This window comes from Telopea speciosissima, chromosome 2 (genome assembly GCF_018873765.1).
Source record: "Telopea speciosissima isolate NSW1024214 ecotype Mountain lineage chromosome 2, Tspe_v1, whole genome shotgun sequence".
NCBI classification, from domain to species: domain Eukaryota; kingdom Viridiplantae; phylum Streptophyta; class Magnoliopsida; order Proteales; family Proteaceae; genus Telopea; species Telopea speciosissima.
The window spans coordinates 70,647,998-70,720,086 of NC_057917.1; the positions used below are offsets into that span (position 1 = coordinate 70,647,998).

The window sequence follows — 72,089 nt, forward strand, 5'->3', positions numbered from 1 at the left end:
ACGAGATGGGCATGGTTTCCCATCTCATGGATGGCTAGTTTGTCCATTCTAAATATTAGAAAGTCAAGGGGTTATTTTATTTTTTGGAATGAGATGTGTGTCAATTAACTAGTCTTTGAATCAAAATTGTAAAATTTCAATTGAAGATGCTTTAATGGAAAAGATCACCTTATCCCTGCTCGGGCAGAGGTAAGACGTTTTTTTCGCACCTTGCTGTGTGTGGGACACACATGGCAATACAGGCAGGGCGGAAATACAGGACTCCAACGCTTCTACTAAACACCTTGTCAAATAGTGAGGTAAATCCAATGCAAAGGAATCTTACAAAAAATGATTTAAAAGATGAGTGAGGAAATAAAATGATGCAGTATCAAGGTAAGCGCCACAAACTAGTTGGATCTAGAAATACCCTTGGCCTTGTAGAGAGAGAGAGAGAGAGAGAAAGAGGGAAGAATGAATAACTCGATCTTTCTTTCATCCACTTCTGCTTATTAAGTCCATGAGAATCCTTAGCTTATCCCAAAAAACCGATACATTAATTCATTGCCAAATTACCTAATAAATAAGTCTCCTTTCAATGATCCTAAACTGGGATAATGCCAAGTTGAAATAAGGAGAGAGTTTTCATACACGGCAGTGCATGTGCACGGTTGTACTTTTAACTGTTGGATGAACATGATCATGTATAATGCACGGTTCCTCATCTCCATCCAACGGTTATAAATATGATGGTGCACCATACACGGCCGTACACGAAACCTTTTGCCTTAAAATAATTATGAGTCTATTACAGAGTGAACACATACAAGTCTCTTTGAAGTATAGTGGTACCCAACTGACCCTTTAAAAAAACCAATGTATATTTGTATGATCAATTATACATCTTATCTTAAAAAAGAAAGGTAAAGACAATCCCTACCATTCAAAGAGAATATGAGAAGAAAAAGATAAACAGAGAAAGAAAAAAAAGAATAAAAAAAAATATAAATAAAAGAAAAGATAAAGGAAAGGGAAAAGAATGAAATAGTTATATATTCGATTGAGAGAAGATAAAATAGAAAAGGCCAAAGAATAAATAATTTAATTGTTGCTTTCAGAAACGTTGGATATTGTGTTCATTAAACAAGAAATTTAATTAATATTAATATTTTTTATACATGATTATTAAGGGGATATGATTGTCTTTAGGTTTTGTACCTAAATTTGTACTCTATTGGGGATAGGACTAGAAATCTTGTTTATAAAATCGTCACACCATGCGTTATTTGGAATGATGATTTCAAGACACAAATGCGAGTGAACATACGGTGTATCCATAATATAAAATCACACAAGAATATTATTTGTGTCATTGCTAGTTGATTGGAAACAAGATTCTCCTTTATAGAAATTGATTGGTCCCTTAACTTGAGAGGTCCTTATTGTTGCGGTTATGCATCAAGGGATTTCGGACACCAATGATTCATGTCTTCATGACTATATATCAGTATATTGGATTCATGGTATTTGATTATGAAAGAAAAAGTTGCTCAACATGCAATCTACTACCCTACTGGAGAATATCGAGGAGAGATAGATTTGTGTATATGATTGGACAAAAATCTGAATTCAATAATGCTTTTGTGAGGTATTTATAATTTGTTTTTAAAACTAATAATTTTTTTTACTAATAGCATTAATTTTTTTTAATATTTTAAACATATTCTCGTACAATTGCTAGCATATATACTCTCCATTGGCATATTCGATGGACTGGGATTTTGACAATAATTTAATTACATGTTCTATAATCCATTATGTGATATTGTTTTAGTGGATGGATTGATATGCAATTAATTTGATTAAATTGTGAATTTCTATTTGTTTGGAAAAATAATGGTACAAACTTATCTATTAATGTCCACATAATAATATTAATGAAATTAATTAATATTATATGGTGTTTAGATTAGATAAAATATCCAATGGAATCCTACCTCTTCCAACTTTATAGCATACACGGACACTAGGAGATGACAAGGTCACTTGTCATTAGAATTTAGAATTCGATTGGGATTCAGAATCCCAAACTAATTCTAATTGGTTGGCAATCCACTTTATTAAAAGGGGAATGGGAAGGTAAGGGTGTCAATCAGTTTGGTTTCAAGAATTCTGTACAATTTCAGTTCAGTTCAGTTCAAGATGCAAAATGCATAAACCAAAATTAAGAGCAATACCTTGGTCTCAAAACCAAAATTGTATTGATTTGATTTCAGTTCAACAGGGTATTTATTCAGTTGAGAGAGAGAGAGAGAGAGAGAGAGAGTTGCAAGGGTGCGGAGAGAGAAGAATTGATTTTTTTTTTAAAATTTCTATCAATAAATTAGCTGATTCTAAAGTAGATCAAATAAAGTGAATCGATTGAGAGTAACCAGCCGATTATTTGTGAACAGCCATAAATTTGGTTGGTTGGAGACTTGTTAGTTGAAGTTCATGCCCCTGTGGAGGTCCAGGGTTCGATTTTCCTTGTCACATTTGTGTCATTAAAATAACACCCTTTCCCTCTCCCCTTTGGTAGTCCCAAAAAAATTAGTGCTTCAAGTAGGATCCAAGTTATTGAAAACCAAAAGTGCACTATTGGGTACATTAATCAGATTATAAAATAAAAAAGGATTTTAAGGGGTTTATAGAAGGAGAGGAACATTCTCATTCTCAATTAAATAATTCAAATGATCAAGTGTAGATACTACCCCTTTTAAAAAAATTCAGGTACTATAAAATAAGAACATAAAATTAATCAAGAAAACCCTTAACACAATCAAATCATCATAATGGAACATGATACACTGCTACGGATTGAGTTATTTATTTAATTTCGGTACTTAGTCCACTACATTAATGATAGAATATTTTTTTTGGTAAAACATTTATGATGACCATCCAAAAGAAGGGTATTGAGAATAATCTACACATTAAACTGTTGATTCATATATGAAAGACAATTGTTTCATCAGTTGGTTAGTTTTTTGCCATTAGAGCATAAACTCTTAAGAGATTAATTGTTTCGACTGTGTTCACCATGTGCCATAAGGCACTCCCTTTCTCTCCTCCCTCCTTTTTTTCATTTTTCTTTTTTAACTTTCTAATATGTTTCAAGAGAGGTTAACAACTTGACTGATTCGTTGACAAGAATGGTTTTATCAGTTTCATGTACGACGATCTAACCTAATTATGATCCATAGATTTAGAAGATGTGTTCTTCTCCATCCATGCATTGTACATGATGAATGAAATAATACTCTTTTGTACCCAAAAATGTAAGATAGACGTTACCCCATACAAAAATTCATTTACGGAATACACTTGGAAACGAAGACTTGTGGAGAGAGCAAAAAAAAAAAAAAAAAAAAAAACAAACAAAAACTATGGAATTCTCACCACCACCAAAACAATATCTCTAGTTTTAACTAAATTCTTGAGAGGTTTTAGGGTGCAGAAGTTGTCCCTCCTTTTCTAGGGGTACCCTCTACCATTTTCACCAAAACAGGCTACAGATCATACATACAGATAAGAAGAATAAGAAGAGGAAGAAGAAGAAAAAACAAAATACAATAAGACAAGACATATTGAGATACCAAAAATATAGAGAGGAATAGGGGTGTCAATAAAGCCCGGCTGGCCCGAACCTGCCCGAACCCGCCCTGAGCCCTGCCCGGGCCCGACCCTGATTTTTTTACCCTGAGGGCGGGTTTGGGTTTAGTTATAGTCTGACCCTGGCAGGGTCAGGTCGGGTCAGGGTTTAGATCCTGGGCCTAGCCCGGCCCGGCCCGACCCGACCCTATATTAATTATAGGTATATAATATTACATATATATATATATATATATTATATACTTAATATAAGTATTTTCTTGACCAAAAAAAAAAACAGAAGAGAATTGTACATAGATAACTACTAGCTTTGTCATCATCATGAAGTGGGAACCCATAAAAAGAGTAGATCATCTACTATTTTGATCAGGACCATAAAAAGAGTCACTGACATGATTGTTATTTAGTTGTAGCCCCTATAAGCTTCCAGGCCTATTAAGGGGACATTGTTACAATTGTAGAGAGAGAGTTTATACACACGCCATTTTTTTCAACATATTTATTAGCTGTCCCATAGGTTGAGATCCTATGTTACAAAAACATGGTCTAATGAGACACGTGGATGGTGCCATAAATCAGGACCAACCCGACCCGGCCCTGACAGGGTCGGGTCAGGGTTGAGAGTTTCTTGACCCTGACAGGGTCGGGTCAGGGTCAGGGTCAGGGTTAAGGCCTCTAGGGTCGGGTCAGGGTTTAGGCAGGCCCGGCCCAACCCGACCCATTGACACCCCTAGAGAGGAAGAGAGAAAGAGAGAAAGAGAGAGAGAGACGTTGATGGCTACCAGACACCTAAAACAGAAATGATATTGAGCGGCTGAGCCCCTCCACATTCCACAAAAGCCCAAAACCAACCCACATGTGCATGTTGACGATGTTCCCTTCTCTTTCTCAGTCTCTCTTTCTCCAATTCGACTCCTCTACTACCGCCTGCCCCTATTGCCGTGTGCACTCCACACACAAGCAACGAGGAATGTACAATCTTACCCCTGCCCAAGCCCTGTTCAAGCGCTTTGCCCGAGCAGGGGTAAGGTGGTATTTTTCATCGCGCTTGTGTGTGGGGACTCATTGCAGTACCGGGCAGGTGGAAGTAAAGGAGTCAGATCCCTCTTTCTCTCCATTTCTATATGGGATCTTTGTCCCCTCCAATTCTCTGTCCGACCCAGTTCCTATAATGAGGAGGGCACAATGACCACCCTACCCCTACCTAAACACTCTGCCCGATTGAGGTCCAACCCCTTATTATTGGCATCGAGGGAACTGGGTCAGGCAGGGAATTGGAGGAGATAATTTTCCTTCTATATGTAACTCAATCAATCAATGGTCTAGACATACATATTTACCATTACAACGAAAATTAACACATATTTTTTACTACCGAAATTCATAACACCTCTCCACCTTTTTTTTTTTTTTTTTTTTTTGTTGGATCAATATCCATATAGATTATATAGAGATTTTTTTTTGGGTAAAATATAGATTATATATAAATGTAAATAGATTTCTTTGTGGGATCGATATCCACATGAAAATCCAAATTTATATTAATTTTTTTAATAATAGGCTGATACAATCAATCAGGATTCAGGATACGAATTTAAATGCCTCTTTATATCCCGAGTCCACACGGCAATCCTAAATTATTAATTTTTGATGGATCGGATCAACTGTCATTTATGATCTCAATTCTAATTCGGGGGAGAGAAGATTTGGGTATCATTGTCATTTTCAACATAAAATAAGGCATTCAATGCTTGTAACTTAATTTGTAATTAGAATAAGGGCAGGTCATCACCAATGTGCCCATGTAGAATAAAATCTCCCATGTTACCCAAAAATAAATACTAATATCTCCCATGTCCAGACTGGGAGCAAAGGAGGAAACGTCACACGGTTATTTATATATAGAGAAAACCCACAAATTAGGAAAGAGAGAGAATGTTATAAGCTACATGACACCACTAGCTTGACCATTATTTCCCTATAAAATAAATATGCAAGGGATCGTCGTCTGGTCATGTAACAACAATGTGGGAGCCAATGAGAATGCACATACAAGAGCATCAACATAGATGTAATTTTTTATTTCATAAGAGATAGAATGGTACTTTTACATGATCTTGTGTCTGAGTATAGGAATCGCGCAATCAGATAACTTGTTTTTCTTGGGGCCAAAATGGGCAAAAATATTCAAACCTCAAAAGTCCCAAACTGCAAGCAACACTTTTGATTTTTCTTAAAAACTCTATTTCGAATAGAATTGAGTTGAGTCCTCAAAGTAGGTTTTCTGATTTTTTTGGTTTTTCATTTCAATAAAAGCCTTGCTTTTCTGCTATTTGGAGGATACTGTGGCAGATTTCAATTATTGAATGGGTAGGACACCATGTGTTCGGAGGAGTGGAATATTTAAAGAAAATCCTTTAAATAGAATATGTAAGAGAATTTCATGGGATGGGAAACACAAATATAGGTTGGGGTGTGCACTTCCATTTTTGTGTTAACATCGCAAGGATCTTTTTCCCTTATTCGAAACCTTGAGGGATGTCAATAAAAAAATTCTTTACATAAATTATTAATATAATAATAGATTTAAGGTTTTAGGTTCTTTACATGGCTTATCTAGGAAGGGCTTCTGGTATGGTCCACATAGTTGTGCCATAATTCGTAATGTGTTGGATTGGCTGCACATCTCCATGAATTGGTATTTTCCTTTGTGTTTTCAATTATTTATTTATTTTTTTTAGCAAATTTTTTTTTTATTTATTTATTTATTTTCCAAAATTTTCAAAAGCTTAATTTATGGATTTTCAAATATTTATTTGGTGATCTAAGCCTACTTTGTTAAAATGTGAGTAGGGGTCCTACTTCCTAGGGGAATAGCTAGGCTCTAGTTTTTTAAGAAAAAAAATTGGTCCCATCTTGATATATCACTAGGTAGATACTAGGATCGCACATATTTTCTAAATATAGAACATATATAGATAAAATATGTATAACATACAAAATTCATGTTTAATTATTTGGTATTTTAAATATTTAGGTATAAATTATATGTCTACTTTAGCATCTTAGGTTTTCATAGGAGACGGATTTCTAATCCCCTCCCTCCCCCTGAAAAATGCAAGGAAAATAATACATAAATACGATAACTCAATCGTATCTCAACTAAATAGGGTCAGCTACATGGATCCTTATACTCCAATCAACTCTATTGGATGTCATATTTGAATATGTCATACCACCTCAAATGACTTTCTTGTAGTTTATCATGTATTAGAACTATTCCCAAATCAATTCTAATTTAAACTACAAATCTATCTCAACATCCTCATTTTAGCTGCACTGAAATTATCTATATAATGTTTCTTAATTACCCAACATTTTACTTGTTGGAGTGGAGAGTACATTTCTTGCTCGCAGGTCTCTGGAGAGGAGAGGTTCTTGCTTGCAGGTCGTTGAAGAGGAGAGGTTCAGAAGAAGGAGATGAGCTTCAGTTTTAATGAAAGGGTAAAAACATAAACTCACATCTACCGAAGGATATTTTGACCAGTTAAGAATTTAGTGCCTACTGGCATCATCACTTAACAGACTCATACTAATGGACTGGGACTACTTGTAAGACTATTTAAAAGGTAAAGGAGGCTCGAGTCAAGTTTCAAATCGTATGGAAGGGGGTGCAATCGGGCCATAGTCCAGGGGAAGGCTATGTAATTTATGTTATAAATTATTAATGGTATTCATTTTATTTTTGGGAAAAAGATTTCTTCACATCTAATGCCGATTTCGATATGAGCATGCCCAATATTTTGCATAGTGGAATATTGATATGGCAATGCTGATTAGCCACATGTTAAATTTATATCAAAATTCAATATACCATTTCATATCACCCTTATTATATATATGGTCTCGTGCATCCTTTTGGTAGGACGAAATTTCGCTGCTACACTAGTAGCAGGAATGTTCTTGCTACCAGGCTGGCAGTCAAGGAAATGGAATCTTAAGGGGTATTTTAGAAAATACTAAAACCTAGGAGGGTATTTATGAATCCAAAGGGGAAGTGAATTATTCCATTTCTATGGCTGCTGGCCTTGTAGTAGGAACATTCCTGCTATAAGTGTAGCAGCAAATTTTTTTCCCTTTCGGTCGTCCCAAGCTTCTTAATTTTCTTATTTTACCATTTGATAAACTCAGATTGATCTAAATTTTGACATATTAATAAAGAGCTATTGGTGATCTGTCGTCAAATTAAAAAACTTGGTCCTCATGCTGTTGATGTAAGAGGAATCTCCCACACACACCAATGGCAGTACCTCGGATGCATGATATCATTAATAATGGATCCACAATAGTCCAAAAAAAAAAAAAAGAGACAGAGAAAAAATGAGGACCGTCAGATTGATGCCAAACCAACATTGTTGAAACGTTTTGTTAGTTTTTACCATGATGAAGTGATGAGAAACTGCGAATTGAAGTCCAAAAACAGAGAGCTTTGGATGATGTTTTGGGATTGGGCCCCGCAGATATTATCACTCTGTACAGCAGAGTACTGTATCATATAGAACAAAGGATGTATACACCTTGGCTTACCCTCCTCAACACACAACACGTACAGAAACAAAAACTACTCTTCTTCAGAAATAAATACATAAATAAATAAACTCCGAAACTGTACATCCCCACCCCATACGTAGTAGTACTACTCTCCCCCTTTTATGTTTTCCCTTCCCATGCAACACTTCCAATACTTACTTGACAGAGTTGCTTCTCCTACTTCCACTGTTTTAATTGTCACGTTCCACCTTACAGTAACAACCACTGCTAACAATCATTGGTCACCTCCAAGAAAACCTAAAAAATATATATATATATATATAATTGATCACACCTGCCAATGGAACGTCGCTACGTGGCTTATCTCTCCACCATTCACTTTCAACTGTTTGGCCGACAGCAATCGTCTCTGTTACCCGTACACGTGTATTACAGGGACAGACCCATCATCAGCCGCACACACATTTCTCTGCGCCGGCCTTATCCAACAAACAAACCGTGTCAAATTGCTCAAGTAAGAGGTGTATGGCTTTAGTTACCAAAAATACCCCTACAAGGCTGTGACACAATACAACTATACTAGTAGGGTTATTATCGGGTATTAGACAGTAGGATGTAGACCATGATGAAATACCCGTTTCCTTTCTTTGTCAATTGAGTCAAATTCTGAGATGTCAGGCAGTTATGCTCTAAGAGTCATTTGATCAGAGTTCTAGGGCCAATTCTGTAAATATGAACTTAAAAAGATTTCAAAACACTATTGAGGATATTTGTCTGTGTTTATGGTTGTAAAGCCTGCTCTCCTCTTCTCTCTTTTCCTCTACTCTCCTCTGCTTTGCTCTCTCAGTTCAAGCTGTCGGTGACTCTTTAACTGAGAGAGATTTATAAGGTTAGAAATTTAGAATTCATTACCGGAAAATTGATAAGCTTTTTCTTTGAAATATCTCCTGAAAAATCCTAGAATTCGATTGTGGCAATTTGTACCGTAAAGAAGATTTTACAGGTGAATCGAAAATGCAAGATTTTAGGGGGATGGGGAGTGGTGGAGGAGGAGGAGGAGGAGGAGGAGGTCGGATCTTCGTTGGAGATCGGAGAATGCGTCCTCACCCGAACCAAGCCTTGAAATGCCCACGCTGCGATTCGATCAACACCAAATTCTGCTACTACAACAATTACAACCTGTCACAACCTCGTCATTTCTGTAAGAGCTGCCGGAGGTACTGGACCAAAGGAGGTGTCCTCCGCAACGTTCCCGTCGGCGGTGGCTGCCGTAAAACCAAGCGATCGAAGTCCAAATCCAACACAGAACCTCACAAGGAGAGGAAATCAACAAACTCACATTCCAGTAGCGAGAGCTCAAGCCTCACAGCCACGACAAACGAAGCAGCTTCTGTGCCTTCCACATCGAGCTCTGCAATAGCAGCAGCAACAACAACAACAACATCTGCAGGTTTGGTTAATTTTCCTGATTCAAGTCTGTTTGTACCTCACAACTCTAACCTGAACACCAATTTCGAGGCGTCGATGTTGGATAACCTCGAGCAAGCGTCGGACGGTGGGATTTTTCCGGAAGCGGGGAGTTTTACAAGCTTGATGACGGGTTCGAATCCGTCGTTTCTGGGATTTAATTTCAACGATATATTGCCGTTTCGGTTGCATCATCATCATCAACAACAACAACAACAACAACAACAACAGCAAGAGCAGAAGATGACGACTTCCATGGGTGAAGAGCTGAAGATGCCAGAATTGACGGCGGGGTTGATGGATCAAACGGTGCCGGTAGGCTTGGCTGAGATGCAGGGGAAGAACAGGAACGTTGGTGGAGGAGGGTTGATGGGGTTAGAATGGGGGAGCAGTGGAGATCAAGCGCTGTATGACTTGGGAGGTTCCATGGACCAGAATTATTGGGGTCAGAATCAATGGGCTGACAATGATCACCCTCTCTACCTCCCCTAAACTCCCAAAAAAAAAAAAAAAATCCACTCACCATTTTTAAGTTTTTAACAGGTTGAAACAGGGGAGAATGAACAGAGAGAAAGATCAGAAACTATGTATTTAATGTAAATGTTTTATTTTAGCACTTTTTTTTTTTTCTTTCTTTCTTATATTGTGGATGTGCTTAGAGTTTTGGATTGATCATGGTGGTTCGTCTGCAAGAGTACTGCAACTAACTTGCATGGTTTTCTTTTTAATTTCCCTTTTCTTCTTTTTTTAATGGTGAGAGGGAAGAAGATGTTATTATGACAAGATATTTACTTTTTCTTGAATCTAAATATAGAGAAGAAATAGAGTTGTTGCTTCGTCTTCCTCCCTCCCTCTGCAACTTTGCTGCTGCTGCTCTCTCTCTCTCTCTCTCTCTCTCTCTCTCTCTCTGTGAAAGTATGTTTTACTAATAAGTAATCCAACTCATCTTCTCATCACCGGAGGTGTGTGTGAGTGCACATCTATCCGCCACGTCGGTGTGTGAATGGTGATGACTGATGAGATGACGTGATCATTAGAAGACCGTACGACCATAAATATCCCGGGAAGGAGGCGTGGGGAAGTAGTCGATGAGATGATGCCATCCATCCATGATTCTCTCTTTCTGATGTGGGTTTTGGGGAGAGTGGGGCCGTTGGGGGGGGGGTTTGTGTTGCGTGTGTTAGTGGGGACCACATATCCGTCGGGAGCACCGACCAAAGGGCGCCTATCAGACCCCATGTGGCCGATGTCGTATTGAAGGACCTCTCCATCACAGCAGTTGCCCTTAATGCATCCGTCCGGATTGGCAGATCACAAATCTTATGGGTTAGGTTGTCAAATCGTGTCGCTCTCTAAAATGGTCGCACGCTTCGGTCTGGTTTTAACGGGTTTTTGTTTTTAACATATATTGGGTCATGTTAATTAAACCGGGTTCATAATTGGTCTGTCTAAATTTTTTCCATGGTTTGATTGGGTCATATAGAAAGAGAGAGAGAGTGTGTGTGTGTGTGCTGTGGGACAGTCGGTTTGTCTTGTTCAGTTTTTGTTGTTTGCGATGATAGTGTATGACTGTGTTGAGTGAGTGGATGTTGAGTGGTCCTCAAGACTAAAGAAGCCAAAGACTGAAGAGTGAGAGAGAGAGAGAGAGAGAGAGAGAGAGAGAGAGAGAGCTCAACTCAACTCATGTAATGGGTCAGGAGAGGGAACATCAACGTCATGGGTGATGATGGTCTCTTAGAATTAGTGTTGTAGTGTGGAGAGAAGTGTAAGGTGAAGTAAACAGTGGGGAGTGGGGATAGTAGGAAAGGACAGCAACTCTTCTACACTCCTGAATGGATGAAACCCTTATTGCATGTGCGCATGCTGTTGGAGGTGTGGGCTATGATCGATGAGGGCCTGAGGGGGTGAGAACTCGAAGGAAGGAAAGGAAAGGAAGGAGGGGGGGGGGGGGGGAGGGGGGCCTTGATTGATAGTGCCATTAAACTGTAACTATGGTCCACTATCTCTCTTAAGTCATGTCATCTATTGTAGGGACTAGGGATGCGTAGGAGTGGGAGTGGGAGTAGGACCCAATTAGCATTAACATTGTTTTCAACTGACGTATCTACCCTTACAGGGTAGAAGAGGAATTGATTTGATGGTACAAATATACCATTCTTAGTAAAAAGGGTATATGTATATTTCTGGGCAGGCCTAGACTTGGTCTATATCAAAGAGACTTGTGTTAGGGGGCAGCATGAAAAGGGCAACATTCTCTAGACAAGAAGAAGCAGCTTCAACTCAGACCACATTTCTTCTCTCTCTTAATTAAGGTTAGGTTTACTCAGACCTAACTATTCTACCAACCAAAAACCTGTTTGGACTTAAAACCAGTACTCATCAATTAATCCTGGTTTTCCTACTTAATTTGGTTCTGTTTTGTAACAAGAGCTTACATTAAAATATAGATAATTGTTTTGGTTGAAAGATCTGCAGATGTTAATTAATTAAGGCTGTGAATATTGTTGGACCAAGAAAACAATGACTATACGAGACAATAGAAAGAAAAAGAAAGGATCAAGTTTCCCTCCACCCACGGTGAATGGGATTTCATTCATTGAGGAGCGAGAGAGGATTGGAATGGATATCGAGAAGGTATTTTGGAACATACCGTATCCCTAAGAAGGGTTTGTGAACCCTAAGATGGTGGGTGAACCGTCATCTATGGGTAGAAGAAAACTTTGTCCAAAAAACTATCTTTACGCATACATCTAAGTAGGTCATTCAGTTTGGGATTTTCAAATTTTGCCGGAACAGCATGCACGTACAATGTACATGTAAGGACAATTTGTAATTAATGTAAATACACAGTGTGAGTAACTTAATTACTGAGATACCCCTACCTATCTTCTACAACTCAAACTCAAGGCAAAGCCTTATTATCCTAGCAGCTGGGTGGGATGAGGTTTCTATGTAAGGTCCTCATCAATCTCTATCGACGTTCAGTGATCTGTGTCTAAATCGTCAACCTGGCCAGTTGATAATGTTGCAAAATTGGCCACTGTTGTCTTTTTTTTTCTTTTCTTTTTTTTCACCTTCAATAGGTAGATAAAGATGTTATTGAATTATCAAAAGCAACACACCCAAGACATCGGAATTATAAAATTCTTTAAACCATGGAGTGAAAATAAACCAAGATGTCATTCGTTCTAATAACATAATTTTTATCAAATAATAATAATAACAACATAGCCTTCTGGGCTAGAGAGTCTGGTATAATTCGCCTTGGTAAAAAAAGCCCAAAAAATAACTCAAGTTCATATTGATAATCTTGGATACTTTTTCTATTCATTAAACATGTGATGCTATCATTTTTCATTTACCAAAAATAGATGGGGATCAGAAGGTTATCTACATGAATCCTTAACCCTCCAATCAGTTCTTTTCAAAATCATACTTGATACAAGGCCTATGATCTGCATGTCTTGTTGGATCAGGCAACTCAACATAGAGGTGAATTGGTTCAGAGAATAAAATTGACAATTAAAACTTATCTTACCCAATGACCTTGATGAACCATCTAGGATTGAATGCAATCTAAAAGGGAGGTGAATTATGTTGTGACCAAATTAAATAAAATATAACAAACAAAATAAAAACCCAAAATTAACCCTAACAATATTATATAATAGTAAATCATATAAGAATAATATAAAGAACAAATAAAGAGAGTGATATAAAAGATATTACCAACTACTTGATGTAAGGTAGACGCAAAAGGGAGAGAGAGAGAGAGAGAGAGAGATAGAGAGAGAACAGTGCACACACAAGGATTTAAAATGGTTCAGACCAACTATCTTACATCTACTATCTTGATAATAGACCAAAGATTTCTCCACTATCTGATTACTTTTTTCAAGCAAGAATCAAACCCTTACAACAACTCAATCATTGTTTCAGATTGAGCATCTGGACTATTCTGATCAAGGATTTCCACCCAGACTACACATGCCAATGATTTCTTTTTTAAGCCACACAGGCTTCCTTTTACAACAAAAGACGTCTTCTTCCTTCGAGTCTAATACTGTAACACCTTTTAAAGCACATTTTGATCAAAACAAGATGATTTTGCTTTGAATTATACACGTTGAAGCACTTGTTCTTCAGCTTTTTCTCAAGATAATGTAGCACTTAAACATAGTACACACAATAACAACTTCTTCAAGATGATGTAGACAATAAAGCTCAATCACAACAACTTTTTTCAAGATGATAAATCAAATCAAACTTCCATACCAGTTGTTGTTGTGTTTTGTTCTATATTCTTTGATATAAAGCGACTCCACCTTTTTATAGACAAACGAACTAGTTATTAAACTAGCCATCAAAGTCAGACTCAGTTTTTCTTTAGTTTTCATTTTCAAGAGAAACTAATTATTGGAGAACCACTTATAATTCAAAAATTATTGAAAATATTAATCCATTTTAGTCTCCAATATTCCACTTATAATTTCCAAGAAAAATTAATTGTTGGAGAACCACTTATAATTCAAAATAGTTAGAAATATTAATCAATTTTAGTCTCTAATATTCGACTAATAATTTCAAGAAAAACTAAGTGTTGAAGCTCATCAACATTAGAACAAGATGTTTAAAAGATCCACTCAAGTAATTAGAGTCCAAGTGATCAATTATTATGAGTCCAAGACCTTTCAACTTCTTAACCATGCGACATTAAACATTATCACATAGAAGACTGCATGATAGTCACAAACTAAAGAACGTGACTATTGAGACTCAAGACTGTCACTCTCGAACATGCACAGAAGTTGGTCACGAAAGACTGTAGCATCAATCGTCTGAGAAGACTTAGAATAATTTTGATATCCCAATTAGGCTTGTTTGATCATCCCCTGTTCATGGAAGACCATGGAAGTCAAACGTAGATAATTTTCTAAGTCAAACCACTTAGTTTCTTGGATTTTTCATCGAAGTCATTTTTGGGTTTTTATAACTTGTTAATCATATACATTAGGATTACAAATATGTACTAATAATAATAATCAAAACTCTAGTGGTGTCCTTGAAAATATCCTTCAACTTGATGTAACTTTTAACCCATTGATTTTTCAAGCCACAAAAGACCGTCCCTCGTACACGAAATACCATATTTAGCAATTCTTCATTCAATCAACATGCATTGTTCTTTCTTTAATTTTATATCTTAGGTAAAATCAAACTCTCAGCACATTAACATACATGTTAATAGAACCTTTTAGATCCAACAAACCTTAAATGAAACAATGACCACTTTGGATTTTAACCCCATAAGAAAAAAGAGCGAGTTTTCCTTCAACCATAGTCAATGGGGTATCCATTGACCAAGGCCTTTGATTGGTGTTCATACGGGATCGCATACAATATGGGGTATGTTCGACCATTCATAAATGGGAAGTGGAGCAGATTTTTATAGCCATTGATGGGGTCGGTCCTTCACTGTGACGCGAAGGAAAACTTATTCCTAAGAAAAATATGCATGTTTTCAACTTAGAGCCTGACCGAACCATCCATCGAAGATTTACCCTATCTGAATTGTCACACCACAATGCGTAGGGTTTGAATCAAATCCTCCACGAAGGGTTCTAAGATCTTAAAAGACGACGAAATATTAGGATTCTACTGCAGTCATCCATGCTCATCCATGCTTAACTTTCTCCCTAATTAGCTTTAAGTCACTTTGAAGTATACAGAAATTTGGTGGCCTATGCAGATGGCAAAATGCAATTGTTTCGATCTGTTCTGTCGTGGCTGCCTTCGTATTAAATTATCACGGTGAAGAGTCGTTGTTTAGTGGCAGAACATACAGTCTACCCTGTCCTGCCACCTTGGCTGCTGAACATAGAATAGTTTTGCAGCAGCAGATCGCCTCAGACAAATAGAGGGGTTGAGGAGAGGAATTAACAAGTGACTGGATGAACACCAACAGGCAACAACAGCTATAGCTTCGGGGAGAACTATTTTTCATTACGAAGAACTGTTATGTGTTGGAAGCAAACTTCCACAATTTGGAGGTTAGTTCAAGATTTCTAATACAAACGCCCTTCACTTGAACCTAATACATCTTAGCAAATCATTAATCACAGAACAATATCCAAACCCCATTAAGTTGGGAGGGATAAGGCTGAGTTTGTTGTAATAACCAGACCCACCAGCTCTAACCACGAAATCCTCCAGCAGACAAGCAACACATAGCAGGCTCCTTTTGTTGCACATAAGACTATTTAGCTCTTCCCAGCGTTGACTGCAGCATGCACAAAGTCTTCACAACGTGAAACCCCACCAGTGAGCACATCAGGTAGCACACCCATGATATCAAACGCCTCTTGCATGTCTGAAGCAGTGTTTATGTCCTCGAGCCATGACAATAGCTCCTTCGAGAACCCCACCATCTCCTTAACATTAACCAATCTCTCTTTCATCACAACCTCCCAACCTTCCAAAGCTCCATTGCCATCATCTCCCTCCATTTCCGTAGATGTTCCTTCTGCTCTTCCAGGAGCCACATTCCCTGACTTGTTCAGTTTGAAGAACCTCTGCAACTGCTCAATCAGACCAGTGTATACAAGCATCGACTGAATGATCTGGAACAGGTCGTTATCCCCTCCAGTCCCCGTTGATATGCTTTCATTGCTGCTTCCGGCTTCTGGTTTTACAACACTTGTTGGATCAGAAGAGAGACGGAGAGTGGACCGGCCATGTGTGTGCTGCATGTATGCATGATATATACCACGCTGCAAGAAGGCTCGACGATGTCGCAACCAGGATTCATAGGATTCAGCGAGGAGTGAGTTCACCATCATGAACTGGATAGTTTCTTCAGTTCCAACAGAAGGCCGCATCCCAGGAGAAGTGGAAGGCTTGGAATCTGTACTAGAGGAGGCTAAGTATGTTGAGACGGTCTTTGCCATGGTCTTACGATTGGTAGAGCTTCCTTGCTCCAGAAGATGATGTGCCATCTGAATCATGAAAGGAAGAAACCGGGAGTTGCTTTCTCTCCCCCCTCCTTTGCAGTCTGTACTGAATGAAGCACCAGTTGCAAATCGGGCAAGCATCTGTTAACAGAGGAACACAGTTGTGACATCAGAAATGTAGTCCATCCTTGGGAAAACCTTCCCCCATTCAAGAACCCTCAAGAAGGATTTTAGAAGAAAAAAAATGAATTGTGAAAACATATTCTGAAACATACTTTATGGAAGATGACCTGAATATTAGTTAATCAGAAACCAAAACTTGGTACCCCCCCCCCCCCCCCCCCCCCACCTTTTAAACTATTGCGTTCCGAATTTCAAATATGCAATTGATGCAAAAGCAGGTACTCAAGATACAGGTCCCTAATTACAAGTTAGCAGGCACATGACACCTGCTGTAAGACATCCTACGGTCCAACAACTGATGCTCAGAATCGCCACTAGCAGCCACTTGATCCTAATTTACATAATCAATCAGAACTAAGTTAGCTGCATTAAGGACATGTCACATGTCCCACCTAAGGTCGACGATACCAAAGCTTAGACTTGGCAACAGTTGGACATGATCTAACAGTCCCATCCACTGCACCCCTGATCCTAGAATTAACAGCAACACCGACGGGCAGATTCCAACTGAAACTACATAAACCAGGTAAAGTCAATATGTCTCAATTAATACAGATAAAAAGCCAAGGTAGACATAGGATAGACCACTAACAGCACATCTACTTGAAACCCCTGGCTAGAATACATGCTAAGCTCAAGCAAAAATGGCAACATGAGATATCTGTTGAACCACATTCTCCAAGTTCCATGTATTGTGCCTCTACAAAATCCAACCAGAGGGTCTCCCTCCATCTTCATGTCTTGTAAACAAGTGGGGCTAATAAGCTTTCAAATTACCCTAATTCCAGAAATATAAAAGAAAAAGTGTGTCCCAGTGCATGAGGCTCTTGCTACTGCAGGGTCTGGGAGGTGCAAATGTAAGCAGCCTTAACCCCCAGCTTTCAAGGAGAGAGGCTGTTTCCAAGTTTTGAACCCGCAACCAAGAGGTTGCAATACCACAACTTAACCGTTGTGCCAAGGCTCGCCCACTAATTCCAGAAATATCAAGACATAATAATACAGACCTAAACTGTTCCAGAAATATGAAGGAAAAAATAGTAATAACATAAGATTGCAAAGAAATAAATTGGAGCAGTGGGAAGCTTAGGTACTTCCATACCAGAACAATGTCATAGGTCAACAACCGAAGACGGCTCCCATCTGTACGTCCAAGGGCATTGAGATTGTCCCAGTACTGGTCAACACAGCGGACATATTGTGCCATGGGAACAGATGGGCCTCTCAAGGGGAATATGCAATTGCAAAGGGTCTCATTGTTTCTCAGGGTGGCCCCTTCCCACTCTTTTTTTGGATTCTTCAGAGCAGCATCAGCTCTCTTGGCTTCCTGATGGCACTGGAAGTGTATGATGTTGAAATGGCTGACGGTTGTGTAAACACACTCCCCACGGGTGCTCCCTGAAGTCCCAACACCGAGATTAACTCGCTTACTGTAGGAATAAACACCCAATATGTCATTGGGTCTCAAACTGTAACCCTCCCGGCAAACCATGCAAGCCAGCCCATCCTCCTCTTCCTCCACATCTTCCAAGCCTTCTATGACTGGCCGTGCAACAATGATGCGCTCACCACCATCTGACGCCAGTTCTTGCCGCATGCCAAGCCCCTGTTGTGCAGAAAACACACAAGGATCAATTTCAGCCAAATGGGCAGTAATGTTCCACTCAGCAAAACAAAATCACTCCTTTAATTTTATTCTTAATTGCTATAAAAACCAGCCCAACAAAAAATGTAAAAAATATAAACCCCACCTTCCCCCCTCCCCCCCTTACACACACAACATAAGGCCACAACTGCTACAGAGAGCTAATACTCACGCTTAGCACACTTTTTTAGAGTAACAAAAGACTGAAGCACTAGTTCCAAAAGAAAGCTCATCAAAATTCTGTTAGGTTGTTGGCTATGAAAAGAAGGTAGATGGAAGGTATTTCAAGATCTGAAAATTGTAAGAAAGTGAAAACAAGAAGGCAGATGAAAATTCCAATTATTTCATTTTTGTTCTCCAGAAGTAGGGTTCGGGGAGTTGAACATAAAGAAATATGCAAGTGAATGAACAAAACAATGCAGTAGACCCATGACTGTTTTTAACTCCTTTTAAATATCTGGAATGTTCATACTTTTCACTCTCCAAAATAATGCCATAGATCCAGGTTGTGTTTAATATTTGGATACTTTGATTGGTAAAAGAGATCTACGAGGAGGGATAAATTGAAATTAATTATTTTATCAATTTTGAAGGAATAACCATATATGTAAATGAGCTTGAAACTAGAACTACCTGCAACAACTCTTCTCTCTTCCTCAGAGCCCGACGCCGCATCTCATCACGGGTAGCATGTCGCAAACTTCGCACCTTCTCCCCTAGGAATCCATCCCCTTTATCTTCCTTATCGGCTAGTGTATCTAATAAATTCTCAGCTCTTGCACCTATCTCACTTTCTCCAGATACACCCTCCAAAGCATGAAGCAGTGGTAAGATCCCACCCTCATCTATGCATCTTTGAGTGGCCAAATGGCCCCTTGAAAGTCCCCTCAGCATGGACAATATAAGTGGGACTGACGGCAGTTTTAGACCAAGAGCCCATTCTGCACTGGACTTAAAGCCAGCCTGTCCAGTAACTGCAAATGTCTCCTTCAAGTGTCTAACAGCAACACCGGTGATACCCTTCTCCAAAATAATGTCTTTAAGTCTGTCCCCACAGGAACTTGTTTTTAGTGACTCGGACACTCTAACAAAGTTCTCCAACGCAAACCTCTGTTTGGCCGCTTGCTGAGCTATACCCTCATCCTTCGGGTTGTCCTGATGCTGTTTTTGCAGCTGGTCAAATTCACTCCAATCTTGTAGATAAGGATTGAAATGCTGGATGAGTGCTTCCATTGCTGCTGGTTCTCCATAAGTCAGATAAGGTAGGATCCTTGCAACCATCTCAGTGTTCCTCTGCTGCTTATTGGACTTTTTAAGACCTGAAGGGTGGCATAACCTTTCCAAGAACATGAGGACTATCTTTTTGGCCTGTTCCCCGGTGCCACTTTCATCACTGGTAACTGTGAGCACACTCTGAGTTATGCTAATATCACTCTCATTTGCTTCCATTGTAAGACTCTCCACAATAAGAAGGATTCCCTCAGCTGGCTCCATGGCATCCACTGAGAAGGCACGCCTTGCTGTTTCGAGAAGCAGACCGAGAGCTCCTAGGCATAACAAAGCCCGTCGGTTTTCTCTAATCTTGCAGCAGTACATAAGAAGATTGAGAACTGAAACCAGCTCCTCTTGGTTGGACTTTAGGTCATCATCCCGCAAACGCTGTCAAATTAGACATAAATATCAGTTATATATGCGTAGTGAGTGGACTAAGTTCCTTTGACCAGCCAAATGGACTTCCATAAAAGAGAAAGGAACAATTGCTGGATACAAAAGAAGGCAATCACAAGAATATAAGAGTGGTAAATTTCATTACTCGTCACCGTCAAGATGGTGCAAGAAAATGTTTAGCAATTTCAAAATACACACAAATTTCATTACTCATCACCGTCAAGATGGTGCATGGCAATTTCAAAACACACACACACACACACACACACACACACACAGAATAGCAATATATAATCAAGCCCTACTAAGAAAGGAAAATCAACACAGAAGACGACAATTCCATTTATCATTTATTACTTACAAAAATAGGATAAACACTCAAATTCACAATGCATATCCTCTATGTATGTAAAATGGGAGAAGAGGGAAAATAATTTGGAGACGAAAGTTCTTAAATTTAAAGCAATTGAGCACCCAAAAGAAAACCTGAGAGTTCATTAATACAAATAAATAAATAAGACAAATATCCGATGTTATTATATAAGCCACAGACCTCAATCATGCTCAAGATAATTTCCAGCCCCCCGTACTCCCGAACAGCACCTGCTATTGCAAACTCAACCTCAGGATCCTGTGATTCTTCTCTATCCTCTTCCAATTCTTTAATCATGGGCTCGGTAGCTTCACCATCTAATCCCTGTCAATAATAGCGTACAAGTCTATATAAAAATGTGGTACTCCAGAATAAGGCAGCTAGGCGTTACAAAATATTATGAGACACATGTTGGCTCCTACATAATACCAAACCTCTCAACTAGGTTTAATGGATGTCGACTTTTAGGGAGGTTTAGCAAGGACACCCCATGCACAAAAAAATGAGTTGGACAAAATTTTGCCCGCATGTGTGTTATATACTTATATGGCACCATAAGACTTGCTTCTTCTAATCTTCGCAAAACTTAATTAACATGTATCACTACTCTATGTAACTGATGTACCAACAACCATAACATGCATATCAGCTTCTTAAAACACGTACTTGGACTCTCTTTTTTTTACCCTTTTAGTTTCTAGTGTAAATTGAATTACACAAGAAAGCTTTTATTTGAAAATTTCAAGTAAACAGTCAAATAAAAAAGAATCCCGACCATGTCAATTATTCTAGTCACAAATAACCATTCCGAAAATCTTTTCATACCATAAGCCCTAACATAGATTCATAAGGTGTGCATATCCATACTAATCCAAGTAAGGCCAATCTGAAAGATTCCCAATCAGTTATTTAACCTCCTAATCAATCGAATCCTTCCTGGGTGGGGAGAGTGAGGAACCACCCTTCACAAAAATTATAGGATCTCATTCCTTGGGTTCTCTAGCTGTAATGTTCAGAACACACTATGAAATGTAGCCCTAACTAGAGCAAATGTACCTGAAGTCGGTAAGTCACAGCCATAGGTGGAAAATCTCTCGCAGATGCAAATGCACTGGATGATAGCAAAGCTGCATTAGACATGGTACTTGATGACTGGCTATGGGATTTCTTCCAGACCTGCTCATAAACTTGACCAATGCTCAAGTCAAGAGAGATTATATTGCCAGCTACCAGTAACTCCATGCCATAGTCATCCTCGAGAAGACCTAAGAGATCCAGCTGATGGCAAATCTTGTTTTTAACGTCACGCATCAATGGACCAATTTCAGCACTGGAATAAGGATTCTTAGTCATTGATCCCCTGATAAACTCCTCTTGTGTATGTGCCTTGTTCAGAACCAAGAGATACACAGGTGCGGGCTTTGAAGGACAGATCATATTGCAGAGTTGCTCCAAAATAAACTGCACAAGTGATTGCGAAATGCTTAGAAAGGGAAACATACCATGTCTAACGTTTCTAAATATGCATCTGTTAGTACAACAATTAAGAATCATTGGCAGAAAGAGAGAGAGTATAACACTTTGGTCTAATGTATCAACTACCAACTAATAATGCTCATGGATGAAACTAATCTTCAAAAACAAGGATAACGCATCAGATATGCCAGAAGACAACTCCTTAAAACAAAGTAGACAAAATATGACGATATGCATCAAAAACTCCAGACAGCAGCCAAAATAGTTCAGAACGCCAACAGCAAATCTAATTAATCAGTCCATACCAGAGTTCGTCCTTTTCGTTCCTCTCCATGGATTTGCAAACGAGATATGCAGGCCCGGATGAACTGCCGTTTGTTTTCACTGTTCTCAAGAAGAAGACTGTCCAGAAGATCTTTTAGAAGTCGATTGCAATCACTAATTAACTTTGTCTTCTGAACTATCAGACCCCTAATAACCAGTAGAGCCTCGAGAACTTCAGACAGCAACTCATCTCGCATGAATCTAGCATCAAAATTAGATAGTGGATAAAGGAGAGAAGAAAAGAATTAGACAACATTTTCAAATAGTAAAGAAGCAGTTATACCGTGATCGGATGTTGGGAACCTCCAGAAATTTGCCAAGGAGTTCAATCAGCTTATGAAGGATAAACCCTTGGGATATGTCTATATGAAGGCTCCTCTCCTGTGATTCAACATTGCCCACTTCTTGGGTTATTAATTTACATATGGAAGTTAGACATCCCCTAGCAGTCAAGAACAGTCGCGCATCTTCAGACTCTGTCATCTTGAAGAGTAATTCAAAATACTCTGCTGCACTTTCACCAGCAGAAAGAGTTGCTGGTAGCAATGACATGAGCAAATTTAACAGTCGAAACCGTCTTGATGAACTCTGTCCGCAAAGCACACTAATAAGGGTGCACATCTCTGACCTTATGGATTGTGAACACGCACTCAGTACCAACTCTGAGACCCATGAACCTAGTTCAAATGTAGACAGGTCACTCTTAGCTGTCCACCTACAAGTATGGCGTTTCCATCTAAGTGCATACTTGAGAGCTAGGTAATCAGCCCTTTGGGGTCGAGACCTCTGGCCTGCTCCTTTGACTGCCTGAGATACTTTATACTGCCTCCTTACGAAGTCAAGATACGAAGCCCCCTTCTCCCACTCAGAATAGCTCAACAGTTGTATATCCTGAGACTTCTGGGATCCATCCCAAAGTTTCTCTGATGAATCTGTCACAGGCTTACTCCCACTGACCAGGCCAGTTAAAGATGGAGACAGATTTACATTATTACCATCCTTCACCTGAGGAATGGACGCAGACTTTCCCATTCCCTGCTCTTTGTCTTCTGTGTCAGGTTTTGGGGGAGTACATGACTGAGATATTATCCTTAGACAGGGGAGAATAACATGCTCAGATATAGCAGGATGTTTAGCACCCATCTTAATGGAGGAAAATAATAATTGGAAAGCAACACGTAACCTCGATTCCCAGAATTCATCAGCCACCGAACAAGTTTCTGCAAGCAATAATAATTCTTCACGGGTGGCCAGGGCAATGTCCATGGAGCGATGATGTTCAAGGCAGTACATGACTTTCTTCTGTATTAAGCCGTTCAACTCAGACACCGCATTCGTGTCACCCTCAGAGAAAGCACAAAGTACTGCCCTAGCCTGAACACGAGCTGTTTTAGGGCCCTGATGAATATTATTTTCAAACAATTCAGATAGGATTCCAGCTGCAACAAGCTGTTTCTTACAATTTGGATACTTTGCTAAGACCTGTAAGAGCTCCAGACATTGCGTGACAAAAGTAGTGGCACAGCCATAGCAATTATTTGGCGACCTTGGAACAGAAAATCTTGATGCAGCCACTGAATCATCCGAACGCTTCTGATGCAAATAACTCATTAAGACCCGACGAAGCCCTTGAAGTGTCTGGACACTTTTGCTGACAGAGTCAAAGGCTGCCTTGCACTTCTCACCATATAGTACACCAAGAAGAGCAATCTTACGGTTTATTTTACAGGAAGGTCCAGGCAAAGAGACCATCATTTGCTGGACAGAGTCTTTTTGCTGCGAGTCAATTTCATTTTCACCAATGCTAGATACAAGCTTAAGCAAGGGTTTCTTGAAACCCAAAAGTTGCTGATACCTCCTGTGAGCATTTTCAGATTCAGATTCTATGGCAGCCAATCCTTTCTTCATATCTTCATCATTCTCCATGTTATCAAATGAGAAACTTGGCTTTGCCATGAAATTAAATTCAAAACGACCATATTTGCTATATCCACATTCATTGCAGAGAAAAGAATCCAGATTCTCATAATTTATATTACGGCATTGTCTGCATTGATATGCATTCTCATGGCAATTGCCACAAATTCCATGCTTATCAGTGACAGAGCGGCTGCAACGGGGGCACTGCAAGGACTCGAGGGATGAAGCCTGAAGATTCTCATAGAAGGAGTCAAGCTCAATCATGAAGTTACAAGCAGTGATGGGAATAGGAAACTCCACTTTTAGCTCCGTTTGATTGAAAGCAAGGTGACAACTCTTTGCACGCTTCCACAAGGACCAATTGTTTTTCAACTCTGATAAGTCAGCCACTGGCCTATTATTGTAGTACAGGTTCAATACTTTCACTGATTTTGACTTTCGAGCATCATGTACAGTCATAGTCACACTCTGGATGGTATAGCTCCCAGTACACTTAACAATTATACGGTTGTCAGTGAACTTTGTTTCAGATTTCAGACTTTCTAGCTTCATCCTACTGTATGGCACTTCAGGACAGCTACAAGCTACACAAGGCTCACTTTCCAGATAGTATCCATCAAATTCAACAAGACCACTTAAGGTGTTATATATGCGCGAATTCGGATGATTAGCCAAAAGCTCATTCTGCGCATGAAGTGTTTCAAAGATGCACCTTACTATATCAGGTGCCAGGCATCGGTTGAAAATTTCTGTATCCTGTTGCTTTGAAGTGCCATCAGGTACCTTCCCGAGCAGCCAGGTGACAAGTTCAGTGTACTCAACAATATTCTGACCATACATGGGCAGGGATTTAATTTTTTGCAGAAGAGCAGTTAACATGATCTCCTTGAATGACTGTTTTCCATGATGCCAGATACCATAAAGAACACACTTGGCTTCAACACGGACAGAGGTTGAGTTCCATTCCAGTAAAAAGCAATCGATGAATTGCCTCAAGACACTGCCATCCTTGTCATTGAAGATTTGCACAGCCTGCTCCATATCCAGATAAGACTTGTCCAAACCAGACTCAGATCCATCATCACTTTTCTTCTTCTTCTTTGAATCTACTGGTGGTGTACCTAATTTATTAGTACTTGTTCCTGCATCTCCTTCAGTTTTTTGCATGAAGGTGCCCATGTCTTTCCCTGTGTAGAAGGCCAAATTGAAAAGCTTAAGAGTCTGGATGACAGACTCTTCACCAAAATAGAATATTCCATTCATGAGAAAGATCAGAACATCCCCATGCCTTGAACAGTACTTTTGCCAATTCCGAGGCCTAGCAGCAGCTACTTCTGAAATAGAAGACAGGCATTTCACTAACTTCACACTTCTCTCATATGGGACAGGATTTTGAAATCCACCAGATTTATTAATGAGTTTGTAGAGCTTCTTAACTTCATTAGAGAACTGCCAAGAGTCTCGGACATTGTAATAATGAGTCTTGCTCCCACAAAGATGTAGAAAAAGCCTTCTTGCATACCTCCGTACAAATGTTGTGTGTGAGTTGTTGATGTAACTGCAGAGAACATCCTGATACCCATCGAGCTTCAAGTCCTTGCCAGAAGATGCTTTGGAAGCTTTATCCTTTTCCCCAGCTTTGTCTTGCTTTTCTGGCCGAACTAGGCTGTACAGTAGCCGGAAGGTGTTTTCCAGCAATAGCCTGTGGTAGTCCATGAAAATATCTGTACGGTGAGCTTTTGCATATGAATCAGAAAAAAATGGAGAAAAGTTTCCAGCTGGTAGCTCTCTCCGAACTGTTAATAGAGCTCCGCATCCTGAACCAGGATTTAAGCCTTGGCCAGTTTCCAAATTCACATTTGGGGATTTGAATACATGCACCAGCTGCTGCAAAACATCCATCAAGTAATTAACAAAAGCCTGCTGCCTAAGAGCGCTGCAGGCCCGAAGCAGCTGGGAAGCAAACTCATTTTTCTCTTGATCGTCTATGGAAGATGGAGCACCAACTGAAGTGGAAGATGGAATCTGCACCATGCTTTTATCTTGCGTATCTGCATTGCCACTTGCTTTTGGTAGAGAACTGTCACTGCCAGGCTGATTCCAGTTCCGCAACATCAGGGTGAAGAACATGAAAACGAGGATTACAACTTCCCCAAAGGAAGAACGGGTTTTGGTTAAAAGAGGTTTGTTCAGATTAATCTCATCCAAAAACCATTTAATGAACTTCTCCAAATCCAAGTTTTCAGGGTTTGAGCTATCCATGAAAGGTCCACCCACTGCAGAAGATAGGCCGTAGAACAGCTGCATAATAGGAATGGACCGAATTCCCGAGGTCGTCTCCATCCATCCTCTTAGCTGTTTGATGAGCTCATGAAGAAGCAAAGAATTGACAGCTCGTTTCGAAGCAGAAATCGAAACTATTCTTTGATCAATTGCAGAACCAGGGAACTCTCCAGTTTCATTGGATTCCAACAAATGGATTGATGGAGAATTCTGCACATTAATGTCAGCAGTGACTGGCAACAAGTTCGTATCACTTAGATCATCCATGGAGAAATGAATTTCATTTCCATCTCCACCTAATGAATCCACTTCAATGGGAATTGCAGACATCGGGTGATCCCTAGAATGTGGTGGAGGAAGCCTATCTGCATCCAGTACTTCATAACAAGCCTCACACAGATCAAAATCTGGGCACACTGTACAATGCCAACGGCGTCGAAGTATTGGAACAGTAGAGCAACCATCACAGCAGTATTGAACAGACGAAGTAGTAGAATCTTCTTCAATCATGACCTGGGTATGTCCACCTGTAGCATTGCTGACCTCAGAATTCACAGGAGCAGATACAGAGTTCTCTGCCACATCATCTGATGCTAACATAGTCTGCTTCGGAAATGGAACTTGCAACAATCTTGACGATATCGCCAAGCTGCAACACAAAAGGAATGAATCATTACTTACGGAATAAAAATTCAACTCTAAAAATGTACTGAAGAATATCATGCAGAACATGACAACCTGCTGGATGTCTGAACAGCCTCATAAGGTGAAAAGAGTAGTTTCTTGAGTAACACAACAGCTGGTGCAACAGAGCGTCCAGCTGCATCATTTCCATGTAAAGCCAGGCATTCAGCATAATTATAAATGAGCTCCACAGTGGGAATAACAATGTTGTTTATAGTTTGTGTGTCCGGTTGCTCTATATCCAAAATTCCCCAAAGAACCTGCATTAATCCATCCACTACTCCAGAACCTACATCAGATTGGAGAAAAATGTGTTATGTATATAACGGAAAAAGAAAATAATAACGGGAGGGGAGATGGACAGTTCACCAACACAAATCATCAGACTTGTATGCATATAGTGTTAGGAAGATAAGGGGAAGAAGAAAAAAAAAACTTTCAAAACGGAATTTAGTCAATTTTCACCCGATCTTCCTACTTATGTGAATTGAGATTATTAGGCTTTATGCAGAATCAAAAGAAATAACAAGAAAACTTGCTTCATTTGAAGTTAGAAAATCCAGCAACAGCCAACTTAAATATAAGAATGAGGAGAGCAAGGCAATTAGTTTTTACAGTAACACTGTTCAAGTGACAAACTAAGGTGCAAGTGTTAAAGAAATATATGAACTAAGGTTCAAAGAAAATTTCATTAGAATGTAGCTAGAAAACATGATTCTCATGGAACCACAATAATTCAGAAACATATCAAAGGGGCAGTCAACAAGATGGAATAGAATATGAAAAGTACCATTAGTCTCCAGAAATGTGGCCAAGTTTGAGCGACGGTGTAATGCAATCTTTGAGACTGCACGCACCTGGGCAGTATACTCTTCAATTACCCAACCCGCCGTGGCACCACCAACTCCCAGCCTCGAAGCAAGGACAAGGGAGGATTTAAACACACCAGAAAGGCGCAAGGTATCCTTAACCTAAGCGAGAAAATGATAACCAGTGATTCAAGTGTAAAATAGTTAAAAAATATCCAACTATTCAAACAATTAAAAGTCATAAGATGATTACATGATAGTACATGTCTCTTTTTGGGAACACAGCCTGAAGAACACAGCAAGCAGCAGCCTGCAATAACAGCTCCCTGTCACTTTCAAATATTGTCTCCAGTAACTGGTTGCATTTAAGTTTGCTTATCTCCTGTTTTACTTCGTCAATTCCCAAACATCCCTTAGATCTGCACAATGAATAAAACCTAGATAACAATTTCAGTCCATCTGCAACAACCTGCTCCTGAATTGAAGCAGAATGCAAAGACTGACGCTTCTTCCCAAGTTCTACTACACCAGAACCGGAACCTAGCACATGTGCTTCCATATCCAACACAGCATCCATTTTCTCTTTCCAACCAAATTCATCCTTAGATCGGCCATATACTTCCAAGGAATCAATTCTGGGTAGAGCAGAACCATTGAAGGTTGGGCCGACAGAGATTGTAAATTCTTCATCAGCGAGGAGTGATTCAGCAACAGTAAATGGAATATCATACCATGAACGCATGCCTTCATCCAGTTTGATGACCCTTTGGAAAATGGTAATATCAGAAGGAATATGATTTGCTGACGTATTGCCCACATGAATGCGGAAACCCACCATGACTATATCAGGATTTGGATTGGACACAGTTATCTGAGACAAATAGACACAAGAAGTTCAAATTATGGAATCCAGTTAAATACAATTAGATTGCAAAGGTGATATACAATCATGACAAATTCATGGTAATATCTTTTATGGGCAGAGAGCAAATGCCAATGTCACACTCAAACAATGCTTGTATCCATACAATAAGATAAGACAGAATCCAGTTCAGTATATTTAGGTAGCGCAACTGGTAAACAACAATGAGAATTTCATGGACTCAATGACCAAATGGCAATGTCACACAAAAATAATGTTCATATCCATATGATCAGATAAGGTAACGACAACTTATGATGTGTAAGAAGAATCTATAAATAAAACTATATTATAGACCATAAAAATTCAAAGCATATCCACCACCAATTTTGGCAGCCACACAGGTAAGGCAAAATGAGATAGCCCATGAGTATAAAATATGAAAGGCATTGAGCATAACTAACGGGTGTCAAAGCAAGCACGAACTAGTAACATTGGTATCAAGAATGCATTGCAAATGAAAAGCAGCAATGACATCTTTTACCAGATAAAAATGAAGAGTAATGGCATCTTATCCCTACTACGCATAGGAATGAGGCAGATTCAAATGCAGACAATAGTTTTAGAAAGTGAACATAGTGTTTCTTATTTGTCTGCATAACCAGTTAGGAATAAAGTAAAACAAGAAATATATCATATAAACCATATGGTAATGATACAAGAAAGGAACTGCCCAAAGTAGAGAGAACATTTTGACAATTACAAAAAGGATCAATATCTAACATTGAGCCCACAAACATCACATAATCAGATAAAGAGAAACGAAAGCGTTCTCTAAGGGGGAGGGGGAAGGCGTGTATGATATAGAAAACCCAACTACTGTGTACTGTATGTCTGTATGCATGATTCATGAAAAAGGGCAGTAAGAATTGGTGGTTTTTTTGTGTGTGTGGGGAGGGGAGGGCAGGGGAGATGGTTTCACAGAGAATGATACCTTAAAGCCTGCAGGGCTGGGGCTCTCTAGAAAACCATCGTCTGAGGCCAAGCTTTGCTTAGTTCCTTCAGAATCACTGTTTCTGATGGCATCACCACTGAGTTTCACATCTGCTGTGATGCAAACCGTTTTCTCAAAAAAATCAAGAGGAAACTCAGGATTTACACTAGCACAAGCTTTACTGCTAAGAATTCCAGATCCCAATTTTTTTGCTTGATCTGAAGTCACAGTTGCTCCACTATCTGCACCTGCTGGAACATGTGAGTAGATATGAAGGCTTCCATCATCATGCAGAAGAATGCAGTGAGTTTTATTTTTGGATAAAGGCTTGTAAGCCGTTATCCCAACCAAAGGCAATGTGGCACCTACTGTCTGCCTCATGTTCTGTGCAAGTAGCTCTTGAGAACCCATTGAAATGCAGAGTGCAGCATTAGATTTCACACTTGAGAAGCACACAAATAACCCACTACCAGCCAGCAACTCTTTCAAATGGTGTAGTCCTGCTGGTCTCAACTTACCATCTTGTTCACCCTCATACACAGCAGATACCTCAGTCAGAGATGTTGCATTGGCATCCAACCGGCCAATCAAGGTTGTTCCATCTTGATATGATACAAAAAGTAGTCTATATGTTGCAGAAAAATACAAAGAGAGGCCCTTCGACTGCATGTACTTGTCCTCAACCTGGATTACTTCTTTCAATGGTTTAGCCCCAACATCACCTTCAATCTGCAACTCCAGCCTGAATAAGCATCCATGTTCAGACAGAACAAGAAGAAATACTCTTTTTTGAGGAGCAACAACCAGTGTTGCATCCACAATCAAATCATCAGACAACATGAAGTAGTGCAAGGGGCTAATGTTATCCTGGGATAGATCATATATCTTGACAAACATGTTGGTGACTACCATTAGTTGGACCTGAGAACCTGGAACCCAATCAATTCGTCGTATATAGGCACCTTGCAATGCAAGTTCAATGGGTAGACGGTCAGTCACCTCACCACGATGATTCACAGTGAGAATCTGGCATTCCTCGTAGCCTGCAACGGCAAGATAATTCTCTACAACAGGGTTAAACATAAGATGCACAACTTCAAAGCGAAGAACATTCTTAGACAAAGGCTTAATGTTGGTCTTATCTGCAGTCACTGGTGCAGAAGCCTGCCCTATTAGCTGATCAACATCAAATATAGAAACTTTATCACCCTCTCCAGTGGCAAGCCTGCCTCGAATACTGACACTAAGCAAAGACTTAATGAGAGAACCACTGGCTAGATGCGATTTGAGTTCCCTTGCATTTGAATAATCTGCCTTTATCTTCATGTCCAGTGACCCACTTTTGTATGCCTTTTTCAATAGTAGAAGATTAACACTATAAGAAAGCATCTTATCATCACCCAGAAGTACTTTCTTATCTTTCGAGAGGTTCGAATCTCGTCCACTAATTATTGAGGGCAACAGTGCATTACAAAGTTCAAGCACCCGACCCTCCACATTAAGCTCTTCAAGTAAAGCTGGGAGTCCTTCTTGAACCTCTCCTGGAATAGATAACTTGAAAGAGTTCTCCATGTCTACATATAAATCGTCGTCCAAATCTGAATCACTATCTGGAAGTTGATCTCCATCATCTGAGAAGGGCAAGAAAGACTGAAAATTACCAGACCCACGAGGTGGTGCACTATTGCTTCCACTGTACTTGCGGGGCTTCAAGCATTGGCAACTGCTTCCTCGGACTCCCCCAGCCCCACAATCACAAAAAAAGCGACTTGAACGGGAATAGACAACACGATGCCCACGATGACAAACCTTGGCACAGACAGAGCAACAGCCTTTTGAAACAGTTAGATCACAAGTATAACAAAAATACCAGTGCTGTTCCATGAAATTGCTACCACTAGACGTAAACGTGCAGACTTTAGAGGCCAGTGCCCTTTCACTGTTACTATCCTCCTCATCGTCTTTGTCTATGCTAGCCAGATCCCCATCAGATGTACCATCATCCTCGTCTTCATCTACAGAAGTTGCATCACAATCAAGGGATGCAGACCCCCTTTCCTGATTTGCAGAAAGAATTAAAGTCTCTGAGTTTTTTCTTGGACCTACTGGTCTTGAAACCACAGATCCAACCCCGAGACTATTGCTAGACGAATGCTTTCCAGAGAACTTATCCAATATGTTCTTTGTAGCCCCACAATCACTCAAAACAGAGCCAAGAAAGCCAAAGAGAAACTTCAGCCCTTGAACATGACTTTCATCAGCAGCCAATTTCTCCATCAATATCACTGTCTTATTCAGAAGCTGCTTCATCGAAGACTCCCCATTAGAAAGTTGAACAATAAAATAGAAGTAGGATTTGGCAGTGTGAATATCATAAGACATAAATGCAATATCAAGCGACATCAGCATGGCTTCGATGAAATGATTTTGGAGTTCTTCTCTTGATTGCATGTCCAAAGACCAAGACATGAGACATGTAATAAAACTCATGGTTGATTCTTTGAGTGAAGTTGTGATGCCAGCTGAAGGTTCACTGGTGCATCCTAAGAGCCTCTTTTCCAACCAATTGGATAAGCTTGGCAAATCCATTCTAAGGAACTTCTTTTGCACCTCCTGTTTAAGACCAGGACAAAGGTCTCCAGATAAGAGATCAACAAAGAAGTTAAGAACCCTCACATTGGCTGCTTCAGAGTGGTAATTATCCAACGCATCGATGAGAACCAATAGATTACCACGTTGCCCACCATAAAGCTCCTTGGCTTGCTCAGACACATCCCCATCTGCACCCAGATAAAATTTGAAGACAACTGCTCTTGAAGGATCCTTCTTGAGACCCTCCATGGTATCAACAGTCTTAGTAATTATCCATTCATGGGTATCACCATCAATTTCTCTGGAGTTGATGTCCCTTACTAACCCTTCCATATGCTTCAATAGAAACAAATAACTGTAGTCCAACCACTCCGGACACACACTCAAGCTACGAAGAATAGCTTCACATTTTCCATGAAGGCAGTGAAAGATCTTGTCAGACTTGACAGTCATTACAGAATCATGAAGTTGTTGAACCAACTCGGCCTCAAGAGAAATATTCACACCTGAATCTTTGATTCTGACCAAACCATCTAAAATGCATACAATTTCCTTTATAACTAGAATACACGAGAGAAGAATTCCACTGGGAGCTTGAGGATTAGATGGAAAACCATGTAGTAGACATCCCAAAAAGATTTTCAACATATTTCCTGGTCCTCTTTTTGTAATGACCCCATCCAACTTAGACAAGAGATTGTAAACAGACTCCAGCTGGCAACGATTCAACCCATCCTTCTCAAGAAGCTCATCCTGTGAGCATTTGTCAAATCCTGTGTTTTTAAGAAGTAGCAGAGGTGAAAACCTATGGACTTGGGACCTGCTACGGTCAAAGGTTGAAAGAAAAGCTTCTTGGAGAGCCGCTGAATATCTCTTTAACAAAGATGACAGTACCTTGAATAGCCATGAAATCTGATTATCCTGGAATACAGTACCAACCAGGCTTTCAGCAAGAGTGAAAAATTCAGCATCCTTGGATGTGTGCTCCATCCCGAAACACTCTACTCCAGGGATAGCATTCTTTACAGAATAACACCAGATACCAGCTTGAAGCAAGGGGAGTACAAGAGACAACAATGCTCCATCCCTCAGGAAATCCCAGCCAACTTCAACAATGTCATCTGTAGTAGACACAGCATCAACCTGTTTAAGCACACTAACTATGACTCCTACAAAGCTCTCATCCTTGCCAAGGGCACCAGAGTCACTTAAAAGTAAATGACTAAGGTGAAAGAAGTATTCCGTGTTCGAAGTATCAGCAATCTGCAACTTCTCCCTGACTGGAAGCACATGGCCAGAGACCATGGCAGAGGTATCCCAACAAAGTAAGAATATGTATCTTTCAAGTATGAGGTCTTCAACTGTTTCAGCTTTTTTACCTCTCCAAAACCCCATAATCCATGAAAAGGAGTCATATACATCATGAATACTCAAGCATAAACGTTCTAAGGCCAGATTATCTCTGCAGACTGCAGTAGGAAAGGTGGCAACATCAATCAGCTGGTCAAGCAAGCTGCTAATGGCAGGGTCTTCTTTAACAACTTCACCCATTATATTCTCTACTAAGATGGATGCCCATGACGAAAGATGATCATTTACATGAGCAGACAGAGCAGGTCCAGTATATGAGGCTACTCTTAACTTGGACTTCAAGTCCCGGAGTAACCATGAAGGGCAAGTAGATGGGTAAGATAGGATATAACGCAGCACCAAAACCAGCCTTGAAACTAGCAAGGCCCAACATGATAATTGCATGCTGTTAAATTCAGCCTTAGGAGCATCAATTGCTCGTAGTGAAGAAAATACGAAATTCACCAGAGGTGCCTTTTCAGCTTCAGGGGTCAAGTAGAATGCCATAAAGAGAACCTCAATGTGAAAAATGCAAGGAAGAGTTCCAAGAAGCTCCTTAAGGCTGGGACACTTTGACTCAATATTCTTTGCCTTCGCAATAATGAAATCTACATATCCCTTGTAAATTTTGGTTGTCAACTGACTACCAACCCCACAAATAAGAGTCTGAGCTAAGAGTGTAAGAGTATGATCATTGTATACAAAGACACCATTCTGCACAGTCAGGATTTGATCAACAAGGTCTTCTTCAAGAGAACCAGACAAAGCATGGCGAATGAGAAGTCCGTGCAGCAGCTCAAAGCAGATCTCATTAATATGCCCAAACTTTCTTTGTGAAGGAAATCCCGCACCACTCTCAGAAGCCTTTTCTTCCACCAAACAGGCTTGGCAGTTGAGTATGGAAAGTAATGAAACTATATGGCTCTTGTTGAGTTTTCTGCAGGCATCCTCATAAACAGAACTACTCCACTCAGGAAAAAATATGAACGCTTTTATAAAGTTTAACAGTTCTGTTGCAGCTTGAATTGGCAAGTAGGAATAGCTGGAGAAATAATTAATTGCCACAGAAGGTTGATCATGTCCATCAGTAGATCCAACAGTACGCCCAGCTTCGGAGAAAAGGTCCCCAAAAAGGGCTTCATCTTCATGGCAAACTGCACAATCGGGTTCAGAGCTGCCACCTGTTTTTGTACAACTGGAATATGATCTGTCTAGTTTTGCCCTTAGCTTTACTCCTTCTGAATGGAGGAAAAAAGCAAGATGAATTAAATCATCTAACCACTGACGCGAAGAAGAAAATATTATCTGCAATAGTTCCTCACATCTGTACTTTCTGAGCAAAGAGACCTTCTCTGAACAAACACAGCATGACGGAACATTTACATCAGAGCCAGTACTCCAATCTAACCGTCCTGTGTCAAACTTCTCCTTCAAGTCAAAAGATAGCGATGCATACTTTTTAACCTCCCCAATGAGATTCAAAAACTGGACAACACTTCGAGGAGAATAAATCAATGGGGGTTTTGGGGTAGCAGCAGATTTGTTGTACCTCCATACACTGGAATCCAAAATTGCCAACATAGAAGCAACAATGCATGTCCGGATATTTTGAAAGATGATCCCATCATAAAAAGTAACTTGAGCAAAATGAAGAAACTCTTCCAAAAGTGACATTATGAGGCTCTCAAAAGTATTTTCAGAAGAAGAGTGGTAATTCACAAAATCAATGTTTGGCCTGAAAAGCCTAGGCAGTGCATCAGCATAGGAAGCAACTGCTTGCAAAATGTCTGCATCATACTCGATGTATGGGACATTCTTTGTAAGATTCCCAAGCAACTTCAAAATTCTTAAACTGATGGACAGTTTTGGGCGAAAACTTACACTCTCCGTCTGTTCATCATATGAGTTTGGTGGCTCAAGCAAGTCTTTAGAAAGCACAATGAGGCGTGGTATGCATCTCATATGAACAACTGCCCAATGCTGAGATAGGAAGATCATGTTATTCAAATCCTGGTGGAAAGCAATTTCAGTAAATCGTGGTGCTTGACCATCAGATTGCAGAAATTCGGAAGCTAAAGTCATCAGAACCCGATCCATTGGCTTCTCTTCGCTTGAGCAATTGAACCCTTCATGGCAGAAGCCACAAAAATCTCATGTCAGCATCTAATTAAAAATAAGAACAGGAGGAACAAAAAAAAATTAAGTTTATTAATCCCTCAGTTCCAAAATAATAGTCCACTTGGGCTTTTTAAGTGTTCCAAAATAATTGTTCGCTTCAAGTATTTAATGTATTAAGTTTCATTGCTAGGGCATTTAACTCCCCACACTTTCAATGAGGGTAAACTCGGAATCCAAGTTGTAGCTGTAGGTCAAACTTGGAATAAAAAACATACAAAGTGGGAAGTTAAGAGATTGATTACCATTCCATAAAATGTGAGTTTTTTAAAGTGGACTATTATTTTGGAACAGGAGAAATGAAGAACTCAACATGTAGGCTTAGGATACCTTGCAGACTACATCTAGTGTGGTAGTCCAACTCCACACCACCAGATTTAACAACCACAGGCAATGATTCTACAAGTGACATTGCAGAACAAGGCTCTGATGTATCAAATTCCCTGTTCATTCCATCAACCAGTGCCAACTCCAATAGTTCTACCGCATTATTCTGCAAGTAGAATGAAAAATCAGCACAAGAATGAACTATGAAGCCCAAATGAGTGTAGAGACAAAGCTTACACAAAGTACTATCCTTGATACACAGCATGCTGTATAGAAGTAAAAGTCTAAATCAGTTCACCAAAGAAAAAAACCCACTTAAGAATTATATAACCGTAAGATTAAGTTCTACATTTATTAAAAACGATGTTCCACATAAAATCCCAACAATTAAGAAGAAACTTCTCATATTACACAAAAATAAAAACAACAGCATAATATGCTGTGTCAAAACTCTTTTTTCGGATGAACAAAACAGAAGTTAAAAAAAGGGCATACCCAGTGCACAAGGCTCCCACCACTGCGGGATCTGGGAATGATAATAATGTACACAGCCTTACCCCGCTTCCCAGAGAGGCTGTTTCCCAACGAAGTAAATGAAGGAATAATAAAAACAGATTTGGGCAATAAATGCAACTCTAATGAGAAAAGACTTAAAAGATCAGCAAAACGGTTGTGACTTAGGCATCACAAATTAATCAGATCATAAATGCAGGCCATAAATTAATCACTGGACAGGTTCACTGCTAAGGATTTAGAGATCAGTGGCAAACCCGAGATTATTCCCCTTACCAATCCAGATAGGATTGGATCAGCCAACCAAACCTATTGATCCACCTGATTGAGATAGGTCAACCAGGATCAGGATCTGTAGCCAACCCATCTAGTTGGGATAAGGCTTTGTTGAGTCGAGTTGAGTTGTAGAATCAGGATCAGGATTGTCCAATCCTTTAAAGTTACTACTGTTGAACTGTTCCCTTTATTGTGGTAGTATCTTAGAAGGAGTTCTTAGCTGTTGGGAATTTCTGCAACTACAGACTGCATATACCCCAAATACTCTAACAACACATACATGTGCAGGAAACACCAATCTCTTCTCAAAAGGTGACGATGAACACAAACTATCCCAAGCCTAAAGGTGACCTTTTCTGGGATTGTTAGGTTCAAAGTAAACATGGGAAGGAGAATACTGACCCGCAATCAAACTAAAAAAATGGATGATGAACCTCACAACAGAAAAAAAAGGATGATGAGGAGACTGTAAATTATTTTGCACCACATATAGAAGACATGGCCTTCTCGCACCTTGGTATGACCCTACATGAAAACCAAAACTGGGATTCTAGGACCTGTTCATAGAAAATTTAAGGGACTAATAGAAACTTGGAAGAGAAATTATCAGCCTTTTCAAGGATACCTTAACTTCATCAACTTAATTGTATTGGACTTCCTCGTACTCTCCATGTCAGTAGTCAAGATGTCAGCCAAAGTGAAACAAGGGCACAATAATGAAGAAAAATTCTTTTTTTTTTTTTTTTTTTTTTTGGGGGGGGGGGGGGGAGGGTAGAAATTATTTGAAAATGGCGAGGAAGGTAAAGACCAGAGTCAGTAATTCATGGTAGATATGACTTTATAAGAGTCAGAGGGATGGGTACCTTCACCACCTTTCTTGTCCTTCAAAATTTATAAGTGAGACCTTTAATCCTATTCTTCTCTTCTTCTTTTTTGTTTCCCCCTCCTCCTTTGTTTTCATTTCAATTTTTCCCCGATCCAAATCCATTGGAGCTGGCGGTAGTGGAGTCAAGTTCTAGAATAACCCACCATAGAACATCTACAAGATTTTAGCAATTGCATAATCCATGGTTCCAGAAACATAACATCTATGATGTGGTCTATTATTTTCTGTGGGACCCAGAATTTCCAAAATTTTCGAATTGTGTGCCATATCAAATCAAACACTTCCATTTTAAGCATAAAGATAATTTTGAAACTTCAAAATGGAAAAATAAGTTTTTGCACGATTTCCATCATGCAAGACCTTACAAATTAAAACAAGAGCTATGCTAGTAAAGTGATATAGACCATAGAGAACTTAGGCTGTAGACATGAAGTGAAAATGTCAGGAGGACAATAGTGATCAGCGGTTAGTCAATAACTAATGTTTTTAGAATCCTAGTTTCTATTTAGTAACCTCCAATCATAGTTGTCTAAGGCATCGCCTAAGCAGGCGACTTGATCACCTTGTTGGTGTCTAGTTGCGTCTAGACCCCCTTCAACGCCTTGGGTCGCCCAGACGCCGTGACAATTATGCCTACAATTCAAATGAGAAGTAAAAGAAAAAGAATAATCTTCTGGTATCTTTCAATAACCTCGGAGTTATTTCAGTTAAAACCCTTACAAGAAGTTTTTCTTTGGTATCCTAGGAGATGCTCAAGGCCTCAGGCAAAGATTGGATGCTTTCTCTCATTCATCAGCCAAGCATACTTTTTCCAACATATATACAGATGATTCACACATAAATTGGTTGCCAAGAACAGGGGGAAAAGACCATTACATATATTCAGCAGTGCAAATCCAGTAAAAGACAATGAGGATAAATAACCAATTTGCATTCGTTTATATTAATTGCATCGAAACACCTAGCCCTCCCAAGGAAAGCTGATTCAAGTAGCTTTCCAATGAGACCAAGATCATGTGATTCCTAGGTGTTCTGGGTGAGACAAGATCTTGAAATTTCTATTTGCTTAGGGGAAGTATGCTAAATTTACTGAGAAGGTGTTATTCTGTTCAGGGTTCCTGTGTTTCGAAGGTTAGGTAAATAGAGAGTTTTAGGTCAGTTTTTATTTTGGAGTTCCTATTTTCTTTATTTAGGAAACTCCTATGGGTAATTTTGTAATTTGGGTCAAACCATTTAGTTCCAATCCTGGGTCATAAATTTAGAAAAAAAGTGGTTTCAACCTAGGAGGTCACTGTTCCACTCAAAGATGTAGTGTTGGTTAGAGTTACTAATTCAAGGATTCCTATTTTTCGAAGCATCGTAGCTTCTTAAGGTAAGAGGGATGGCAAAGCTAAGCAGTCGAGTAGTTATTTGCTCTAGAAATGAAGGGTTGGGGTTTTGTTTTTTTTTTTTTTGAGGGGGGGGAGGGTGTGGGGGGGGTTGAAAGTTGAGTTGTTGCTCTACTATTTGCTCTCTTGGCTGATGCCCTTGAGTTCTATTGTTGGTTATAGGCTAGGATAAACCTAGCTTATATACTCCTCTCATTCTTTTCTTTCCCCTTCATTTTCTTCTGTTTAGTATTCAGGTCTGCTACTTAGGAGAACCTTCCATGCTTCCTACATCGCTCCCTCCTTCACTCCAACCAATCTAACCCAAAGGATGACAGAACCACAGTTGTTTAAAGCTTATCCCAGAAAAATTAGTTTCCAATTGCAACACAGTGATCTATGGATTGATCGAAGGAGTAATGAATTAGAACAGTTCTAGTTCGACGTTAGAATAACCAATCCATTTTCCTTAATCAATGAATAAAGTTCAAAATTATAACTATTACTTTAAACACCACCAAACCACCCCCAAAACAAATTCTTCAGCCAAACATCATAACTCACTCCTTCCCCACTTCATCTGGATCAGAGACCATTACCAACCATAAGGAGTGTAATCTCTAAACCTAAGCCTAAGCAGTAACAGGGCAGCTAACAAGTAGAAACCATCAAGGAGTCCATATCTTCATAGGAAAAACATCACTGCAGTTCGGATATCCTGAAAAATTAATGTCTAAAAACCACTAAATCCCTTTCAGCATGTGCAGTTCAACAACACATCAAATTTTAGAGAGTGAGAACTGACAAGATTGACGTTTTATGAAGCCCAAATAAAAAGTGCAAATGCAGATTCCAACATGACAAGTGATCGAAGGCTTCTAACAGAACAATAACTTCTTTTTAAACTCACATAGAAAGTAACGAACCTGAAGGGATAAATCATCACTGCTAAAAATCAGTTTTTCCAGATAACAAGTACAGTACTCCAAAGACTCCTCGACGATGGCCACAATTATCGGCTCCGCATGCTCAACTGGTCGTCAAACCACAAAGAAAACAATCAGATTACGCATAAGAAGGAAAAGAACAGGAAAAAAAATAAAAAAAATAAAAGAAAGAGAGAGGAATTGAGTACCTGAAAGAGATCGAATCGAAGTAATAATTGACTTTGCAATCGACACCACTGCTTTAATCTGCGAGTGGTTCCAACTTTCTAGCCCTACTCTTCCATCTCCGATCTCCTCAGTTCCTTGTTTGAGGATCAAATAGAACTTCTCCAAACCAGCTTTGATTGAATCAGAGCGAAGTCTCTGAAAGAAATCTTTCGGTTCCTTATCTTCGAAGAGGAACTCCACGAGTTTAGCGATTTCAGCCATGACGGCCGAGAAGTTGAGAATTATCGATTGGCAATCAGTGCATTCGAAATGTATTTATTATCGTAGATTCAAAATAAATAAAAATAAAAAACCTCCACAACAAACGCTGCTAAGGTTTAGAGATTTTCTGGAAGTATACAGAAAGGTTTAAGCGGAGGAGAGTATTTAGGGGCGGTTGTGGAGAAGAGAGACAACTCACAATTGAGTAGGAAAGAGGACTAGGATCATTTCCTTGCTTTATATGTGCGACATTCTTCTCTTTCGCTTTAATTATCTCTCTTTTATTTGCCTTTTCCGTTTTTATTTTTCTATTTTATCGTAAAAAAAAAACCCCAGAAACTTTTTTTCTTTTGGGGAAAAAAAAACCAGAAACATCAGAGAAATTACCTCAAACCGACCTTAGACTCTTATGTAAAAAACCGGATCATTATCCTCTCCGGTTCTTGCTTGGTACAATTGTCTGGTTTCTTTCATAGGGGTTAGAAATGACAATCTAATCTCCTGCACAAACACACTGACCGTGATCGAGTGAGGTTAAATTGTTAATTCTGTTTCTCAATTAGAGGAACTGGACAACCGTACCAGACAGCGAACTAGACAGCAAAAAAATTCATGAAAAAACCCTTTTGTTAAGATCTTTTTTCTCTGTAGATGAAATATTGAAATTTTTTATGACAAATTTATTAATTTATTTAATCAATGAACTCCACTGATGTAAAGATTCCAATCTACCTACTGAGTTGTAAAAGATTGCAATCCCTTCTACCAAAAAGGGAAGAAAAAAAAAAAGAGAAATTGCAAATTTTTGTGGATTTTGATTCCAATCCAACGGTCATTACTTTGCATATTATTGAGGTTAATATAATTTTACATGAAAAAAGAAAAAAAGCTTATGACATCGGAATGTAGATTATAGCGTGCACCCTCTCACGTGACGAGATATGGGATCCACATTGACACTTCCATTTGAATTTCAAATGCATGATATCATTCTTTGTATTGTCATTAGTGTGATGTGCAGATTCTTTCTCATAGTGGTGTTGTGAAGAATCTTCACCTAAATTACAATAAGGGAGGGGGATCGCGGCTAGTGCTAGGCTCTGTGACCCGTACATCAACGGGGGAGCCAATGAGAGGATGTGGGGGCATCCAACCAAGGTGAGATTTTTCATTTTGTAAAGAACAAGATAATCATTTTAGTCTTCCGATGTCTGGGCATAGGGGCCACAAAGCCTAGCTATCTTCTTTTACCTATCAATTATTAACTTTTTGAAATGCATTTAAAAGGTTGGAAAAAGTTTTTTACCATAGTAGTCTTTTTTTAATTATTTTTTCTTCTTTTTTTCTGAAAGTTGCAATTTTCACCTTTTATAAAGTTGGTTATGCACCTTGCGTGGGGATATTAGAAGAATTTATAGCTTTTCTTTTCCTTTTTTTCCCCAAATTAACCCATAAAGAGTTTTAAAGGGAGGGTGATAGGAAGCACCTAATCGAATTAAATTTTCCACTTAACATATAGCATTGGTATCACTACGAGTTTCTTCATTTTCTTTTAATGAAAATTAGGAGGTTAAAGAAATTTAAAAAAACAAGGTTAGTTTTTTTTTTTATAGAAAAAAAAAATTTGATGATCATTATGAGATTGCCTATGGGCTACGAAAACATAATAAGCATACTTTAAGATAGGGAGATTGTTCTCTATGCCACTCAAGGGGGCAGGGTGGTCATTGCGCCCACCCCCATGTGCCTAGGCGTAGCCTGCACTGTGGCACAAAGAACAGCGCCTCTTTAAGATAATAGTTACATCCATCACAATAATCAAAAAACAAATTGATCTTAAACAACTCCGAAGACCATTTAGCCTGAATGATTTGAGTTAACCACTTAACAACGTCCATATTGTTCAACAACACATCTACTCTGTGGTAGCCCTTGTCAAACATCTATTGCAAACTTTGGCTTTCGGTACCAACACATTACTGATAAACCAAAATTCATAGAAACATAGTAAAATTGAGATTTAAACATTACTATTAAGGTCCAACTTGCACCACTAGTAGTCTGATTATACCAACCATCACAAATTTAGATCAAATGGTCCACATAAGCCAATGCTTAGTATTCAGATAGGGATGTCATAGGAAACACAGAGGGATCATTTAAGGTTGAAGGGAACGTGATACATAAAAGATCACCAACCCACTTGTTAATAATTTAAAGGAAAAAGAATTCTATCTGGGAGTGTGGCTCCTGCGCCCAGACACATGATGGGGTGAAAGTGAAATGATCACCTCACCCCCCCCCATCTAAGGTGGAAATTCCACCCTCATTGATGTTGCCATGTGCGCTCCCATTGGCCCCGCATTGGCGAGGGGACCACACTCTCAGACAGAATCCTCTTCCTCATAATTTAAATGAGAGTGATTTGTTGATATATATAGGAAAGTACATTCTTTACAAAATAACCAAATATAGTACATAGTAACACTTCTCTCGAAAAATCCTCCTACATCTATTGGTGTGGTATTTATGAGCTTCCTAAGTCTACCATTAAAGCCATAGAATGCCTTCCTCTGGAAAGACAAAGAATGTTCCAAATTTCTTCACCCTCTTAGTTGAAAATCTATCTGTCTCCCCAAAAGAGAGGATGGTCTTGACATCCGTAGAATCTGTGATTCTAATATCACTGGTATTCTTAAATTACTCAAGAAAATCTCTACTAAGCATGACTCCATCTAGGTTAATTGGGTTTATTCCTACCTTCGTAAATCCGAGTCAATTTGGACTGCTCCCATTTCTGCTAACTTCTCCTTTGTTTGGCGTAAAATCCTCCACCTCCGTTCCCTTGCCCTTAAAGCTACCATATCCAAGATTGTTGATGGGAATTCAACTTCTCTGGCTTGATCACTGGCACCCCTTAGGAGTTCTCCTTTTAGTTGTTGGAGCCTATTCGGTCTATTCCTTAGGTATTCCAAAATTTTGCTAAGGTTTATTCAATTATTTCCTATGGATTTGGTCCTCCTCCCTTCCCCCCATCCCTCAATCCTCCTCCTCTAACATGACCCTTTGGCTTCCATCCCCTAATGGCCTTTTCAATCTAGACCGGGCAGGAAATGGAGCAGATAAAAATACCAACCGCTATAAGGTTGTTTAGGTGAATAACACCAATCTCAAAATCCGTGATACGTGTTTGTTCACATATTCCATTGGCATGATAGTGGATACAGTACAATGTGGCATTCTCTATCAGAATTTGGTATTTTTATCTGCTCCATCAATAGGGGTGTCAACCGGTCGGGCCTAGCCGGGCGTCGCGGTGCTAAAAGCCTGCACCTTGACCGCCCGTTTAAGTTTTTGGGCCGGGCCTGGTCAGGCTAGGTTAGGCTTCGGGGCCATAACTGGGCTGTGGGTTGGTTTAACTCTAAACGGGCCTTAATCGGACTCTAAACAGTGTAGCCATGCACATAGGACTGAAGAAAAAATCCAAAAATGAGAAGCACCATTCAAGCTGTCCATATCGACCCATTTCATCTTGATCCAGTCAATTTTAAATATAATGGGCTTATTAAAATAAGATACAATGTGTGGACTATGGAGTAGAAGTAATTCAATTTGCAAGTTCAATGGGCAAGTCGTTGATTGATATCAGATATGGGGCCTAGTAAGCTAAGCTACGACTTCTATTCTGTGAATTGAAAATTTATTCTTTAATATTTTATCTTAAGACACAAGCACAACACCAAGCTGATCATTATTTTCTCTGATTTAAATACCAATTATGAAATAAAACTTCTCTTACTCAAGCAATTTTCATTTCACAGAATATGATGAAAAGAAAACAACATATAACAAGATCAGACACAACCACACAGGGGAGATTGGGAGAGGGAAGCGGAGGGGAATTTTAAAGATAAAGGGTTGGGCTAGGTCCGACTGGTGCAGTGACCACACGACCAGGCAGCATTCTTTTTCCCAAAATAATATTTCTTTTTGCTGCTTGGCCTGGTGGTAGAAACAAAACCATACATGATTACAGATGAATATCTCCCAACAGGATTGGGTTTGGGGAACAAGGATCTAGGGTTTTTATTGCCCGAGGAAGACTGATCCCTAACCTATCCCCAAGATTTCAGGGTCAAAGGAAATGGGACAAGGGAGATTGATCATTACCATTGGGCTGCTATATTGCCCAAAAACAGAGCTCAGTAAAAGAGTTTTCAGAAATGAAACACACAGAAAATAGAAAGAGGAAAGCTGACCTGAGAGGAGTTCGAAGGAGATGGAGAAGAAGGCTACACGGCCAGCAGTCACACCAGAACAATAGTACAAAAACCAATATTCTTTATTCATCTCTACCCATAAGTGATGACAAGGTTACATATAGAAAAGAAAAGGATCCGAACTAAATTGAACTTAAAACTGGGAAGCTGAAAACTTGAACAACCACTCAAATTTTAGAGAGTAATGTTCAGAGTACTGGTACACATGCATGAACATACACATTCGTGTGCCAACACAAAATGGGATATTTGATTGGATTAGACTATGAAATTTGACATGTCACTAATCTAAACCATGTCTTCTCTATCCAACAGTCAAAATGGACATATCATCAGTTCACGTGGCAGAATAAATGTCTTGTGACATTTGGAAAAATAACAGACCTTTGTGATAATAATAATTCCCCATTATAAAAATGAAATTATAAAAAAATAAAATTAGATAAATAAGTAAATCCTTAAGCACTCCTATGGAACTGAAAACCAGGTTTGGACCTAGTTCTTCTCAGCCTAGGCTTCCAGATTGGGTCGTGCCGGTCCAGCCATGAAAGTGCTACTACATTAGATCACTACTTTATATACCAACTCTAACCAACTTCACCACTAGCACAAGGAGGTTTTCCCTCTACAGCTCCATTATTAAGACAACAGGAAAGGTAAGAGACTGCTCCATGACAATAAACACATATATCCATACTCACCTAGCAAGTGTAAAAATGGAGAAGGATTGAAGTTGATTTCTTGATTATCGTTGTCATCATTATCTTCCTTGTTCCAACCACTACATTGCCTACGCAATTTTGTCAACATTCCATTTCTTCTTTTCTTCTAAGGAGCAACTGTAGAGTTCTAAAATAACTAACCAAGAAGGTTATAAAATCTCAGGACGATGGCTGACATAGAAAGAAAAAGAATGTTGACCACTTTCTAAAAGGGCTGTACAGATTTAATGGAATTGAGGGCATTATAATGTTCCATATTAGAATTGTTATTTGTATTCCCCTAGTTTGGGTCCAAGAGAGCAACAAGGATGACAGATATTATCATTTTAGCCAAAGCTCATGGTGTGCCTTAAGGGTAACATATGGTTCGCCATTCCCTCTGATAATAAAAGGCAATAAAAGAATAAATAAGCATATATCATTGCCACTGAAGAACTGAAGTATCAGCACAGAATATTCTTATTATGACAGATAATTATGACAACCATGGTCAACCAAGGATTAAGTGCATGATAATAAGAAAGAATATTCTTGATAAAAAAAAATTAATTTGATATATATACGATGACTATGACAATGGTATCAATAAAGGTTGCTTACATCTCAATTTGCACACCTCATGCTATAACTCAAAGAACTATAATTGGAACCCACTGCACAAACACACCAAGCTTGGGTACAAAGGATGAAAGATATTATGAGTAACATTTAGATGATGTATATTTGAGCTTAACTAAGTGGATGAGGAGAAGTCAGAATCTACAGCAAAGAAGCTTCTGCCTCCAACCCCGGTGCTTTTGGAAACGTCTCCGATCAGCTTTTGCCATTTTAGCTGGGCTGCCATTTGATTCTGCATGTAGCCTGTAATTGCCGAAAACCAGAAGATGTTATTGGTAATGCATTAAATACCAGCAAAAAAAAAGAGAGATGGGGATCAAAAGAAAAAAAATGATGGCAACTTACACTGGGAAAGCAAAGGAACGGGTGCTGGTTGTGCTACTATCTGAACGGAGAGAAATGCTACCAGAATATGGTACTGGCCCTGAGTGTGATATTGGGCCTGAGTATGATATTGGACCTGAGACACGACCCACTGCTGAGAAACTCGACTCTCCGTGACCATCTTGAATAAAAAAGCTACGGCTGGAAGTTGTTAGACTATCCACTGTTCCATCTTCAAGTCCCCCAGGTAGAGGTTGAAGACGTTGGTCATTAGCATTATATGGGCTCTCCTCTTTACTGCTTGTTATTGGAGAGTCAAAATTGAAAGTGATGCTTCCCCTCTCTACCTTAGAATCAAAGGGAGGCCTGTCGACGCGGTTGCTGTTGCTGGGTTGTCCAGCCGCAAAACACACAACAGAGTACGATGTGATGAGCTCGTTACTTGTATCCTGTTCCTGTTATTTTTGTCACAATCTGTCACACTTTATTCTAAAGAAAAATGACTCCACACACAACGTTACTTTGTGAACATCAAGATGACAATGCACACAACTACTTATGGCTATGGGGAGGAAATATAGGATGTCCATCTAACCCCTCTTGTCTGTCCTCTGAGTAGATGATTGTGAAGGAAATGTATCAGGAGTGACAATGCATCACCCACCTTGGATGGTTTAAAACCCAAACTTGGTGGACATTCTGCAACTGTTTAATTGGTAAAGCATATCATGGATCGTCAAAGTCGCAAGCTGGAGAATCCTAACTGCTCGATATATTTTGGATGGTCAAACAAATGTGGGCTATCCTGAATCAGATAGCTCATCAGTGGTTTATTGCGATTCTACAAAAAACACAATGTTACGAAATGACATTGGATGACCACTATCATCCACAAATTGGACCATCGAGAGGACCTACCACCTACAGTGGCATGTTGCCCCATGCTCTAATCTCTGTTATACTAAAATCACACCAGGAACTCCTGACCCCTGATGTTCATCAGAGGAACAGAACCTGTCAGCAGCTTCTGTGTTTTCTTGCTTCTAGTATAAAAGTTCTGTCTCTGTTCCATATTCAGCACATCTTTCTGATAAACTGACGATCATAGCTAAAATAATCAATTAAGTAGGTTTAGGAAACAATTGTCATTTTCGATAATACATGCTACTTTGGAAGTAAAGTAGTTTCTTGAGCAAGCATCTTGAACAAAGGTTACCTGATCAGATTGTTGTTCATCTTCATTGCCGTTAAAATTGGACGACGCAGGGCGAGAATTTTCAATTCCAGGCTTTTGCAACAAAGGCACATTTAGAGGAAGAACATCATCAGAGACGCCTTTGGTAATATCCTCATTTTCATCAATCTTTCCTTCATTTTTATGCAACAAATTCTCAACACTGCAGAGTTGTTCTTGCTCAGAATGTTGCTGGCCTTTATCACTCTTAAATGGGTATGAATCAAGGTGGCAGTTCTCTTTCTCCCAATTATGAAACAAAAGCAAATTTTCAGGAACTACCCTCTTATCAGGGATGCAGTGTGGGATCTCATCTTTGGCGTCAATATTTGCCTCTCCTTTTTGCAATTGATTCTTAGAACAATATTGGATGGAAACATTCTCATCATGAATATGTTCATCCACTGAATTCATTTCATTGTGTGTAATGTCATCTTCAGGGTGAATATTTTCATCACTTTCGTGTGTCAAGTTCTGAGAACCACATTGACCGGAGATATCCATATTGTGATAATGTCCAACGACAGACTTCATCCCATCTGAAATGAGTGATGGGGAGTCAACTGATTTTCTGCTCGCATCAGTAAAATTCAAATAAGAAGGCTGAAACCTGCGTTTAAGATCCACTTCACCAAGTTCTATTAAAACCTTGTCCAGGAAAGGAACTTCCTCATCAACACAGATATCCTTAACCACATGACAAGCATCCACCTTGAAACATGCAATTTGCTCTGGCACTTCGCAGTCCATAACACTCTTGTCAGTATAACATTCTCCTTTCTCAGACAATTCCACTTCAGTTGACGGAATTGTGCAGAGTATCTCACAGTCTTCCATCTTGTTTCCTCTCCTATTTATTATATCATCCCTATCAACGAAATTGAGTAATTTTGGTTTGTTTCCCACTCTATCGTCACTGTTGTCCTCGGTTACTAATGGATCTACCTTCTCACAGTTTTGGCTCTTTATACCGGATGTCATTCTGTGTTGGTCTTCAGTTAAGATCTCCTTTTCCAATTTCAACTCCTCCATCTTCAAAGGATTGATAAGAGATTTGCAAACAGGCTTAAACAAAAGTGTTGAATGACCACGCATTTGCTCATTATCTGCAGTCACATTAAATCCAGAACAGCTTAAGGACAGGTGTAATAAAGGTCCAAAATTTTCACCTATTGTATTGTGTCGTACAAATAAAAGCACTAGCACACAAAAAAGAGAGAAATAAAGTAACGAAAATACTAGAAACATGGTATGTAAGTACCACCGTACAAAGTATAAAGGTAAGTGCATATGTCTCATTCACAACTTTGTAAGAGAGTAAATATAACTGGAAATTAAAGGCTCAGTACCTCAAACCCACTATTCACCTTGCATCTCATCATTTAGATGAAGATTAACAACATAATTAAGGATCTAAATTTTAGGTTCTCCACAGGTAATGCCACATGTTTACACAGTAAGAAAAGCAAGTCTTTGTTGGAGGTTTGACAGATTAAAAGTTAAGCTTTATGATGGTCCTGGTATGAGTCACGAAGAACGCATAACCAATATTCCCCAAATCAATCCCCCACCCCCCTATTTCAACACTTGATATATAGAGTAGTTTCAGGGTAGAAAAGGTAAGTGTATGCAGATTGTTATGATTACAAGGCATCAAATTAGACACCCCGAAAAAACAAAAATAAAAAGAAGATGCCAAGGCTGGTTTCTTTTTCGTCCCTCCCCCTCCCCCTTCGTTTTCCAAACTTAGTGCAGGTAAGCTCAGAAGATTACCAAGTTTCATTGTCTACAAAAGTTGGGTGGCTGTCCTTAAGTTACATCAGCTTCTTACATCATTTTGAGCAATCATACATTAGTACATATCATCAACTAAGTGAACCAAGCTCCAGTCTCCACTCCTGTAACAAAGTAATCAATTAGATTTGCGTACATGTTGAGATCAATTAAACTGCTTCTAAAATCCAGAGTATAAACTGACTACACAAGATCCTTGATCAAGTAAAAACAAAAAAGTTAACATTTCAGTACAGACAACATTCATTACCAAAAACACTCATTTCAATCACATATATATGATTCAGAAACCACAAAATTAATGACACCTACAAATCATAACTAACAAGCAACCAATGAAACTTACCTAAGTTGAAAACAGTTGTATAGTCACAGAGATAGGATTTATTTAAATTATGCATCTGGAAACAGCCTCTTTGCAAAAGCAGGGGTAAGGCTGCATACATTATGACTCTCCCCAGACCCCGCAATGGTGGGAGCCTCGTGCACTGGGTACGCCCATTGGGAATAGGTAGGGGGGGTTGAGACATCAAGGAAAAAGGGTGGATAAAGTTCAACCATGAGAATTGAAACATAAGCCATATTAAGACTATAGGAAGAAATAGTATCATTCCATAAGGACAACTGATATAGCAATTGTGAGGATATCATCTGTGGGACCATTTTAACCAGTCCACTCAAGCACACTAAATGTGTTAAATCTGAGGAAGAGGAAGGTTCAGATCTTCTTTCTTCACATATTTGATTGGAAAGTATTGCCTACATATGTAATAAAGGATGTCATTTTAGTATATAGAAGAAGATGGAAACCTAAAAAAAAAAAAAAACACTCCCCCCCCACCCCCCCCAAAAAAAAAAAAAAAAAAACATGGGTACCATTTGATTGAGCTAAGGGCACTATGCAAAATTCACTTGAACAACAAGAATGGAACTCGTCATTCTAAAATGAAATGCCTGCATATTTTTAACATAAAAGAAGTCAAAGAAAAGGGTATGCAATACTCAAATACAGTCAAGAAAGCAAAAGAAGACCATATCAAGACCCAGGACACTAAGAAACATAAATTCAGATCATTAACTTATTCCAGCAAGCCCTGTCAGGACCAACCTATGGTACAAAAGGGAATCCGTGAAAGGAGCAATCGGCACACTTTTCTTTTCATTTTAGAGGTGATCGAAGGAGGTACTTTATTTTTTGTCAATTGAGTCATCATAGCTGGCCATGATTTTCAATTCAAGCTACAGGCAGTTAAATGTACTAAACACATTCAAGTGCTATCTTTGAAGATGAACTTTCTGACACTAAGAACAAAGAAATTCAAGGCTTCAGCAGTTCTTCAGGAAATAAAAATAAACAAAAGAAATAAAGAAGGATTACTTTCGGAAAGGTTTGAGATCCTTCAAGAGCTAAACTACACAATAATTTTAAATTCAAAATCTAATGGAGCCCCCTTTAACAACCCCTCCTGCTCCGTATTTACCACTTGCAGCCAGCTCCGTGAGATCTAAACCATTCAGCGAGTAGGGTTTCCAGCCCGGTATGGTGAAAATCCCAAAGTAGGTATTCCCAGAACTCGCACAGAAGTTCAATAGAATTTAAAACGGAAAAAGCTGAATGATCTGAATTAGATCCAAAACCCTGGTATCTTGAAAAGAAGATAAAACAGTAAATTAAAAAAAGGTACCTTTTATTAGTCTAAAAGCGTACTCCTTTTCCTTTATCGCTCCAACTGAGAACAAAAGACAGCCCCTTTGTCTTGGTCTGCATGAAGGATAGGAAAAAGTTTAGCAGTAACAGATGGAGAACAAACAAAAAAAGAAATTAGAGAAACCCAGCTTCATAGATCGAAAACAGAGTCGTTCCACAGTTCAGAGTCCAGACCGAGAAGAGCAAACACTAAGATAAAAAACAGAATTGAAATACAGAAATTAAAATAAAAAACAGAAAAAGAAACATCCTCACTGGAATTAATGAGAGAAAGGGATAAATAAAAAAGCTCGGACGGTGAGGAGAAGATACTATAAATTTGGATTCAGAGAGAGAAGAAGAAGAAGACGAAGAAAAAGGTGCATTGATCTTACCCTAAGGCAGTCATAAAAGTCAAAATAGCTCTCTCTGGGTATTTATATTCGTTAAAGGAGAAGCTCTTCAGAACGTCTTACTAAAACGGCCGGTTTTAGCATTAAATACCAAGACAGCGAAATAAATAACCCACAGCGCCTCTATTTAACCGCATTTGCTTCCTTTTTTTGCCAGAAATGCTTTAACATTTCTCTTTCACTCCTTTTGCTGAAATACAAACTCTCTTTTCTGCGTCTATCGCCAGAGTTGAGTTTCGATCTTATCTTCTCCATAAAACTGAGTAGAGATTCATTTATCTGGTGATTCGACTGAAATGCAATTGTTCGATCTTTCACCTGATGACGCTGATGGATCGAAACACCAGTGAAATTGAGACAAGCGGAGCACGCGGATTGACAGTTCACAGTTACGTGACAAGGACGGTGCTTCAGCTACACTAGACTAGAAAAAAAAAGACACCAATTTGAAGTTTGAGCTTGGAAGATATTTCCGTTCTCCTTATTTTACCGTTTACAGACATAAACAAATTTGGAAAACCCAACAAACAAAGGGGTAAAAAAAAAAAAAAAAAAAAAAAAACTGGATTGGAAGATCGTATGGGATCTCTAAATACGCTTCGATTACAGCGCTTCTTTCAATTTAAAATCTTTCTGACGCTGCTTGTCCCACAACCGCGTTCTCAGGTTTTTACTACTCCGATACGTTAAAAGATAAAGAACTAAAATATCAAGGTTTTAATGTTTTCCAAAATGGAAAAAATCCGACGATGTTCACCGCCGGAGAACCTAAGCTAGTAACCTACAGCTTATAAATTCTGATAATCCCAGCCGATATTGGAATCACAAGCGTAAATTCCGACAAAGAACTTGAAAATAAGATTACCTGAACGTCATTTTCCGGTGATGGAAATCGGGGAGCACAAGCCCAGGAAAGAAAAAAAATTTGTGTGTCAGTGTAATTGTGTAAAGCTCGGTCTCAGATGTTCCTCTCCGAAATACTCAGTGAAAGAGAAATATAACGTCACCCAGTCGTGCAGCATACGTGGAACCTGCACCGTTACAAAGGGACATGCACAATAACCGCTCCACCCCTAATTATAAGGGAAATTACCATGCCTTCATACACTCGTTCATGCAGAGGGGGTGTCGCTCAAGGGAAGGTGGAGAGGAGGGGAGCATATGAATAGTTTAGGGGATTTAGAATTAACGAGTTCGATTCTTCTGCACGGATCAATAGATAGACGTATATGTGAGAGCAACCATCTGTTCTATTTTTACCATTTATAAAGAAAAAAATAATGTTTTATAAAAACAAAATTAAAATATGATTGACTCTAAGATATTGGTTCACCTATTGATCCGTGTAGATAATACATTCTTGAATTAATTGCAGAGAAAGAGAGATGACAATTTACTTTTTGAATGAATCAGAAACAAAAAAGAGGTTTTGGGTAAAATATTTTTGATGGGCTCACGGCTACGTTCTCCGGAAATTTTTGTGTTTTTTTTTTGGCTTCATTATCGATTTTTTAAAAATCCTTAAATAATCCGTTCACTCATTCAAACTATTAGCATTTTACTCAGGTTCCACGTGTCAAGTTGCTCTTCAATGCTCTCCTACTCGGCTCCCTCTTAGCTGTCTCACACGTAGTAACCGACAAGGCAGGGTTGTCCCCACAGCCACAACTGGACATACGAACATAAGCAGGAGTTACTGGACGGCACAATTTGACGAAAGTTTTGACTTTTTTGATGTAACGGCACATTTGAGGAATAAAGCTGCTGAGTGTGGGGATGAACTCATTGTAAAAGATCCAATTGCGTGGCACGAAAAGGCATCACATTGTGGACTCCGTCAAGTGTGGTTTTTTTTTTTTTTTTTTTTTTTTGGATAAAAAGACGCTTATATTAATAAGATAGAAATAGAAAGGTACATATTATATTCTAGAATACATCTTCCCCTTGGCATCACATTGTGGACTCCGTCAAGTGTGGCTTTGTTTTCTAAGCCCAAAACGTTGGATCCACGATTGGTGGAGGAGGTTGTGAACTTGTGGTTCGATCCTCCATCGTTGTTTTCGGTACCGTAAAGAGAAAATGCCAATTGCAGCCTCTTAAATGGTAGAAAAAGGGAAAGAATCAACGGTTAGAAGCTCGAACGGGGCATGGTAGAATCGTGGACGTACAAGTATCTTAGTACTGCTGTCAGAGTTGTTTTCCGATTGTTCTTTTTTGACAAAATTTTCCTTCACCGCACGATGATGGAAAAATTGTTCCAATTTATTATTTTTACAGTCCACACTGGGATAAAAAATCACCCGCCAATAACATGGCAAAATATGGTATCTAACAACTATGCTACGCATGATATAGATTACTCTAATTACTTAAACACTTCTAGCCTCTAGAGCAGGTAGCCAGATACCATTGTTACTCCTGTGGTTGATTGGGTGAGTCACCCGCTGATGAGGCTATCATTTCATTTTACTATCAAATCTGAGGAAATATGTGATGGAATGGTGACGCCCGACACCACTCATCTTACGGTGATTGGTCTAATAAGACAAAACGTTTTTTTTTTCCGGCTACGAGCCTAATAACACAAACCCACCTTCCCCCGGTTACGGCTTACGGACCCACAGCGTAATTTAGAGTTGAGCGCTCGTGCGTGCATGAATTCCGGTGGGGTCCTTGTGTCAGAAAATGTTTGGTGGCCAATTGTGAAGTGTCTCGTCCCCAATGGAATAGATCAAATTGCCAATTTCCCTGAACCCATGGATGACCAAAGCAAACGTTGACCTTCATTTATGACGGTCAGTCGGAGTAACATTGACCAAGATGAGCATTTCAAGGTTGATGGGCAAAACCGTCACGATAAATTAATCGATTCTTACTAACAAATTTTTTTTAATTAAATTCTTCTCAATAATAGTGACAAGAGCTTCAATTGAAATCTATTATTATTATTATTTTTTTTTAAAAGGGGGGCAATAGATTTATTTTTTTTGGTTGAAAAAGGGGGCAATAGATACTTGCTTGGTTGAGTATCCTTGCAACAGTAGGGGGGTAATGGGAGCGGGGCATCGATATGGATGAGATTTTTTTTATTTGAAGAGAATTTTGGTAGTAATTTTACATATTCCTTTGTTTGGGTGGAGGAATCACACGACCAAGCAATGTTCTTTTATTTTTATTATGTTTGGAAACAAAGAAAAGAAAATTAAAAAAAAAATGTGAATTTGAGGAGAGAGAGAGAGATACATAAAGCAATCATTGTATCATCATAAATTGTCTTATTATGTGTTTTGTTTTTTTCCTCAATGAGATAAAAATCATGATAAACATCTCCCACTAACGCTCTAGATAAAAATATATGGGAGAAGGTTCCCTAAAAGCAGCGTGTCCTTGAGCGGGGCTAATGGGACTGTGTGCAGAAGCATTATTAGAGGTGGGATTTCTACCTTTCATGGGATAAGGTGATCATTTTGTGTCCCTATGTGTCTAACTGCATTGATGCCCATGCGTGGCCCCTCTCACTAACCTCCATGTTGATGTAGGCGCTACATGACTGGATTGCAATCCCTTGCCCAATATATATATATATATATATATATATATATATATATATATAGGTAAAATTAAAATAGGCAATCGGTTCCACTTTTTGGGACTATAACCAAACCATACCGATAAACATGGTTTGAGATATCGGTATTGAATCGCACAATAGGGCCGATGCTGCACAGTTTTGAAGGCGATCGATATCGATACTTAGTTTATACCTTATCAATGAAACGGTACGAACAAGAGATAAAATAGTTCAAAAAAAAAAGAACTCATTTTTAAAATTATAGGTAAACTTGTCCAATATGACTGATCCTTACTGGTATCGTATCTAGGCTTACACTAGATACCCATAAAGCCCACAAGAGAAGAGAATTTTCAATTTCCACTCTACCTTCCTCACCTAATTTATTAACATCTAATTTATTAACCTAGTAACGGACCTTTATTTGCTTCATTTCCTGAGCAACTCTATTGTTGCGTCAAGAAATCGTCGAGCGGTCCTGCGAGTGCCGTCACCTGCAAGTGGACCAAAGGGGTCAACAGAGAGAACCGGTGTGGTCCCGGCCTAGGGCTCTCCGATGCCAAAGTTAGAGCTCCTGGCGCAAACAGATGAATAGTGATTATTCAGTATGAGTTTCGATCTCCCCTGATGGGGTTGTGTACCTTGCCTTTTATAGTAGCATATGGCGGTGTGGAGAGTCCCAGTTTGATGGCAATTGTGTCGTTGAGTGGATAGAGGCCCTGGGTAACGGGGCTCTATCCTGATTGGCCATCTCCCCGTGGGAGGGAGTGTCCTGGTGGCGTCAGGATCCTCGGTGGATAGATACCCGCGTGTGGTGATAACGTCCTTGGTGCTTGAATCCGTCTGGATGACGTGACTTCTAAGCGGTGGCCTAGAGTCCTGGTGGTGACATGAGTCTTGTAGCGATACGATCGGGTCATAGGTGAGTGGCCCCCACCTCACGTTTGTGTCCACGATGCTGTGCCTGGGTGAGAGGCCGCTCCTGGATGTGGCCGCGCCTGGGTGGTGGTCGCGCCTGGGTGAGGCCGCGCCTAGGTGAGAGGCCGCGCCCACGCCTGGGTGAGAGGCCGCGCCTGGATGTGGCCGCACCTAGGTGAGGCCGCGCCTGAGTGGTGGCCGCGCCTGGGTGTGGCCGCGCCTGGGTGTGGCCACGCCTTGGTGAGGCTGCGCCGAGTGGTGGCCGCGCATGGGTGCAGGCCGCGCCGGGTGCGAGGCGCGCTGGGTGCAGCCGCGCTCGGGTGTGGCCGCGCCGCTGGGTGTGGCCGCGCTGGGTGCAGCCGCGCCGCTGCTGGGTGTGGCCGCGCTGGGTGCGGCGGCGCTGCTGGGTGTGGCCGCGCGCTTGGGTGTGGTCGCGCTGGGTGCAGCCGCGCTGCTTGGGTGTGGCCGCGCTGGGTGCAGGCCGCGCCTGGGTGCAGGCCACGCCTGGGTGTGGCCGCGCCTGGGTGAGAGGCCTCCTGGGTGTGGCCACGCCTAGGTGAGGCTGCGCCGAGTGGAGGCCACGCCTTGGTCTTGGCGCGCCGGTATTGGGACCCTGGTTCGTTTCCCTTGGTTCGGAGCGGGTCGCCTGTGACACGGCGGCGCCATTGGCCCGATGAATATTGGATGTATCATTTGCCCCCACTCTCTTGGGATAGGATGTCCAAGAGAGTAGATGCCTTTACATAGTGAGGGGTCCGCATGCAAACAGACTTTCCTTGCGGGGCTTGCTTGTAACTCTAGTAATGAGGTAGGAGAGGTTGGGGGTTCAAACCGTACCTCCTGCACTTTTTCTTTTTGTTTTTTTTTAGGTATATGTTCCTTCCCCTCCCTTCTTCTTTCACTTCTCATTTCTCTTTCTTACTTCTTGTCTCCCCTTTTGCTCTCCTTTAATTCCTCCTTTTTGTCTTTTGTCTTCTCTTTGGTGCCCACCATGTGCTTGTTTTTGGGTCACCTCCACTAGTATCCATTTTGCTTGATTTTGGGTCCTTGTGTTGGGGTTGTGTTATCTTGGTGCCTTGGTTTGCTTGGAAAGCTTGAGTGGTGCTTGGCTTGAGTGCCTTCCCTCTTGTGATCTCTGTTACTTGATCGTGTCCCAGTGGTGTGGCCGCGTCGTCGTGTGCCTGCCTCCCAGTGCGATCGCCTTCCCCTTGAGGTAAGTTCGGACCCCTTCTCTTTCTTTTTTCTTTTTTTTTTTTTCTTTATGCAGGGCTGCGCCTAGGTGAGGCCATGCCTGCGGGAGCGAGGCCGCGCCTGTGGGGCGTGAGGCCGCGCTTGTGGGGCTTGAGGCCGCGCCTGGGGTGGCCGTACCTGCGTGAGGCAGCGCCTGGGTGGCCGCGCCTGCGGGTGTGAGGCTGCCCCTGGGATGGCTGTGCCTGTGGGTGTGAGGCCGCGCCTATGGTGGCCACGGCGTGGGTGTGATGGACCCTCATGCTTGTCCACTCCCCTTTTTCTTGTCTGTGATGGATCTGCTGTTTATACTTTGCAGGTGGTCTTCATTTCATTTTTCTTGCTGGCTTCTTGTCTGGGAGATCGTTGCTCTGAGCAAGTAGCTAGTCTGCTTCATTATTTTATCCATGTCATCACCTAATGACTCTGATCTGACTGCGGTCGTGGTTGGATCCCTTGAGGAGTCTTCTTCCCCTGCGGATACTTTTTTTTATTTGCCTTCCCCTGTTGGTAGTGAAGGGGAGGAGGAGGTTTCTGGAGATTCCACCCCTAGTAGGGGTCGTAGGGCCTCCAGAGCTTCTATTTCTGTTGGTGACCTTAGGAGTAAGTTGGCTTTCATTCCTAGCGTCTTGACTTCTTCGGACTTGGCGGTTCGCATCCTGGAGAAGACCCGTGATTATGACTTCTCAAGGTTCCCTGAGGTCACTACGCTGCTACCTGAGACTGCTATAGTGGCTCGTGTCTCTCCTGAGGATGATGTTGTGGCGACAGAGGAGGGTGCGGTCTTACCAGAGGAGAGTGTTGCTTGTCCGGCTGAGGCTGATATGATGTCTCCTTCTGGATCAGAGGCTGCTCCTCCATTAGATGCCCCCTGATTTTATAGATGTTCTTTCTGGATGTTGACTTTTTTGATAACTTTTGGATTGTGATGCTTGCTTTTGTATGTACTTGACTCTTTCTTTAGATGTTGATATGGTTTGATCCTTGTCGCTTTGATATTGATTGCATTGTCTTCTGGTGATCGTTTGCGCGTTGATGCTTTCTGACCCTTGATAGTCATAGGATTTTGGTAGTGGCGTCGTGCCTTGGTGATCCTTGGACCTTGGTGGGTTAACGCCTTAGGCGTAGAGCCTCAGTGTTGGTATGACGCCTAAGGCATACAGCCTCAGTGGTGGCACGTCGCCTTAGGCATGAAGCCTTGGTGTTGGCATGTCGCCTTAGGCATGAAGCCTCAGTGTTGGCATGTTGCCTTAGGCATAAAGCCTCAATGTTGGCATGTCGCCTTAGGCATGAAGCCTCAGTGTTGGCATATCGCCTTAGGCACGAAGCCTCAGTGTTGGCATATCGTCTTAGGCATAAAGCCTCAGTGTTGGCATGTTGCCTTAGGCATAAAGCCTCAGTGTTGGCATATCGCCTTAGGCACGAAGCCTCAATGTTGGCAAATCGCCTTAGGCACGAAGCCTCAGTGTTGGCATATCGCCTTAGGCATGAAGCCTCGATGTTGGCATATCGCCTTAGGCACGAAGCCTCGATGTTGGCATACGCCTTAGGCACGAAGCCTCGATGTTGGCATACCGCCTTAGGCACGAAGCCTCGATGTTGGCATACCGCCTTAGGCACGAAGCCTCAGTGTTGGCATATCGCCTTAGGCACGAAGCCTCGATGTTGGCATACCGCCTTAGGCACGAAGCCTCGATGTTGGTTCGATTGAGTGGTAGGAGAAGACAAGTATTCTTGCAACATTTCTTTATTTTGACTGAAATTCACATTGTCTTTGATGTTGTCTACTGCTACTCCTACTGCTACTGCTTCTGTTACCACTACCACTATGCTTCTACTGGTAGTACTTCTTCAGATGTTCTGAGTTCCAGGTACGGTCTACCTTCTTGCCCCCTGGAGTCTTCAAGCGGTAAGTCCCTGGGCGTATCCGCTGGAGACTATGTAGGGTCCTTCCCGGTTGGGTGACACTTCCCATATGCGTGGCTGCGATGCGCTTGCCCTCCGTAGTACTAAATCTCCCTGGTGGAATAGTCTTTCCTTGACCCTGGCGTTATAGTACTGGGAAGACGTTCTTTGGTAGGCGACGTTCCTTAGTAGTGCTCTTTCGCGGACCTCATCTATAAAGTCTAGGTTCGCCTGCGATCCGTCGACATAAGTGCGTTCATTAAAGTGCGAGAACCCTATGGGACATAGCGTAGACTCTCTACCGGCGCCAATGCTTGATGCCATATGCTAGGCGGAATGGGCTTTCTCCTGTGGGCGTCCGCCTTGTAGTTCGGTATGCCCACGGGACGCTTGTAGCTCTTCTACCCACTTGCCTTTGGCTCCTTCTAGCCTTTTCTTGACTCCTTCCGATGGCGTTACATTGGTGACCTCCACGACCATTGGCTGTGGGTATGCTACCGACACAGGCCGATAGTCGATGTTGTAGCAATGATAGAATGCTTGGAATTTAGGGTTGTTGAATTGTTTTCCATTATGCGAGACGAGGATCCGTGGTACCGAACTTGTAGATGACGTCGTCGCGGACGAACTTCTCCATCTCTGTCTCTGTTATCTTGGCCAAGGGTTTAGCTTCAACCCACTTGGTGAAGTAGTCGATCGCGACGACCGGTACTTTCCTTTCCTGGTGCTGCGGTGAAGTTGCCTAAGATGTCTAGTCCCCACATGGCAAAAGGTATGGGGTTGAGGATTGATGTCACTTGGTGGCGGGTAGATGGGGTCTGGGCGAACAAGCGACATTGCTCGCACTTCTTGGCATATTGGATGGCCTCCTCTTGCATTCGTGGAGTATAGTCCCCAGCGGAGGATTTTGTAGGCTAGGGCTCGTCCCCCATGTGGCTTCCACATATCCCCTCATGGACTTCGGGTAGGGCGTACTCGCCCCCTTGGGTCCTAGGCACCGGAGTAGTGGTGTTGCCCTCGCTTGTACGATCCGTCTAGGACGGTGTACTTTGCAGCTCTCATCCTGATCTTCCTTGCTTCGGCCTTGTCTTCTGGTAAGACATCGTTCTGGAGGTAGTTGAGTAGAGGGTCCATCCAGCTAGGTCCCTCCGTGATCTCATTAACCTGCTTTTCCTTATATGTTGGCTCATGCAGGATCTCAACATAGACTGCACTAGCCAAATTTTGGAGTTCCTCATTGGCTAGCCTGGATAGGGCATCAGCGGCGGCGTTCTCCTCCCTGGGAACTCGAACCATCTCAAACTTCTCGAAACCCTCGATCAATGCTTGAGCGCGTGTTAGGTATGATGCCATCCTCTCATCTTTTGCTTCATACTCTCCATTCACCTGGTTCACCACGAGCTGGGAGTCGCTCCGGGTGGATAGGTGTCACGCCCCCATCCCAGACAAGGGATAAAATACATTATAAGGGGTGACTAGGACAACGCTTGTCATCCTATTAAGCTGCCAGGATCACTGACACAGTGTCCCAACGCACAGTCATAACTAATATTAAAATAATATAATATCAGAGTGCGGAAAGGAAAATATTACATTCCAAATGATCAGTAGTTTTGCGGAAGCGTATAAAATCAATAATTACAAGATGATCAAAGCCTAGATGATAAATACTGTAGTTAATCCATTTTTTTCAGTACCATCTAATAATGATCAACAAGGATATAACCGTAAATGTTTATACATGGGCCTACGCCCTAAAATAAACAAAAGGGGGAACAAGTCCCTAGAATTCTCACGGCCCGTAGGCACAATTGTCACAAGGACACCCGTTGCCATGTTCCTCTAACACAGCTCCTGGCTCCTCCGTACCTGCATCATAATCTAAAAATTGTGTACACGAGGGGGTTAGCTCTCCACCGAGCCGAGTGAGGGGATGGGGATGCACAAACACGCAATTCACATAGTCCAATGATGCATGCACATGTTAAGTCCATTTTTCCACCTAACAAACAACTAAGTCAATGGCATATGCTACTGTGACAACTCGGGAGACACTGTGGGTCACTTAACTTATCGCCACAATGAAACCTCAATTGTCACTGGGACCTACACCGATCGAAGCCTCCAAGACCACTCGTGGCGAGACCCCGATAACCAATACTACCATGATTGGCCTCTCCCACCTCCACGAATCCGGTATACGATTACCCAACACCTAAACCCCTGTTGGTAAGGGTCGTAGCATAAGGGTGTAAAATCCTAGCCACGACTACATGCAAGTCCTATCGTCCCGAGAGGTAATCCGGGCGCATCAACTTTTCATCTGGTTTAGTGCCCGGTTACCAGCACGGCACGGCGCATACAGATTCAACATGACATTCAACATAATTTCTTCATAAATATATATATTATCCAGGGGTTTAGACACGGCACCCAGCACCGAGACCCAACAAGTTACAACATTACCAATCAACATCATAACATTCATATATAAAAGTATGCAATATGCGCAAGCATGCTTAATAATTTATAATGATGACATAATATACAATGCAATAATAATATCAAGCCCAAACAACCAAACCCACTCACAATATGTGTTATGCCCCGATGTTATGAGTTGTCGCGAAATCAAGTAACACGTCACAAGATGAAAACTTTAAACCTAAATAAAGAGTGAAAATAGGGTTAATTAAGTAAAGGGACGGATCCCCAAAAGGTCTCCCATAAACACTTAAGTATAAGGTTTCAGAGACGAAGTGGTTGCAGGAGTGGTTTCATGCCCAAATTCTGCAACCACATGTAAATCCTAGGAAACCGGGGGTTCGGGACAGTTTTAGTCAAGGTCGGATGCAGATGTGGTTTCAGAAAACTGAATCCGAGTGTAAATCCGAGCTTCACAGGGGCTCAGGACAATTTTTGTCAAGGTCGGATGCAGATGTGGTTTCAGAAAAACTGAATCCGAGTGTAAATCCGACCTTCACAGAATCCTTCTCGGGAAGGTAATTTCAGGGTGGTTTCTTGCAGGTCTAAAACCACATATAAATCCTAGCTAACCAGGGGCTTAGGATAGTTTTAGTCAAGGTCGGTTGCGGTGTGGTTTTAAAACCGAATCCGAGTGTAAAACCACATACTGCGGAACCGAAAATTGAAGGGTTTCTCACTAGGGATTCATTTTCCAAGGGGTTTAAAGGTAGGGAGGCTTCAAGAAAGCTTCCTCCTAGGTCCATTAGGGTTCTAAGACCTCATTAGGTCCATGTAATCCCATGGATTTAAGAGAAAACAAAGAGAACCTAAATTAGGACATAATATGGTAGAAACCTTAAATTTCTTAAATGGAAAGAGATTACTTAGGCTTAGGGCTTGTAATGGAGTGAAATAACTCCACCATAGTCTAGGTTTAGAGGTTCCATCGATTCCTTGGGTTCCAAGAGAACCCTAGGTTGAATTTCTCCCATTTCCCAAACCTCAAAATCAAAATAGATGAAGAGATGTGGGTTTGAATGACTTACCTACCCCCAATATAGAAGGCTCCATGTTGAGGCTCCAAGAAGTGCTCTTCCAACCTCCAACTAAGTTTCTCCACCCTTCTTCCTCCTTCTCTCCTTCCTTCTTCCTTCTTTCTTCTTTCTTCTTTCTCCTTTCTCTCCTCTTTCTCTCCTCCACGATTTAGGTTAGATGGGAGAAGAAATGAAATGAATGCTTCTCCCCCCCCTTTGTCTTATTTATAGAAAATGGGCCTTGGGTCCTTTAAGTTAAATGGGTCAATAGCTAAATGGGTTGACCCATTGGTTTTAAAAAAAAGAACCCACTTGGGGATGGGTCCAATTGGTTGGGTAAGAAATAGAATAAAACCCATTTTTTGATCCCACATGTCAAATGGGTTAAGAGTTAAATGGGTGGATCCAAGATGGCTTAATGGGTTGACCCATGGTCTTATTTAGGGTAAAGGAATGGGTTAACCCATCTTTGGGTCAAATAGAGTCAAAGGGGCCCTCAAGTTGAATGGGCCTCTTAACTAAATGGGCCTGCCCATAGGTTTCAAATAGAAAAGAACCCACTTGGGGATGGGTCCATCCACCATGGGATTATAAGCCCATCACACGCTCCCTTAAATAAGTGGGACCCACAAATAGAATATTCCCAACTCAACTAAAATAGCCCGGGCGGTCTAAATCTTGACCCGCACTTCGAGGGCATCGAGGAAAAGGATAAATACATAAGCCAAGGGCTAGAACTTACTTCTCCATTGCCATGGTGTGTCAATGGTTAGCCCGTATCATGGCCAATAATGTGTAACTGGGTTTGACCATCAGTGAGAACAGCTCACCAGCACGTGGCAGTGATAACCACACGTCACGGGGAAGAAATAATAATTAATTATGACCTGGGGTGCGGGTATAACATCCTCCCCACCTTACAAGAAATTTCGTCCCCGAAATTTGAGGCAGCTAGGGTCTCAAGTGATAAGGACTGTTGGATAACAACATCCCAAGTCACCCACATCTTGAACTAAGTCAAAGGTCGGGTCAAGATGAGGCGGTGCCTACGTGGCACGGACAAGTCGGGTTCCACAATTCTCTTTTCCTTACAGGTCACATTACCACGGGGTGTGGTTCACAATAACCCTAGAAAAACGGGGTTCCAACTACTAAGTTAAGTCTCAAGGAACAGAGTTCCCTAAATCTTCCGGATCGGTGATACCATTCTAGCCTTCACTACTCGGTCATTCTTGGGTTACGAGGACTTAACCCTTCCATGCCCCAACATAGGGTTCACATTCGAAGGCTTTCACATCTGGTTGTCTCATTACCTAACCCAACTTTAGAATGATTTGGAATATTGATGGAATCTCCTATTGTTCACTCCCGATGACGGAGGGAACGCATTTGGTGATCCATTACCCCATTTATATCGTCGTTGGAGAAGGTCTTGTTACATCCTTCGATTTTAGCTTTCACAACCTTTAAACCTACTACGGTTATCCCACGGGAAGAATCCACATCGATCCTCTTTCGAGAACCAACAACCTTTACTAGCTTTTGTCCAAGTCAACTCTTCAAGCAGTCTCCATAATTTAACCTATCCGGTCATTAAATTCATTATTCATTACCCTAAGGTTTGGTCAACCAAGGTCGGGCTCCAACTAGTTTCACAAAGAAGGTCGAGGTAAGTCATACTTGTAGTACCGAGAGAATCACTCTAGTCACACAAGTCCAAGGTTCTAAGGTATATCTATATATATTTATCACACCAATATGTAGGCATAGATTCAATAATTACATTCAAATCCCTATGGACATATCTGTCATCTAGGTCAATCCACAAGAACAAGAAGTTCTCAGGTACGGTTCACTAAGTCTTTTTTTTTTTTTTTTTTTTTTTTTGGAAAGTCAAATCACGGTGTAGGACTTTCTCTATGAGTCTAAACAAGGTTTGGATAAACCAAGTAAAGTTCAAATAGAGTCGTCACTAGCTTGAGGTGTTATGAATGACTTCCAAATACACGTGACCTTCATGGCTCAATCACATAGGCCAGCCCAAACCAGCCTATTACTTTCCTTTCTTAGTACCTACCCATAAGGTTTAGGTCCTTAAATTCATAGGATCGAAGGTCTTCATCCTCAAAGGTAACTCTTCTCCTCTTATGTAAGAGAGGAGTCACAACGGTTACCAATGCCTGCTAGTTCTTATTAGCTGGCCCAGTCGGGTACAAGTCCTAACCTCTTTCAATTCAAGGTATTGACTAGACTTAGGTGGTTCCCACAAATGGGTCACACAACGGGGTGTCCGATCTAGGATATAGGCACATAATCATCACATATAAGTGTAGTCAAAGGTCTCCAAAACAAGCTAAAAATCCTAAAAGAAATTGGGTGGACTCACGAGCGGTGTCAGTACTCTGGATCTGTTCGTGGCTCCTCCACGAAAATAGGGAGAGCAGACTAACGGGCGGATGTGGAATGCGAATCCGTTCGTTTGTCCGATCACAAAAGTCTCAATGGCCGAGAGGGTTTAAGTCAAACGGATTTACGGACGGATGCATGAATGTGGATCCGTTCGTTGATCCGCACAGATTTATAATGATGATTTCAAGTTTTATGCGGAGCGGATTCACGATAAGTGGATTGGCTCGTTCGTTCATTTGCAGAAATTTAACATAACGAGCCGCGAGTTTTAAAACTCACTTTTGGCTCCAAAGAAAGGAACATAACCACAGGGAGAAAAAGCTCTACAGGGATTTCCGTTCAAGCTTCCCTCGGGTGGTTTTCTTGTAATCTTAAGCCTCAAGGTTTAACTCTCACTTGTTCAAGATATGGCTTTCTTCCCATTTCTACTTTCTCTTTTCTTAGATTTGGGATGAATCATCTCAAGTTGTGATCATGTCTTGATTTTGCTTGTAATCCCATAGCCATGTACACCAAATCCATACCAAATCGATTGAGACTAGGGTTTTTGGGTGTAAATCAAGTCCTATTTGATCGATGACACTAAGTTGTTGGATCCTTGTTTGATTATTGCATCTTTTATAAATTTACTAGTCCTTGGAAATATTTTAGGGATTATTGCTATGTTCGTCATATGTAGTTGAATTTTACTTGGATTATGTTCAGGTTTTAGTTATAGTAAAATCCTCAATTCACAATATTTTGGGAAAACTCTCCAAGTTCAAATCTAATTCTTTTACATGCCATAAAATCTCATAGAAATTTATCACGTTGTCTTAGCTTCAAGCATATTCTCTTGTATACATGATTGTTGATACAATCCTTAAAATCTTTCCTCTTTTCCTCAAATAAATAATTCTTGTCTCTTGTTGAGGTATTTTCATCCAGCAATTTGCTTGGTTGGCATTGGTTGGAATGTAAAGTAGCCAAAAGTACATGTTGTTCACATTGATCTCATTATTCACATCCACGCATTAGGAATGTCACATGGATTTTACATGTGCATTGATCTTATTCATTTCTCTTCACTCCAAACATCTTCCTATGGTTATCATGTCTCATTTCCCTTACATGCTCTTGTCACAATACAATCTTCACATCTTGTAGGCATTTCACTTCTATATTTTTACTTGTCAAGCATAAAGTTTAAGTTACCGGGGTAAGATATGCCACAAGAGGGGCGAGGGAAACATCAAATAGAGGTAATAAAAGCCTAACATAGGTTGGTTCATCAAGACAGGGCAAGAAAATCCTTTCTGGCTTGGGCGGTTTTAGGTGTGTGGTTTAGTAAGTTGCAACCACGGTAAATCCGAGCTTTTACAAAACCAATTTTGTTCTCGAGAAATTCGTGGATTCTCAATGGATTTCACAAAATTGAATCGCGGGTGAAACCGCATGGCCCAAAAATTAAAATTTTAAAACCCGCAACTTAGGGGTTTATTTCCCTCCTTCGAAACACAATCCTAATACATTTGAAGAACCAAAAGCCGTGATCGTTCTTGCTCTCTCTTCCCTCGGTGGATTTTAGTGCTCCCAATTACTCCTCAACAACATCCAATCGCATTCGGGTAAGATCTCTCTCTCTCCCATTGATTTCTCTCAAGGAGAAACCCCAAAATCGATTTCAGGTTTATAAAACTTGGGGTTTTTGTTTCCTTTTGCTTGGTAGGTTACTCACAACCTAATCTTAACCATTTTCTCATCATAAGCAACCTATACAAGGGCTTGCATACAATCTTGGCATCTAACTCAAGGATTTAGGTTGGATTTTGGAAAAACCAAAACCTACTCAAATTTTCCTCTTCTCTTTTGCCATGTATGAATCGGTCTTACTAGATAGGGCTTAGTTTACATCCTTTGAGTGGTCACAAGCCAACTTTACTTGTTTCTCAAGATTCAAACTTCCAATCACAAAATCTAAAAATTTTCTTTAAAGTTTATAGCATGTTTCAAGATCAAATAAGTCCATATTTTGCTTGAACTCACTGTTTTGCATAAAGCATTACTTTCTAGGCATATTATGACCATGAATCTTCATTATTTATCATGTCATTCACATAATGGTCATGCCTTTTCTTTTTTTCCCTAACTTCTTAGATCACAATTGGATAAAATCAAAATTTTCTAGCCTAAGAATCCTGCTGAAATTTAATTTGCTTTGGAAGGAAAATCAAGGACTAGGTTTTGAACTTCACAACCTTACATTGATCATCTACTTAGGCCTTAGCATTCAAGGTACAAATTTGCTATCAATCTTGGCTTTTAGCTGCAGGTTAAAACAATCAATGGCTCCAAGAACACAGCGTGCATGCGTTGAACAAGTTGCACCAACTGTCCTAGATCCACTATGGTTTCAAAAGATAGAGGACCAAGAGCTTTACCCAGACTACTTCCGCTTTAAAAATATAGTGGAAGGGCGGGATGTAGTGTTGGATGATCTCAAAGCTTACATGGTGGGGCAGAGATTCGAGGCATTGGGGTGGATCAACATTCTCAACCTTCCTGAACCATACTACCCAAAACTCATTCTCTATTTCTATGCAAATCTGAACACCGGGAACCCGGGCACACAAAACTATTGGGTTGTTTCATATGTCAAGGGGGTTCCTATAGCCTTCATTGCAGCACAGTTGGTCGGCGTTATCAACGTGTCCATTGGAGGAGCAAGGACCTATTGTTCACTTAGAAGGAATCCCTATACCTTAATCAAGTGGGAGGTATTGACATTCTGACGACCATCAGGCGGCTGAACCTGTGAGTGGTGGATGGCTTCGATGAGGTCACGAAGCAACTCTCCAATCAGACTTGGCGCCTAGAGGGTATTGAGAGAGGGGTAGATGACATCGACACCTTTCTTGGTCGCGGTGGTGGCGGTGGTGCAAATGACTAGCCCAGCTTTCTCTCAACAAATTGAAGTTATCTCGGATCAGTTCTTCTGGTTTTTGTCTTAGGGTGCACAATCGAGAACTTTTTGAAATGATAGACTTGTATATTTAATCGAGATGAATAGAATCAAATGTTTTGAGTTGGAACAGATGAGATCTTGCATTTTGAGTTGGGAAAGACACACGATTATGCCAAGGAGAGAATGCGGAACAATCATGGTGTTTAGATTAGTATCTTTTGATTGAGCAGGATAGAATCGTATGTTTTTGTTGGAATAGATAAAATCATGAATATTGAAATAAGAAGAATATGGTTGCCTTCTGGGAAGATTTGGAACAACTTGACATTTCTAATTAATCTTATATATTTTTATGTACTTGCTTACTTCTTTCTTGTTTAAATCATTGTTGATAATTGTGCTTGGTTATAATTGGTTCATTATTGTTTATGAATTTTAACATATAGTTACTCATTTATGACCTACTTAAGACTCAACCAAACAATTACATAGTTGTAACTTAACAGCCTATGGTTCAAGTCCTAAGTTCCATGTTACCTATTATCTTCTAAGTTCTTATTTCACCACAACCAGTCTTCTCCTATGTCTGCACACAATCATTTATGTTCTTGAAGATTTTTAGTTTAGAACCTAATTGTGGAGAGTAAATCAAGAGTCCGCGAGATCGTGGTCGGTGCAGAGCATCATTGCTCGATACCACTCTGTCACGCCCCATCCCGCACAAGGGATAAAATACATTATAAGGGGTGACTAGGACAACGCTTGTCATCCTATTAAGTCGCCAGGATCACGACACGGTGTCCCAACGCATACGATCATAACTAATATTAAAATAATATAATATCAGAGTGCGGAAAGGAAAATATTACATTCCAAATGATCAGTAGTTTTGCGGAAGCGTATAAAATCAATAATTACAAGATGATCAAAGCCTAGATGATAAATACTGTAGTTAATCCATTTTTTTCAGTACCATCTAATAATGATCAACAAGGATATAACCGTAAATGTTTATACATGGGCCTACGCCCTAAAATAAACAAAAGGGGGAACAAGTCCCTAGAATTCTCACGGCCCGTAGGCACAATTGTCACAAGGACACCCGTTGCCATGTTCCTCTAACACAGCTCCTGGCTCCTCCGTACCTGCATCATAATCTAAAAATTGTGTACACGAGGGGGTTAGCTCTCCACTGAGCCAGTGAGGGGATGGGGATGCACAAACACGCAATTCACATAGTCCAATGATGCATGCACATGTTAAGTCCATTTTTCCACCTAACAAACAACTAAGTCAATGGCATATGCTACTGTGACAACTCGGGAGACACTGTGGGTCACTTAACTTATCGCCACAATGAAACCTCAATTGTCACCTGGGACCTACGCCGATCGAAGCCTCCAAGACCACTCGGTGGCGGACCCACGATAACCAATACTACCATGACTGGCCTCTCCCACCTCCACGAATCCGGTATATCGATTACCCAACACCTAAACCCCTGTTGGTAAGGGTCGTAGCATAAGGGTGTAAAATCCTAGCCACAGCTACATGCAAGTCCTATCGTCCCGAGAGGTAATCCGGGCGCATCAACTTTTCATCTGGTTTAGTGCCCGGTTACCAGCACGGCACGGCGCATACAGTTCAACATGACATTCAACATAATTTCTTCATAAATATATATATTATCCGGGGTTTCGGCACCGGCACCCACCGGCACCGAGACCCAACAAGTTACAACATTACCAATCAACATCATAACATTCATATATAAAAGTATGCAATATGCGCAAGCATGCTTAATAATTTATAATGATGACATAATATACAATGCAATAATAATATCAAGCCCAAACAACCAAACCCACTCACAATATGTGTTATGCCCCGATGTTATGAGTTGTCGCCGAAATCAAGTAACACGTCACAAGATGAAAACTTTAAACCTAAATAAAGAGTGAAAATAGGGTTAATTAAGTAAAGGGACGGATCCCCAAAAGGTCTCCCATAAACACTTAAGTATAAGGTTTCAGAGACGAAGTGGTTGCAGGAGTGGTTTCATGCCCAAATTCTGCAACCACATGTAAATCCTAGGAAACCGGGGGTTCGGGACAGTTTTAGTCAAGGTCGGATGCAGATGTGGTTTCAGAAAACTGAATCCGAGTGTAAATCCGAGCTTCACAGGGGCTCAGGACAATTTTTGTCAAGGTCGGATGCAGATGTGGTTTCAGAAAAAACTGAATCCGAGTGTAAATCCGACCTTCACAGAATCCTTCTCGGGAAGGTAATTTCAGGGTGGTTTCTTGCAGGTCTAAAACCACATATAAATCCTAGCTAACCAGGGGCTTAGGATAGTTTTAGTCAAGGTCGGTTGCAGGTGTGGTTTCAGAAAACTGAATCCGAGTGTAAAACCACATACCTGCAGAACCGAAAATTGAAGGGTTTCTCACTAGGGATTCATTTTCCAAGGGGTTTAAAGGTAGGGAGGCTTCAAGAAAGCTTCCTCCTAGGTCCATTAGGGTTCTAAGACCTCATTAGGTCCATGTAATCCCATGGATTTAAGAGAAAACAAAGAGAACCTAAATTAGGACATAATATGGTAGAAACCTTAAATTTCTTAAATGGAAAGAGATTACTTAGGCTTAGGGCTTGTAATGGAGTGAAATAACTCCACCATAGTCTAGGTTTAGAGGTTCCATCGATTCCTTGGGTTCCAAGAGAACCCTAGGTTGAATTTCTCCCATTTCCCAAACCTCAAAATCAAAATAGATGAAGAGATGTGGGTTTGAATGACTTACCTACCCCCAATATAGAAGGCTCCATGTTGAGGCTCCAAGAAGTGCTCTTCCAACCTCCAACTAAGTTTCTCCACCCTTCTTCCTCCTTCTCTCCTTCCTTCTTCCTTCTTTCTTCTTTCTTCTTTCTCCTTTCTCTCCTCTTTCTCTCCTCCACGATTTAGGTTAGATGGGAGAAGAAATGAAATGAATGCTTCTCCCCCCCCTTTGTCTTATTTATAGAAAATGGGCCTTGGGTCCTTTAAGTTAAATGGGTCAATAGCTAAATGGGTTGACCCATTGGTTTTAAAAAAAAAGAACCCACTTGGGGATGGGTCCAATTGGTTGGGTAAGAAATAGAATAAAACCCATTTTTTGATCCCACATGTCAAATGGGTTAAGAGTTAAATGGGTGGATCCAAGATGGCTTAATGGGTTGACCCATGGTCTTATTTAGGGTAAAGGAATGGGTTAACCCATCTTTGGGTCAAATAGAGTCAAAGGGGCCCTCAAGTTGAATGGGCCTCTTAACTAAATGGGCCTGCCCATAGGTTTCAAATAGAAAAGAACCCACTTGGGGATGGGTCCATCCACCATGGGATTATAAGCCCATCACACGCTCCCTTAAATAAGTGGGACCCACAAATAGAATATTCCCAACTCAACTAAAATAGCCCGGGCGGTCTAAATCTTGACCCGCACTTCGAGGGCATCGAGGAAAAGGATAAATACATAAGCCAAGGGCTAGAACTTACTTCTCCATTGCCATGGTGTGTCAATGGTTAGCCCGTATCATGGCCAATAATGTGTAACTGGGTTTGACCATCAGTGAGAACAGCTCACCAGCACGTGGCAGTGATAACCACACGTCACGGGGAAGAAATAATAATTAATTATGACCTGGGGTGCGGGTATAACAATAGGTGTGTGACTTGGATGGCTTTGGCCACCCGGAGTCCAGCTAGTAATGCCTCGTACTCTGCTTCATTATTGGATGCTTGGAAGGTGAACCGCAGAGCATATTGGATACGAAATCCCTCGGGGCTGGTTAATATGAGCCAAGCGCCGCTTCCTGCCGCATTGCTCGACCC

General features: G+C 40.5%; 3 protein-coding genes across 7 annotated transcripts; 1 reads left to right on the forward strand and 2 right to left on the reverse strand.

Moving 5' to 3' along the window:
* Window positions 1-757: 757 nt before the first annotated feature.
* Window positions 758-40,752, reverse strand: LOC122649817 (auxin transport protein BIG). Of its 3 annotated transcripts, none has more exons than XM_043843059.1 (15): window positions 40,438-40,752; window positions 40,229-40,335; window positions 36,264-36,426; window positions 29,817-35,884; window positions 28,214-28,831; window positions 27,942-28,122; window positions 27,206-27,440; window positions 22,548-27,116; window positions 22,246-22,465; window positions 21,521-21,937; window positions 20,645-20,788; window positions 19,057-20,082; window positions 17,881-18,384; window positions 15,903-16,739; window positions 758-775 (listed from the first exon to the last, which is right to left on the reverse strand). In XM_043843059.1, the coding sequence occupies exons 1-14, from the start codon at window positions 40,676-40,678 to the stop codon at window positions 15,909-15,911; spliced, it is 15,324 nt and encodes a 5,107-aa protein (XP_043698994.1). In that variant the 5' UTR covers window positions 40,679-40,752; the 3' UTR covers window positions 758-775; window positions 15,903-15,908. The 3 variants fall into 3 exon arrangements, with proteins under 3 accessions (XP_043698994.1, XP_043698996.1, XP_043698993.1); XM_043843061.1 differs by lacking the exon at window positions 758-775 and adding an exon at window positions 15,637-15,772 and having other exon boundaries at window positions 15,822-16,739; window positions 21,521-21,925; XM_043843058.1 differs by lacking the exon at window positions 758-775 and adding an exon at window positions 15,637-15,772 and having other exon boundaries at window positions 15,822-16,739.
* Window positions 9,163-10,142, forward strand: LOC122649818 (dof zinc finger protein DOF5.4-like). Its single transcript, XM_043843062.1, has one exon. It carries the CDS (start codon window positions 9,196-9,198, stop codon window positions 10,138-10,140), a length of 945 nt encoding a protein of 314 aa, XP_043698997.1. The 5' UTR covers window positions 9,163-9,195; the 3' UTR covers window positions 10,141-10,142.
* A 5,465-nt stretch (window positions 40,753-46,217) lies between the features above and the next one.
* Window positions 46,218-51,878, reverse strand: LOC122652249. 3 transcript variants are annotated; one of them, XM_043845937.1, is made up of 6 exons: window positions 51,733-51,878; window positions 51,336-51,412; window positions 49,630-49,754; window positions 47,839-48,962; window positions 46,644-47,071; window positions 46,218-46,541 (listed from the first exon to the last, which is right to left on the reverse strand). In XM_043845937.1, exons 3-6 carry the CDS (start codon window positions 49,637-49,639, stop codon window positions 46,433-46,435), a joined length of 1,671 nt encoding a protein of 556 aa, XP_043701872.1. In that variant the 5' UTR covers window positions 49,640-49,754; window positions 51,336-51,412; window positions 51,733-51,878; the 3' UTR covers window positions 46,218-46,432. The 3 variants fall into 3 exon arrangements, with proteins under 3 accessions (XP_043701872.1, XP_043701873.1, XP_043701874.1); XM_043845938.1 differs by lacking the exon at window positions 51,733-51,878 and having other exon boundaries at window positions 49,630-49,756; window positions 51,339-51,355; XM_043845939.1 differs by lacking the exons at window positions 51,336-51,412; window positions 51,733-51,878 and adding an exon at window positions 51,112-51,132.
* Window positions 51,879-72,089: the final 20,211 nt, after the last annotated feature.

Excerpts from the sequence above, each read along its gene's own strand:
- LOC122649817 (XM_043843059.1), bottom strand. The coding sequence starts at position 40,678 with ATGGCTGAAATCGCTAAACTCGTGGAGTTCCTCTTCGAAGATAAGGAA. Across the intron at positions 21,938-22,245 it reads AACGAAAAGGACGAACTCTG|TCACTTGTGCAGTTTATTTT; the intron begins GTATGGACTGAT and ends AGCATTTCGCAA. Across the intron at positions 16,740-17,880 it reads TGACCTATGACATTGTTCTG|ATGCTTGCCCGATTTGCAAC; the intron begins GTATGGAAGTAC and ends CTCTGTTAACAG.
- LOC122652249 (XM_043845937.1), bottom strand. Across the intron at positions 47,072-47,838 it reads ATGAACAACAATCTGATCAG|GATACAAGTAACGAGCTCAT; the intron begins GTAACCTTTGTT and ends TAACAGGAACAG. Across the intron at positions 46,542-46,643 it reads CGTTCCTTTGCTTTCCCAGT|GCTACATGCAGAATCAAATG; the intron begins GTAAGTTGCCAT and ends CGGCAATTACAG.
- LOC122649818 (XM_043843062.1), top strand. The coding sequence starts at position 9,196 with ATGCAAGATTTTAGGGGGATGGGGAGTGGTGGAGGAGGAGGAGGAGGA.